Below are 72,089 nucleotides of genomic sequence, written 5' to 3'. Positions count from 1 at the left end.
GTCGATATGTTAAGGCATGTATGTACATAACTAGGCAGGGACCAAGACTTTAATCTGATTAGTGGGCAAAAAGTGCCTATCACATTTGTGAATGTGTGTGTGAGCCATTCGAAATTCTATCTGCTACTAGAGATAACATGATATTGCGGTTTGCGTAATTATGGGATTAACAGCGTATGTTAAATGTCTGCTAAGATTCTGTACAATTACTCCAATGTATAAATTAAGTATACGTTATCCACGTAGTACGGTCAAATTGTCATTTTATTTCCATGCATATTCTCAAGAGTTTGAAAGTGAAAGTAAATGAATAAAACACAACTAAAGACAACAGCGTAAAATATAAATTAGATGCACATGGCACACAACAATGATGACAATAGCACATTCATATCATCGGAATATGCAAGGAGCACATCATGGTCAAAGCGATCAAATGGAGTCTGTAAGAAGATGCATTAGTTTGGCTGAGTTTGTTAGCCTTATTGCGGGCTATCCATTCCCGATAATGGTAGACATCGGTATACACTCCGGCCGAGTCCGGCTCGCCGCAGCCAGTGCCAAAGGAAACTATGCCCACCACTTTGCCGTCGCACATTAGCGGCCCTCCCGAGTCACCTTGGCAGCTGTCGACCTCGTAATCGTTGGCATTGGAGGCACATACCATTCCCTTTCTGAAGCCAGCAATTTTGGAGCACCACGCGTTTGTATTGATAGTCACGTCACCATTTACTGCCTCATCTGGCGTGGGGCCATACTACATAGTATCGAGAAAGCAATCAGAGAAAGTTGTGGAGGTACGCTTCGCACTTTCTCTTTAAACCCACCTGAATCACTGTGCCCCAACCAACGACTGTGCACAACAGTCCAGCCGTTGGATCCCGATCAACTATTGGTATAATCGTGGCGAAAGTGTCGTCTAAGCGAATTGACTCCTTCAGTCGAATAATGCCAATGTCGTTGGTAAGCATTGAGGGAGAGTATTTGGGGTGCGGTCTCACTTTATCCACATTTAGTTCTTGCGTGTTTCCCGTTTTGACCAGGCGACGCGGGGTGCCAGCTACGATCTTTACTCGACTGGGTCGCAGTTTGGCCCCACTGTAAAGGTAAGGAGCTGCTTAGGTTCAACCATATTGTAAATAATATAAAAACATGAGTTTGCTAGCTGAAGTCAAATAACACATTATCCTGTCTTGCTCCTTACAATGTCAGAATAATTGATGTAGAATCCTTTTTTGGTAAGAAGACTATTGAGAGATCAAATTTGAAATGTATGGCGAATTTGTCTTGTTTTTTAATCAGCACACAATTTTGTAAGATCTAACTTCCAATCGCCTTGCTATTCAACATTCTTCTAGCGCAATTTTGGTTTAGTTAGTTGAGAATAAAATGTTATGCAGCTCTACTCAACCTTAATGCCAAAGACCTCAACTAACTATACACAAATATTATGTTGTTTTTAAACATACTTGATGAATAGACAATGTGCCGCAGTCAGAATAGACCTCGAGGATATTATTGCGCCACCGCAGAAGTGATTGTCTCCGAAATATTTTCGCTCTTTGTTCGATCGAATCGAAACAACGTATTTAACGAGAAGATTCTTTTCCGGGCGATATCCGCCGGTTACCAGAAAACGAAAATCGTCATCATCATTGATGTCGCTCAAACTCGAATTGGAATATTCTCTGGGTTGTAGGCGATGTTTCTTGTGTTTCAGACGATGCTGGATAGAATCACTTTGAAACTGTAGTTCATCTACGATCGTCATCTCATTGGCACTGTCTTCATTATTCGCAAAACGCTTTTGTCGCAGATTCCTCGAGATAGTATCCATCGGATCGCGCTTGTGGGATTTGGTGCAATTCCAATGCAAATCATCGCAAGAAGCTGCATTCTCCGCGCAATAATGTATTAGTAAGATAGTGAAAACAATGAATTTTGAGGTATACATTTTGTGAATTTTCTTTTTGACAGTCAGCCTGAAGCAATAATGATTTCGATTTCTGGCAAATAAAAGGGATTTGTTCAGAGACAAGTGAAGAGACAACACTGAGCCATAGGCGTAACGAAAACTTGCTCACGCTGTTTTGTGTTTGCATTTTCACTCTCCAAGTTTTACGTGGGTTTCCCTCACTACAACATACTACATACTACTGTAAAGAAAATATGTGGGACCGAGTCAGGGTCTGGGTCCGGGTCCGGGACCGAAACCAAGGCAAAGTAAAAGCATTCTCGTATTCTCGCGACAGCGTTTGAAAAGACTTATGAGTATGAATGCGCCCTCTGCGTATGAGCTGTTGTCGTTATCATTAATTTGCAGCTTGCTTTCGTAATAATTTACAAAGGATTTTCTTCACTTTTTCTTGTTAGTTTCTGAGCGTCTTTTTTGCCAAGTTTATAAGTTGAGTTGTCATTATGTCCTCTTAGAAAGACAAATTTGTGTATGGGCACTTTTTGCACTTTTTGCACAGTCAAACGCACACTTAAATGAAAATGCAAATAAAAATAAAAAATTGTGCGCATATTTCACATGGGCCGCTTATCTTAACAATTTGTATTTGTCTGCTAGATGTTTTGCCCCATTTAAAGTGTGTGTACTTCCCTCTCCCTCTCCCTCTCCGACTACTCAATTTTTCTAATGTAAATAAATTCTATGAACTGTTGTATTCACTTTATAGTGACGAACACAAACATACGTGTGCCTGTTAATAAACTTCGAGTTAATTTCTATAATTTGTTTATATGATTTGTGTGAATATTAAGCATGAGAACAATCCCAATCCCAATCGCAATCGCAATCGCCAAATTACCACAGACACTCTTACACATGTTGAGTTTCCCGCAAATATGCGTGTCATAAACATCATCGGTTGGAAATTGTAAACAATTAAGGTTTCGCTCTGATCTCTCGGATTGAAAGACTGCTTGCACCTGGTTGCCCTAAGATAGCAGATGCCAGGTGGCAGATAGCAGACGTCACAACACAACACAACACAACACCAGACTACACAACATTCGATGGTCGACGCTCTACGCTCGACACTGGACATCAGACATACATATTACTTATGGAGAATAGACGATGTCAAGGCATTGATTATTGTTGCCTTTTGCAGTTTTAACTAAAATGCATTTACTGACAACAACAACAACAACAACAAGTGAAGGAAGCCCAGTCGAGTTGGATTGCCAATACTCGTAGACAACAGCTGGCTGAACGTTGGCGCCTTGTGAATTTGCCAGACACGCAGAAAGAAGCAACGACGTTGCACATAGAAGAGAGATAGAGATAGAGATAGGGATAGAGAGAGGAGAGGAGAGATGTAGGCAGTGTGTCAGGCCAATGTTGCCATTGCCAATGTCGAAGTCGGTGTCATTGTTTGCATACATTGATTGAATTTGTTCACGCCATTAAATTTGCAAATTGCTATCAGCAACTTTGCATAAACTGCAGTGCAAAATTTTACAACACAACTCGGACCTGGGTGTCCGGCATTGTTAATGCTTATGACGGGACCAACAGCATTTACTTCACAGCTCTGGCCAAAGTGTTGGTTTTAAGCAAGTACCAGCCGGAGTTGGAGTTGAAGTTAGAGTTGGAGTTGGAGGCGAGAGTCCAACTCACAGTCCAAGTGAGAGCCTTTCTATGCAGGCATGGCTTTGTCTGCTTTGCCAGCCACGTCCAGGTGCAGTCAATAAACAAAAGCAGCCATGAACTTAAGCTGCACACAGTTGCAGTTGCAGTCGCAGTCGCAGTCGCAGTCGCAGTCGCACACAATATCGTATGTGGGCGGCATTCTTGTGTACAAGTCATTAACTATTCATACAACATGCTGCCTCAATAGGCAGCAGATACTGCTTCTATCTAGCTCAGCAGAAGGTCGCTCCTCCGCCATATGATGACACTTTTGATTTCTGTTCAGTCCTGTTCGGTTCTCTTCTGCTCTCTTCTATTCCATTTTGACTGCTTAACAGGCAGAGGCAGGGGCAGAAGCAGAGGCAGAGGCAGACAACTTGCTGGCCGTCGGCTAATTGCCCACAGTCTATGCAAGGCAACCGTACGCCGGAAATTTATTTAACGACCAGTTGAAGCTATCAAAGCACAATAAGCATAATGCCAAGCCGACCTTTGTCTGATTCGTATTTAACAGGCATAAACAGTGCTTAAGCTTTCACAGCTTTTTGCACATAAGCTGCAAATGGGAAGCATAAAAAACGATTAAAAAAAAACCCAGAAAAATTTAAATTATGTGCCCCGTGGCAGATTGCGCTCCTGCTACTTAACCCCCACCATCCTGCCAACCTTTGCCTAAATCCATTGATAAGCATTACGTTATACGAGATGATTACTCTTAGACCTTAATTATAGCAGACTTGGTTTGTGCTTCGACAGCTAAGTTAATAATAATATTATATATAAATTTAAACGGATACGGAGATTTCTAGAGTCTAGATATTTCGCTCTTTCGGTTATTTGCGAATAGACCATGGTCAACAGATCGAACAACAGGCGGAAAATGATTATTAAAATCCTTGCGTTATTGAACTCTTGCTTCTTTTAACGGTATATATCGATTATATTCGCTTGGCAGCGCAGGTGTATTATTATGAGTGTGCGAAAGTTATTATAAAAGTTCTGCAGACATTGAAATGCATTGAAATTTATATCTGCAGAAATTTAAGCTTTAATTCCAAGCTTCAATCCACATAAAAATTAAATATTACTTTAATATGCATTCTGACGATGAATGATCTATAGTAATTTTGACACTAATTAAGCATGTATTCGATTACAATTGCATTTACAGTTTGGTTTTTATAAACACGCAAATCACATTTTCTTGTTAATTCAATCATAAATGTAACACAACAACATTTTTAATGTTGAGTGCCATAATTTGTTTGGATTTTCTGGAATTCGATATAAGTTCGTTAATATAACGACAACCTTGAGGGATTCTAATTACATTTCTGCCGTGCAATTCAGCTGCAAATGCGAGATGCGAGATGCTGAAAGCTTCGCTGCATCTTCATTTTTACAAGTATGGACAGATCTATTTGCTGGCACAACTTTTGCACGGCTGATTAAGTTTCACATTGCCATCGGCTACACTCGACTTCCCAAGCTTGTGCTGTGCGTTCCCACTGAAGCGAATAAATTACATTAGTTGCAGAGAGGCTCACGGATTATCTTATTAACTGTTGCCGCATCTTGTTCTTGCTGCAAGTGCACACAATGTCGACAATGCCAGAGAATTCGTAGTTACCGCAATATATACGAGTAAGACATAAGACATTGCGATGCGATCTGCAATCCAATTAGCTGAATAAAAGGGACAATTTGTCATTTTTATACCCGCTAGGAGGGTATTATCAAATTTCGGAGTAGATAGTAATAACTTTCGCGGTATATGACCATTCAAAATGGTCAGCGGGTATCTCACAGTCGAGCACACTCGACTCTAGCTTACTTGCTGTCAAGCTGTCATGCACATATGAAATACATTTCGACTCATAGAAGACTTTTTCATTAGAGACCTAAATTCGCAGTAAGAGTTTTTTCGAAATTATAAATAGTTGATAATTCTGGAGATTGGCGAGCAAGCTATGTAACATACGGGTATGTGGATAAATTGTAATTATAGCTTAAGGCAAAGTACAACTGACAGTGAAATTAGTCAGTTATTTGAAATTTTTAACTTTGCACAGACTTGACAATGAAGAGTGCGACAGCTAGCAGCAAAACTCATGGTTTATACATAAGATGGAATAGAGCACGGCACGCTCATGTCCTCATCTCGAAATTATATTGTACAAACAATTTTTGAAACTCTTACTCTGAGCAAGTTGGCAAGTTTGAACCTTATTCTCATGGTGTTAAACTTTGGTTGCTACTGCATTAGATGCCGCAAAGTAGATTATTATAATTTTCTAAATAAACTAACTGTGCGGATTGCCGACTCCCTTTTGCCCAACCCGACGAGAGCAAAATAATATTTTACTTAATATATAAACATTGACATAGTATTGTGCTCGGCATGTATGTGGGAGTAGTCCACACATACATACAATATGTTGTGCTTGTATTCAGAGTTGAACTCAAGTATGTACTCAGTTAGATTGAGGCAAATATCTGTGTGGTCGCCAGTCAAAGTGTATGTTGGTGTTAGTGACGTAGACTTTTAAAGCGTCTGGAAGCGGCAGAAAAGGGTTCCACTCGACGCAGCGTCAATCAACTATTTCCAGCTCCAGCTCCAGTTCGAGTTCGAGTTCGAGTTGTGACCAACCCATCAACCCACCAACACCGCCTCCGCCCCTGCCCGCCTCGCCTGGGAGCGTAAGCATATTAGGCGGTTCCGCTATGCAAGTCTGGGGCATCACTAAAACGTGATGTTGAATCCAATGTGATGCTCAAGCGTGTGAAAATACCAAAAAGACGTGTTGCCATCAAATGGTTTCAATGTGCGGCCACTGCCGCGTCATTTTAGCCAGTTGGCCCCACCCAGGATGGCCGGACTGAGGGGTAGGGAGGGGGAATGGGGATTGGGGACTGCTCTGCTCGGCTCGGCTCGACTCGGGCAAATGTGATGGCAATATGCGATGATATTGTCTTGGCTGGCGCGTGTGCCGTTGGTCGTTGTGCGTATTTATGGCATAAGTTAACAGACACCGGAAGTGATACATCAAGAACACGCGCGGTCGATGGTCTGCTTGCTCTATGTGCTCTATGTGCATTTGCTTTTTACACGTTTTGAATTAACCTCAAATCAACTTATAGTTTACTTCACATTCGGGACATGCCACACTCTATGCTACACATTCATACATATGTTATATACATAGCGATGTGTTTGTAGTCAAAACATTTCTCTCAAATAAGCCACGACTTTAGGATTATTTGCAGACAGTGACGACTTTACACAAGTAATGGTATTTGAGAGTATTAGAAAGTAGATTACGTAACATTTGTTCAAGATTTTTTTCATAGCTCACTAATTGAATCACAAAGCTTTGGGTGAATGCTTTTTGCTATACTCGTAATTAAAATATGAATCTATGATACACACAGTTTGCTTATCACATTGGGCAAACATATGCTGTGCGTATTAACTTATTAGTTTTGCAAATGAGCCTTGAACAAGTAAAACTGCTGTACACGATGATACAAGTCAATGCTGACTCATGGAATCAGGGTCAAATGTTTTCAGCATCGTTGCGCAAAAGTTTATGATCCCTTGGTCAATTAAATCTCATGGCTGCTTGGCTGCAAAAATACGAGTACAACAACAACAACAACAGCAACAACAACAACAACAGCAGCGACAAAAAAGAAGCCCGCAAAGCCCACAAATTTTCACACACCCATATGTCCATATGAAATGGACGGACATGGACACGGTTGAACTGGATTTGTGAGCCTATTCGAGATTGAGGAATGGGTAACTTGATGTTGCTATTGTTGCTGTTGCTGTTGTTGCTCTGGCTGTGGTTGATGTTCTTATTGTTGTTGTTGTTACATCGCTTAGCATTTCGGGGGGGGTGGCGAATCTTGTCAATGGCAGGCGACACTGTAACAAAATCAGCGCCTAATGTGCAACTGTCCACAAAGGTCGCTGGTACGTGTCTCTGGATCTGTCGTTGGGTTTGTCTGTGTCTCTGTCAGGTTCGTGCGTGGTTGAATTTATGCGTGTGCGTGTGTGTGTGTGTGTGTGTGTGTGTGTGTGTGTGCGTTGAATGTGTGTGTTTTGGTCGTTTGTGGGGCAATATACCATTGCAGCAGAAATGCTTAACTTTGAGGTCGGTCCGGTACTCCGCTCCGCTCCCCTCTTCTTCTTATTTTGCCCTTTATATTTTGCCACTGGTCCGACACAGACGTTCGCAAAGGCAAAATAAATTACCACTCCTGTTGTTTGTTTTGTTATTGTTGCTGTTGTGCTTTATGCTGGGGGAGAGTGTGTATGTATGTGTGTATGTGTGTATGTGTGTATGTGTGTCCCCTGGTCATCGTCGTCAACAAACATTTTGACACTTGCTTTAAAACCATAAATGTCAGTCAGTGTTGAGGCTTAGCCAAGTTTAAATACCTTTGGACAGATTAAAAGTGTCGTTAACCAAAATGTTTGCAGCTTCGACTCTACTCTTTTATGCATGTCGCTCTCTCTCTCTCTCTCTCTCTTTCTCTCTCTCTGTGTGCAAAACTATCGCATCGCGTAATTTGGAGAAGAGGTCGTTGTCCTCGCCAATACCCTTTATGCTCTCAGGAAGATTTTATGCTTAGCTTTGATACGTTCGTTACGTGTATTGCATTTGAGTTTAGCTTTAGCTTTAGCATTAGTTTAGTTTATAGAGAATATGCCACAGAAGCATAGAAAAGAGCACAAATACATCTGCATATTTTTTGGCTGCTTTGAATAATTACCATGCATTAAACCCGAGGGTCACTTTTAATTACTTTCGGGAAGGTCAACTTGAATAAGTGTCAATGTGTGTGTGTGTTGTTTGTTTGTTTGCTACTCGCCTCGGACTTGGACTTGGATGTTAGTCGTCGGTCTGTTTGTTGGTCAGTTGTCAGTTTGGGGTCCTATTTAACTTGTGTACGTTGATGTTTGAGCTTAAGTTTAAGTTTGAGTTTGCATTATTGATCGCTCCAATTGGCTACACGTTGTTGCTTCTTCTTGTTTCTAATGGGTCGGAAATTATAGCAAAAACTTTTCACATTTGTTGGCCATTTTGTGGCTGGCCAGTTGCAAGTTTCAGTCCAGCAGCGTCATCACCTTTCAGCTGGTTTTCTAATTCAGCCACTGCCTGTGTTGTGTTAATATTTGCATGCCAAGGCTCTTACGCTAGTGAAATTAAACATTAACTCTCTAATTTCCAACAGGCTGTAAGCCGATAAGTATGCTACACTTTTTTCTCAAATACTTCCAACAAAATGGCGAAATCCAAGAGAAGGAGATCAGTGATTTTGAAATTGACTTTTCAACGTGGGACTGGGAGTGGCAAACTGGCAAAGGACACACTTTGAGCGTTGTCCTTGACTATCCTGCGAATTGAAGTTTACCTAAATGCACCACATACAACTACTACAACTTTCGATATCCGTTCTTGTCTCGCCCAAGTACTCGTAAGTCCTCACACTAAACTCCGTCCTTCGTCCTTCGTCCGCAGTCCTCAGTCCTCCGTCCTCTGCTCTGGCTGCTGTTCGTGTGCTGATTGAGTGTAAACTTCCGGCGCGTGTCCGCTCTAAAATTGGCTCAAACAGTGCGCGTTTCAGCGTTTAATGCTCTCGGCGTGGGATGCGTGCATGTATTTGGTTATTTTGCGTGTTTTTGGCTCGGGTCGGGTGTTTTTGGTTGTTTGGTTGTTTGGGTGTATAAGAGTGTCATTAGCTGCAAAAAAGACTACGCACAATGCGTGAATAATTGGCTACGGCAGGCAGACAGCAGACAGCAGACGGCAGACGGCGATAATTTAAATTGTGAATGCCACTAAACTTGCCCCATGCCCCCAAAATACTTCATCACAAATCCTCTCGCTGCTCTGTTGGGTCACACCCTTTAGTATGTGGATATATATACATATATATATATGTGTGTGTGTGTGTGCGTGTGTGTGTATTTATATGTGCAATGACAGTCTAAACGATAGATTTGCCCGAGAGCGGCGACGCGACAATTTTGGCATCACCGTGGCAAGGCTTTTGCTTTGGCTTTTTTGTCATTGCAAAGATTTATTTGATGGCATATTGCTGGCAGGCAGGCAGACAGGCAGGCCGCGTTGTTATTATAACTTAATAAGCGGCTAATTGTTGTTAATCAATTGTTTAACAGTTTACAGCTTGTTATTGCCATCACTTGTTTTTGTTGACGTGAATTATTTGCATTTTTGCACATCCATTTTATTGGCTGATAGCACACATACGTGCTATTGTATTCCGTCTGTTGTCTCTTGTCTGCAATCCACAGTCCGATGTCCGATGTCCGATGTCCGTTGTCCGTTGTCTGTTGTTACTGTTTTTGTTTCACAGTGCATTTGTTATTTTTGTGGGCTCATTTTAATTGCAATTGTTATATGCAGCCGTTGTATTTGCATTTGCTTATATTTGTGTATTGTACTCGCCTGCAATTCACTGATGCAATGTTTTTTTCTCTTCGCTTCTGGATGGTTGGCTGACTGACTGACTACTAGATTGACTGACTGGATGACTGGCTGACTGACTGACTGACTGACTGACTGACTGTCAGGCTAATTGGTTGGCTGCCTCGTGGCTGATGATCCTTCCGACTGCTTGCATATTTGGTGGTTATTATAACGCCCAAAAGTGTGCTATGGCCGCATTAAAATTAACGACCTAACAGCCCTAACAGTTGCTGATGCTGTTGCTGTTGCTGTTTGCTGACTACAATTACTCGTATTCTCCTGTTTTATTGTCCGTTATAATTAAATCATTTCATTTTGTGCATTTAACAATTGCATGTCACCAGCATCGCATCGCATCGCATTGCATCGCATATGCAGTACGTAAATAAAATAATGATTATTATGTTCTTTGTTGTATTCCTGTGTTGGCTGCATAGTCCGCAGTGTTCGACTTTCACTATCAGGCTTTCCAGGATTAACTGCATTTTTGCCTGTGCTTCCACAGATAGACGTGCGAGAATTCGCTATATATAATGCTTCCACCCGATATGCATAATTCACAACACGACCATACATACATACGTATATATGTATGTATGCCAATACCTATTACATATGTAAGTAAGTACGCAAATAATTATTTATTAAATGACTCATAAATGTTAATACACGGTGCGATGTTGACGAGAAAATACAATACGAGACTGTCCAATGTTATTAACGCTACAAAATAAGAGGTTAACACGAGGAGGAGAAGGATGACGATGAGGATGAGGAGGAGGAGTTTAATGATCGAAGCTCACTCTAGCTAGCTCCCTAGAGCTGTTGAATTTTAAAATATTCTTAATTACCTCTCCAGATTAAATTGTAAATGCAACTTTCTTGCGCATTCAAATTTCGATCCCAAGTGTAAATCAACGTTCACGTTAGTCAGCCACATGGCTCCATGCTACAGCTGGAACAACGTGAGTTCTGTCTCCTGACAAGAGGAAGAAAGAGAGAGAGAGGGAGGAATGGCAACGGGACAACGGGAGAGACAATAGCCAAATTGGCGCTTCCAACGTTACCAACAAGAAAATTATCCTTAACTTTGGTTTGCCCTCCACAAGACGAATGAGCAAAGCTAAAAATGTTAAGTGGGCTTTGATCTGGCAGCAGGTAAGGTTCTCTGTCTTTCTCTCACTCTCTCCCTCTCTCTCTCTCTCTCTCTCTCTCTCTCTCGCTCTGCTACTGTCTCTGTCCTTATCTCTGTGGCTAAGACTATGGCTAAGGCTATGCTTGATTTTGATGGCTGGCCCTGACTCCAGCAACTCGACGTTTTCTTAATTTTCGTACGAAAAATTTGCACGTACTTAGAGCAAACGGCAAAGTTTTAGCTATTTTGTGGGCAACAAGCTGCTTGTTGCCCTCACATTACCCCAGCTTAGATACTAATGAAATTACGGTGCAGCTTAGGCCCAGGTAAGATTGGGTACGTTGTAGGACAACTCATACCATTCGCCAGGCGGCGAAGCTGTTTGTGCGGTGCTGTTATCTTGAGCGATAACAATCCATCTTTTGTCTAGCAGTGGAACGTGTCGTTCTCTTGTTGTAGCTGTTGCCTTTGCCTTTGCCTTTTCTACTTCTACTCCTCCTGCACTGGGTCTACACTAAAAATATTTATACGAGAATATGTACATGGGTATATAATGACGCAACGGCCGACAAGGCACAGGCCAGGGAAAAGACAAGGCAGACAAAGGCCAACAACGAACAGAGGTAGAGATAGATGGGCAGAGGGGCAGAGGCAAAGGGAGAAGCATAACCGAAACTAAGGTCTAAGTCGACATGAGTTACAGTTGCCAAATTAAACATCACCAGCATAAAATTTATGATAGCAGACATTAAGCCAAAAACTGCAAGGAGCACAAACAAATTTTGGTTCGCATTTCCAACCTTAGCTTCTTCATCGACTTTTTTCGCTCCCTGTGTAACATAAATACGTCTAGTACATATACAAATTTACACAAACACATAAAGATGTGTGTATGTAGTAGATTTTTCAACTGCGCATTTTATGTGTACACTTATTCATTTCCACAATACATATTATTATATATTTGGAGTAATGGACCATCACTTTGGCGAGCATCCTGCTGCCAAAAGTATTTGGCGAAAAATAGGGTCGGACTCGTAAGTAAGTGCATGTGTAATCTTGAATAATATCTGAAGTGCGAAATGCGAGATTCGAGATGCAAGATGCTCGCATGCATCTTAGACAACTAATTTTGTCACTTACTCGTTTGGCATGTCGGCCACTGGAAGCCGAAATGCTTAACGTAATTAAAACTAGTTTTATGGTTAGACTTGAGCAAGCAAACAGTGGCCTCGAACCAAGCTAAATTTGGCACAAGGCGCATCAGTCGCAGTCGTCGACGACGACGTCAACGTAGCCGCAGCCGTTGCCGCAGCCGTTGCCATCACAGACTGCACGTCTCGTAGAATGCTGTACGTATAAGTAAACGAGGGCAAAGGACATTCTTGACGACGACACGACACACAGCAGAAGCAGAAGATGCGGCAGCGCGAGAACAATGGAAATTACGAGTTTCAATTTGTAGAAAAATTTATTATATCCATTAACTAAATGGGTTTCGGAAAATCTACAGGCGGGAGCCCACAACCCATACTTTTGCCATCACAAGCACCCGCAGTCGCAGTCAGACTCGCATTCGCACTAACACCCACAAGAGGCAAGCGAGAAGAGGCAAGTGAGAAGAGGCAAGCGACAGGCGGCAAGAGGCAAGAGGCAAGAGGCAACACTACCACCCAAGGTGGTGCGTTGCGGCCTGTGTAAACACGCATCAACATCAGGAACCGGAGCAGACACAGCCTAGCCACATAGACCTTTCATGCGGCAGCGTAAAATGTCAAAATTTTTGAATGGCGCCACTGCAGCTGTGCCATAACCAAACCGAACTGGAGGCCCTTGCCATTGTTTGTGACCCAACGTCACCGAGAGTTTGAGCTGGAGCCAACCACAATGCCTGTTTTCCCTTCCCCCATCCCCCTTTCCCATTCCCCCATCGTCGACGTCAACATCAACTTGGTCATGGTCGTGGTCGTGGCCGTTGTAACAGTGTTCAAGTGAATCATCGACCGCAATATAAACTTTTATGCTTAGCTTATTTGTTTTGTCTGTTTGTTTCTGTTTGCTTTTCTGCGGTGTTTTCTTTTGCCTGATTTTGTCACAGCCTTTTTCCTTATTCCTTATTCCAGCATTTGTCTTTAGATGCTGCTGCTGCCTCTGCTGCTGCCCACTGTCTCTCCTCTTCCCCTTTCCCCATCGCCTCCCTCGTCTGCTCTCAACTGGCAACCGGCAACTGGCAACTGGCAAATAGAATTTTGGATGAGAGCTGCTGTAGCCGACATGTTAATACGTTTTGTGGCCAACATTTTAATCAGTTATGTTGAAATGCGAGCATGCTTTTTTGCGGTGTGTGAGTCTATCAAAAGAACGACATTCAAATGGGAGCAGCAATCAAGTTAACCATGAGTTTTTGGGGCTGTTGGTAACAGATTTACAGATTTATGATAGGATTTTGAGTTAAATACTTTATTAATCACACACAATCAACGCACAATGTTTTGCATAAATATGATGTTCTTCGAGTATTTTTGCAGTTTGACTATCAATATCAATACGAGTATATCAATATAAATATGCAATATGCATTGACGATTTGTTTTTTTTTTTTGTTTCATGGTAAATTCGTTGTTGGCGTTTACCATTTTTGGCAATTTGAGTAAAGCGACAGATGGCGCAATGATGGTGTCAAGACCGGCCCCTAAAAGAACCAATCGAATGCGAAGTCAACCCAATCCAGCCCAACTCAATCGAGCAACGAGCAAGGAGCAAGGAGCAAGGAGCAACGAGCATCGAGGAAGAGCAAAGCAAAGTTGAGGCATGCCCCAGTCCTACTCAATATGATGCCGCAGTCGTGCCTGACTGGGTGCATAAAGCTTTATCGATACATTTGCACAATTTAATTTAACCGCAACTTTATTACTTTTCTTTGGCTTTGGTGCAGTCGTGCCGTTGCCTTTTGATCTCGCCATCTCATTAATATGCGTGGCATCAGAATCAGTTTGAGTTTAGATAATTTAGACTTTATCTGTGCTAGACAAACGCCAAAGGGCAAATAGCAAATCCGGTTCAGGCAATAACAACAACATCAACAACAACAACAACAACAACAGCTGAGACTTCACTTGGCACCGCGACAAAATCAAAACAAAGCAAAACAAAACGAATCGAATCGAAGCAAAACAAAACAAAATAAAACATTGCCAGTTTATTTTAAATGAAAGCACACGTGGCTCATGGCGTAGCTGTGAGCTGTGAGTACTACAAACCACACTTCGTGCACTTGGAACACTTGGAACACTTGAAACACTTGGCATACTCGGCAAAACTCTCAGTGCTCCGAAGTGTCTGAACAGCTGTTGGAAATAAAGTTTTGCCCCCTGATTGAGGTGCCTGCTCATCTCATCATCTCACAGCCGCCTTCTGACTTTGCCATTTCAATAAGGCAGTGCTTAAGATTTTCAATTTTCGTTTGTAATCAGCCGTTTGTATTTGTATTTGTATTTGTATTTGTATTTGGATTTGGATTTGTATTTGCACGAATATTTGTGGTAGCTACAGCAGTGTCTAGTATTGCACCCACCATTTCACCACCCACCACCCACCACCATCCGAAAGCACAGGTGTGACAAAAGTCAATGCAAAGGTGAAGCTTGAAAATGCAAATGTTGCCCATACGCCACAGTGTCGTTGTTTGAATTTTAATTTTCAGCGCCAACAACTTGCGACTTGCGACTTGCGAGTTGCAACTGCGACGACACCAACACACACACACACATAGAGAAAGAGATGATGGCGAACATCGAAGCGGCGTCATTTCGCATCTTGCATTCCGCACACTCTCAATCTCAAAGTCATGTTCGTCTGTCGCCTGCTCATTGCAAAATAATTTGCATAAGCTTTGCTCTTCACGCCCAGCCGCTGTGTGTGTTCTCCACTCTACTCCTCTCTACTCTACTCTATTCCTCTATCCTGTCACAACTTTGCTTTGCTTTGCTTTGCTTTACTTGTCGCCCAACAATTGAAGTGTAATTTGTAAGTTTCTTTGGGAGCGCTTCCAAGCCAGTGAGCTTCACAATTAACAAGCATAACCATGAGGCTGAGGCAGCAGCAGCATGAGACATTAGTTACGTTGCATTCATTTACTGAGAATGCCACTATTTGAAGACCAATTGATTTGCATTGTGAGAACTCATCGCCATAAAAAGTCTCCCATTGGACTCCACACAATAAAGAGAGAGAGAGAGTAAGCGAGAGAGAGAGAGAGACGAAGAATTAGTAGACATTTTAATTGATAATCCCATGCTTACCACTTTTTAATAATTATAATAATATTTATTACAGTTCTCTCAATGGAAGTTAACCCCTCTCTGCCATCATCTGGACGACACTCAATACTGTCCGCCGGTCGACACAGCGAGAGTCAATCGTGGCAAACCTCACATCCAACGGCTAAGACTTAAATATTTATTGGAATGGAGCTGGGTTGGGCTGGAGCAATGATGCTGACGCTGCTAAGTGCTGCCAGTTGGTCAGGTCAGGATGGTTGCCTCGCCGCACAATTCATGACAATCCTCTATCAGACATAATCATGACACAATTGAGAAGGCAAACAACACGTGCTGGCTACAATATGCGCTTTAAATTTTTTTCAGACTCATCGTAGATATAGATATTAGATCACAAAGAGCAACAGATACGAATCCGACGTAGGACGCCAGTAAATGTCTACAAATTGCAGCAGACAGGCGACGGAGACGGCGACGACGACGACGACGGCGACGGCTTCGACAACTGATGTTGATGTTGGTAGTGTAGCTTTCAGTGTATGAGAAGGCTGAGTGGCTGAATGGCTGGGGCGGAGGACGAGCCCTCAAATGAACCTTGAAAAGTCATCATTGATATAGCGATGGGTGGGACTGTCAACCGTCAGCAGCCAGCAGCCAGGAGCCAGCAGCCAGCAGCCAGCAGCCAGCAGTCACAAGTCACCAGTCAGAGCCCACTGTCTGTCCAGCTGTCCGCTTGTCGCGTTCTAGATTGTAGGTTGTAGGTTGTAGCTTGGCATGTGGCATGTGGCAAGCAGACCAATGTGTACACATCACGTACGAGATCCCACACCATGGCCACAACCCATTACGTTTTCACACACAGACGACAGACAGTTGTCTCAGTGGCAATGTTTACTTTTTGCCGTCTGTCCGTCCGTCTGTCCGTCTGTCTGTCTGTCTGTCTTTTTGGCCCTGCCGCGTGCGGCGTCTTATTGGGTTTTACCCAAAACCCATTTAATAATCTCATTTTGCCACAATAACAGAAAATATGATTTTCGTTCGCAATCACAATCTGAAGCGCCAGGGCCATGGCCAAGCGAGAGAGGTGTTCGTTCATCCTCCTGTGGGTATGTGGTCGATAGGGGAAGGAGAATCAGCCTGAGAACCAGAATGGGGACTTGGCGATTGCGATTGCGAATGCGAATGGGAATGGGAATGGGAATGGGGAATGCGAATGGCAATGATGATGCTCTGAGCGGTAAGTTCAACAAGTAATTGAATACGTACGTGCTGAGCATTTTCAATTATGAAAATTTTCTTGCCATTATTTATTGCGTGTTATCCTTTTTATGAATCCTATTAGTGGAATTACTTTTGGATTATACTTATTGTTGTACATCTGTCTGTCTGTCTGTCCGTCTGCCTGTCACGCCCAATGTGCTCATGGGCCCCCTATGAACTTCTGATTTGTAAATAATTTTGTTAGTATTCCTTTAAATATTCCATAAGCTCGCTCCCCGCATATCAAGTATTATGAGTGTCTGCATGTTTATTGCGTATGATTCGGCAGCATCACAAACAGGTTAAACGAATATTCATATGCTCAATTGCCTGCGTCAACAAAGGTGTGCAAATGAATGACTATTGAAAAGAATATTCATTACGATTTCATGGGAGATGCTTGGATGGTTATTTCTTTTATATTATCATATTCAAACACATTCGTTGTCATGGCCAAGTGGCCGAGTGACCGAGTGATTGATTGCTGCCAAATGGAGAGAAGATTAGCCAGGACACAGGTGTGTCAATAGACACCAAATTACCTGGCTAATTAGCATAGAATATTGTGTATGCAAAGTGAGCCATTTACGCAATTGTTAATATGTGCTCAAGTTCTTTTTAAATTTGTTTAGCATACTCGTACTGTGGTGGGCATAATTCATATTTATTTTACTCGCATTTTGCTCATTTTTATGAGGGATCTAATTAATTTGTTTTTAATTCAATTTCAGTTAATGCCTTGAATAAAATGAGAGTAAGTGGATCCTGGTTTGCTTCTTTTGGCTTCGACTCTGACTCTGACGCTGACTCCAACTCTGACTCCAACTCTGGCTTTAGCTTTTACTTTTGCTACCCCCATTCCCCTCTGCTTCCACTCTCGCTCTGTGGCCCTTCATCCATCTTCTACTTTGCCCCTCGTGCTTAAACTTGTACTCCATGCATCATCTTGCGCAAAAGTCTGCGCTGTTCTCTGGCTGCTGCTGCTGTGTTTTTGTTGGCTTTCGTTGTTGCTTTGCAGAGCATTTACTCGTAGTATAAAATGGCGCACATTTACGCTGTTTATTGGCCTTAATGCCGGCTTGCAAACGAAATTTACATTTTAAAACAGTTTGCTGTGCTTTCTACTCCTTTATCCCTCCTTTGCTCGCCATTTGTTTCAACAATTTCATTGGATTTAAGTGGAAATTCATGTGTACAAAAATTTGCGGCAGTAATTTACGGTCAATGAGCTCTGAAAAAGTTATTCATACGCAGCTGCTTCTGTTGACGTCGATATTACTCTCCGTCCGTTTGTCCCTTTGTCCTTTTGTCCGTCCTGACCGTTGCTTTCACTCTCTCTCTCTCTCTCTCTCTCTCTCTCTCTTAATCCTATTTTATTTTTTTTTGTGACCAGCCGGCAGCAGCATCATAGTCATCGGACTTACTTGCTTACACTACTGAACTTGTGACCTTCAAATGAATCGATCTTTTCCCTCATAAGCTAAAAGATGAGAGTGCAGAGTGCAGAGTGCAGAATGCTGAGTACAGTTTCTCAGCGAGTTGCTGGCCATTGAAATACAGCAACAGCAACAGCAGAAGCAATTGCAGTGCTTTTAGCTCTTAGCGGTTAAAGTACATTTTATTGATTTTCCAGCATCGCCTTTCAATGTCGAGCCTCCTGAAAATTTAATAGGTTGCCACAACACCAACATCATCACGGACGACAACGACAACGCCACCGTCACCGCTAACACCGCCACCAACAATAACAACAACAACAACACCAACGCCATCATTCTCAGCGCCTGTGGGCTGGTCTCAGCTCAAGGTAAACACATTTACCCGTGCATTCATTAATAAGACAAATATTTGCGGGACCGAAACGCCGTCAAGGTGGGTGAGAGAGAGAGAGAGAGAGAGAGAGAAAGAGAGTTGGGCATTTTAAGTAAATAGAATTAACAACAAAAGCTGACAAAACCCGTTGACCGGTCATCGGACTTACAAAATGCGCACTTTAAAAAACTGGGCCGTGTTCTTAACTTTATTAGCTGTACGCAAACTGCTCCAATGTGCGAATGGATGAACAAAGGATAATAATCGTAATCGTATGAAGGGACTATTCACTCCTAGCTGGCTTAACGAGAGCTCTGTCCTGGCATTGTCCTGATTTAATGCAGTCCACAAATTAATCGTAGGGTATATAACGCTTGTTTCCCATCGCAAAGATCTAAGTAAAGCAACTCCACTATAAATACAGGTTGAATTTTAAATTAATTGGCAATGCGATCATTTAATGGGTGAACTCTGCAGGATCTGCATTTAAATGATGTTTTGATTGGGGAGACTCGTTAAGTTAAAATCACATCTACTTTCGATCGTACCAGAGGACGATAAGATTGTCTGTGTGTGTGTGTGTGTGTGTGTGCAACGCTTTGGGTGGATTCATTCTGCAGGTGGATTTATTGTATTTGTATTGCTTCTTATTGGTCGATTGTTGTGCTGAGCAATGGACATTTGGCAGTGGCGATGTTGTGGTCAGCGCAGCTTTTGTTTCAACACAGTGTGTATTTATACATGCGATTGGATGTACATACAAACATACATGCACATGTATGTATGTATGTATGTACTTACGTACATTTTTGGCGCATCACGTAATATCAGAAGCAAGGAAAGAAGCAGCAGAAATAGCAAAGAGCAAAGTGTAACCGTAAGCCACACACACACATGCATACATATGTAGGTGTACATCTATATGTAAATGGCAAATGTACGGATGTATGTATGTATGTACGTTTAAGTGCACACTGACTGACTGACCAGCCGCTATCCATGGTCCAGCACCATTGCGTTGTTGTTAGCTGTGAATTTTAATCCCCTTTGGTTCAACGTTATGTTGTTGTTGTTGTTGCTGTTTTTCTTGCTGTTGTTATTGTCTTTGCTGTTGTTGTTGTTGTTGTTGTTGTTGTTTTAATGCCAAGCACAAACGATGGCAGGCAGTTTCTTTAACGGGATGCGGCTGTTGTTGCTTTTATTGCGCAGTTTGGCGCTGCCGCTGTTATCGTTGTTGTTGTTGTCGTTGTTGTTATTGTTGTTGTTGTTGTTGTTGTTGTTGTCTTCATTCATCAGAATGGAACCTTGAATAATTAAAAGCAGTTTCTGATTACCTACCACATCGTTATACGCTCACAATCACAATCTATACACACACCAACACCACACACACACACACACATGGAGAGAGCGAGAGAGAGAGAAAGACACAGAAACATATACATAGATGAGTGCACGTAACGGAAGGAGGCTGCTCTTCTGTTGTGTGCGTGTCTCTAATTAAACGGCAAACAGGATTCGAGTTGAGTTGAAAGCGCAACGAAACAGGAAACGGAAGCCAGTCGCCATGCAAGCGACCAACCTACACACACACACACACACACAAATGCATACAGACACACTCACACACACAGGGACAGGCTCATGATTGCGATTGTCTGCGAGGCTAAGCAGCATTCGCTAGAGACAGAGACAGAGACAGAGACAGAGAAAGAGACACAGCAGAGAGGCGACCAGTGCAACATTCACCAGCGTGACCCCGTCAGCAACTGTTGTTGTTGTTGTTGTTGCTGGTGCTGTTGTTGAAGCAATTTACGCCCAGCTCATTTTGCCATCATTGAAATCCCTTCTACACATTTTTATATTCTATTTTTTTGTGCTTGTTTGTTACTATTTTCATTTCATTTTCATTTTATTTTTTTTTTTTGTCTTCTCTTTATCTGCGTTTTTTTCAGCCACCTGTCAAAGCAGTGTAATGATGCATAGAACACCCTTTCTTTGTGTCCCATGGCTGTGTAACCCATTGTGGTTGCAGCATTGGCCGACAGACCACAAATTACGTAATTCGATGTGCACTTTCAAAAATACATACAAATTAGTGTGTTTGTTCGCTTCCTACATGCCTACATCAGCAGCCAAAACATACTACATACTCCACACTACCTACTACATATACAATTACGACAGCATCGTATTCAACCGCCAAGGGCCAACACATCATCAGCGCTCTTGGTGCTGGCTTGTTAGCAACGTGCAGAGCTCTTCATGTATTAATTAAAAGAATTGGCGCAAGCAAAATGATCTCTGTTCACTGGCCAATTGGATTGGCTGGAAAAAAAGCAGATAAATCATAATTTGAAAATCAGATGAACAGATGTAACAACTTCAACCCCTGACCAATTTTTTTAATAAGGACAATTTTTATTCCCGCTACCCATAGGGCAGAAGGGTATTATAACTTTGTACCGGCAGGAAATGTATGTAACAGGTAGAAGGAGGCATCTCCGAATATATATATTTTATATATTCTTGGTCAGCGTCAAAAGCCGAGACGATCTGTCCGTCTGTCCGTATGAAACACTCGATCTCAGAGACAATAAGAGATAGAGCTATAATTTTTTCCGACAGCATTTGTTATGTTTGCACGCACATCAAGTTTATTTTAAATTTTTACCACGCCCACTTCCGCCCCCGCAAATCAAAAAAATCGAATAACAAGCGTAATTTCAAAGCTAGAATTGCGAATTATGGTATATACAATAAATACTATAGTAGTTACGATTCCTGAAAATTTGGTTACGATCAGATAAAAATTGTAGAAGTTATTAAATAAATACTTTTGTATGGGCAAAAGCGCCTACTTACTAGGGGTCTGAGTTGCTTTGGCCGATAATCTGGGACATTGTGCCGTCTATGGTATATTTTGAATGGTGTATTTAGTATTTTTTTAGTATTTTCGGTATATTTTGAAAATAATACCGCAATATTTTGCCTTTATTCAAAATGCATAGCGGGTATCTCACAGTCGAGTACACTCGACTGTAGCTTTCTTACTTGTTACAATATAGTACTTTCCTACTTGATTAATATCTTCTGAACGCCTCCTACACTTTATAGCTTAAAATGTATAAATGTATGAGATATGTTATTTGAAGTATGTATTATTTTATCATTTAATGTAGCTAAAGTAATTTTGTAATGTCGAGAGTGTTAAATAAATATTCTATAAGCATACTTGTTCTCGCCAAATGTTAAAGAAAATGATGACTAAGGTTGTGGCTGTGATTTTGATTGTGATTGTGATTGTGTGACTCTAATTGTGGCTGCAGTTGTTATGCTTAGCTGGGCTTAGGTTGGCTTGACGAGTTGCTGACATCCGTGAAAAGTCGTAATTATAAAGTTTATCATTGCCGCCTCAGTTACAGTTTCAGTTTCAGTTTCAGTTTGAGTTCCAGTTTCAGTTCCAATTCCAGCTACAGTTACGGCTAGTTGGTAGGATTATGCGGTAAGTTGTTATAATACCACTATAATGGGCAAGCAACGGGGCCAAGGGGCAAAGAGGCATTGTTGGCTCTAAGCTGGTGAGTTGAAACCTCTGCTAGTTATAATAATAATACTTAACAGGTTCAAGTTCAGGCGAGACAGGGAAACCAAACGGAAACGGATACGAAGGCTTTCCAGGCAATCCTTTCACTTTTGTAACGTCGTCCAAGTTCACAAGTCTCTCTCTGGTTAAGTTAAGCAGCAATCGCAGCAGCAATCTCTCGATTATTGTTAAAGCACAGAGCTTTTTGCTTGATTAGCAATTTAATCGTGGCAAAAACTTCACTTGCCCTGCCCTGCCCTGCCCTGGTCGAGGTGACAGACACACACACACACACACACACACTGCCACACTGGCGCATAAGGATTGTCGCATTCATTAGGGAAAACAGCAGGTGATACGCAGCTGGGGGTGCTGCTGCACAGCTGCTGTCGCCAAATTATAATTTATAACAGCCAGTGGGCTCTTTGCAGCCAGAGTCTAGTATTTCTTGCTTTTAATTCTCTTATGGGTGGCGTTGCGTTTGTGGCTCTCGCTCTCCTATTGCCACCGGAAACGGAAGTCGCTGAAATGCGCGCTGAAAATTTCAAAATAATGAGTGCCTCGTGCCTCATTCCTTGTGGCTCTAGCTGCTGCTTCTGCTGCTGCTGCTGGCTGCGTTAAGCCGCCTTGGTCTGTGCGCTGTGCGCTCCACTTTATGGCCCATTGTTGCTGTTTGCGCAATGCGATGCAGCGTCGCGTGTGATTTTGATTAAGCGTTGCTTGTTTGCGCAAACCCAAGCAAAGCAGCAAAGCAACACAACTACAGCAACAACAACAACAACAAAAAAGCAACGCAATGCAAAGTAACCCGCGAAAAAGAAACGAAATGAAAAGTGGTAAAGCGCGCACTTGGCTCAAAGCCAGTGTCCCGTGCAAACGGCTATGCTATTCAAATATATATATATATATATATATATATATATATATATATAGTATATGAAAATTACAAACTACACAAAAGATGGTCGCCTCTATTTGCTGTACAATTGTACCATTGTACTATTGTACTACTTACTTACAGCCATAAGTAATTTCTAAACTCTCGCATGTGTTATTCATACTACAACAAATATCTAGATTCGCAATTCTCACCATCGCATACCCATCCACCCACACACACACACACACATATATATATATCTGAGTATTTATGCGAGGCCAGTTGAAGTCAGGGCAAATAGTTTGGTCATTGCCTTAGTATCCAATAGCTATACGCTTGACTGCGCAGAGCGCTAATCAACCCATGAAACTCCATTTTGTCAGACACAATATTCACACAGTATGCGTTACTAGTAGAATATTCATATTCATATTCGGGTGTGGGACAAATATTATTACTACAAATTGCTTAGTGAGATGAGATGCTGGCGATAATGCAATCAAGCGGAAGATAGTTGATGCATTAATTGAAATGTCGTCAGCATATCGTTTCATGAATTGGAATTCATGTTGTGCACATACTATACAATTGATCTACAATTTGCTAGATCGTGACTTCAGCTAAACATGATTTAAACATACCGAAGGGTGTTGAGTGCAAGCAAATCCTTAAACAACTTTTTCAATTTGCTAGCCGAGCATTTATTTAACTGTCCAATCGATTTGCTTCAATAAGAATAATGGTATGCTAAAGTAAGTATTACTCATTGATAATTGTGTCAGAGTAAAAGATTTTATATATTAATTACGCAATAATTGAAGTATAGATTTATTAGAGAAAATGCGAATCAAGCATTTTAAATCTAACAAATAATAATGCACATAATGTATACGGCACTGCAGGCCCTTATGCATTCTTTATTTAGAGTCGCCTCTACTATAATAAAATCGCTTAAGGTCAATACAAAGAGAGCGCCGAGGTAAGCAGTTGACTAACATCCTTTGATGCGCCAACTTGCATTCGTCCATCGATTCAAACATTCGATTAACCAAGGCAAAAACAATGAGTGAGCGCCCACATACACGCTAATACTGTTTATATTTAAGAGAGATAATTGACCAGACAAAAGTGAAACTAAGCTTATGCTTACAATGTTTAAGGTGAATGCAAAGAGGGTGCAAAGAGAGACAAATTGTCGACTGTGATCCTACGATGCCAAAATTGCATTCGTCTATATACGAATCTACTCTTTGTATTTCAAAAGTAAAAATAAAATTTCGCATTAAAGAGCACGCACGAAACAGCAACTAATGCTTGAAGCGTACAACTACAATGCAAAAGAGCACGAAAACAAATTGCCCACTGAGATCCCGCAAAGCACTCGACTATTGTCGCGTATACTCTTCGTAATACAAAGACAAAGAGACAAAATAGTGCATTGAAGTGGAGTTTACATACGCGAATGTTCTATTCACATTTAAGAGAAACAATTAAAGTGCGAAGCGTAAGTGTTGCGCATGCTTTAATTGTTTATGGCCCATGTAAAGAGAGCGCGGAGGTATTATTATTATTATTTTGTATTAAATGTCACAATTTAAATGAAATAATTAAACAGCCAGACTTACATAAATTTAGTTGCTTCGTCCAAGTTCGACATTGTACTTTACTACTCTCTCACTTACAATCACAAAAAAAAATTTAAAATAAAAACACATACACAAATGTTTGCATTTGACTTTTATTTTTGATCATTCTATATTCAAACTCTTATTACACAAAAATAGAAAAAAAATGAACTATTTAAATACACTGTGATAAAAGTGCTTTTTATCAATGCACATTAATTATTTCACACTTATAATCACCGAAAAAAATTAACAAAAAAAAGTACACACAGATGAACACAAAAAAAAGTGGGCAGCAACAAAGAAAACGCGCGCTACTTAGATTACACGCAATTCACTATTACGAACTCTTGTGAAAAAACACACACACATCAACAGTTGCCCATACACGTGCATGTGTGTAGTGGGCAGCAACGAAAAAACGCGCGCGACTTAGATTGACTGCAATTCACTAATACTAACGAATTTTTAAATTTTCAGCGCAGCGTGTGAGAGAGACGCTCGAAATGACGCCACGGCGCGTTTTCACGTTTTTCGTATTTAAAAGCCGGCCGCACACACAAATCCATTTAATTGAATTTAATTTTTCAATACACAATATTAATCAATGTTTTTAAGATATTCGCGATCGTTTTATTTGTTAATTTTATAATTGCGTTTTCGCGGATTAAAATACACATACTCCTCCCGTAGTCTGTTCTGTGCGCTCGACAGTTGTCAACTGATATTCGTGACACAATAATATCCTTGTTTAGCCTAAACGGAAAGGTACTTTCTCTTATGCACTATGCAAATGGACCATTGTGGCCCCAAAGGGAACAATTTGACAATCACGACGGCAATGTCCCATAATGACGAGGACACTTTTTAAGAAGAACGCGCAAGCCGAATGAGCGCTCAGCGCAGTTGCGCGAACGTCGTAATTGTCAAATTGTTCTCTTTGGGGCCACAATGGTACATTTGCATAGTTCAAGTAAGGATATTAGGCTAAGCAAGGATATTATTGTGTCACAAATATCAGTTGACAACTGTCGAGCGCACAGTACACACTACGGGCGGAGTATGTACATTTTAATCCGCGAAAACGCAATTATAAAATTAACAAATAAAACGATCGCGAATATCTTAAAAACTTTGATTAATATTGTGTATTGAAAAATTAAATTCAATTAAATGGATTTGTGTGTGCGGCCGGCTTTTAAATACGAAAAACGTGAAAACGCGCCGTGGCGTCATTTCGAGCGTCTCTCTCACACGCTGTGCTGAAAATTTCGAAATGCGTTAGTATTAGTGAATTGCAGTCAATCTAAGTCGCGCGCGTTTTTTCGTTGCTGCCCACTACACACATGCGCGTGTATGGGCATACTGTTGATGTGTGTGTATTTTTTTCACAAGAGTTCGTAATAGTGAATTGCGCGAAATCTAAGTCGCGCGCGTTTTCTTTGTTGCTGCCCACTTTTTTTTTTGTGTTCATCTGTGTGTCCATTTTTTGTTAATTTTTTTCTGTGATTATTAGTGTGAAATAATTAATGTGCATTGATGAAAAGCACATTTATCACAGTGAATTTAAATAGTTCATTTTTGTTTTTTCTTTTTTTGTGTAATAAGAGTGTCAATATGATCAAAAATAAAAGTCAATCCTTTGCATTTGTGTATGTGTTTTTTTAATTTTTTTTGTGATTGTAAGTGAGAGAATAGTAAAGTACAACGTCGAACTTGGACGGTGCAACTAAATTTATGTAAGTCTGTCTGTTAAATTATTTAATTTAAATTGCGACATTTAATACAAAATAATAATAATAATAGTAATAATAATAATAATAATATATGATAATAATAGTAACAATATACCTCCGCGCTCTCTTTCCATGGGCCATAAGCAATTTAGGCATGCGCGCCACTTACTTTTCGCCACTTTAATTGTTTCTCTTAAATGTGAATAGAACTTTAGCATATGGAAACTTCAATGCATCACTCTTTCTTTATCTTTGCTTTTGTAATACGAAGCGTATACGAGTCAATAGACGAAGGCAAGTTCGGCATCATAAGATCTGAGTCAGCAATTTGTGTTTGTGCTCTCTTTGTAGTTTTGTCCTTTCAATTATTCCTCTTAAATTTGAACAGTATGAAGGTACGCTCTTCAATGTTACATTCGTTGTATGATTGCTTTTGCTTTTATAATAGTTCGGCATTGCGGAAATCGGCGATTTGTCTTCATGCTCTCTTTGCATTTCAAAAAGGGAATTTAAGAGTGGACTTTGTCTGAGTTTTGTTTCTTCAGTTACATATATGGGCGTGCACATAAATGAGTCATATAAGTATGATTGTTTTTGTTTTTGTAATACGAAGTCAATAGCCGAATGAAAGTTCGGTATCGTGGGATCTCAGTTGTTATTTTGCCCTCGCGCTCATTTGCTTTGCCCTTAGGTAATTTAAACATAATAATCTTAATAATATTAATATTATTAGTATGCGCGCTGTACAATTTGGCATTTGGATGTGTGATTGTTTTTGGCCGTATATGATAAATTCCTATGATAAATGCGGTTCGACAAGTAATTAGATATCAATTTTTGTTGCATTCCTTTTAGTCATATGTACAAGCTAAAGATTACTAATTTTGCAGCGGTTACTAACATTTTTTAAAATGATATTATATACTATATATAGTATATACTATACTAAATTCTTCATTCTACAGCATAACATCAAAGTTTATTTTTGTACTAATTTGCTAAAAGAAAAAGTAAATAGAAATAAATAAATAAAAGTAAAGTAAATAACTAATAAGTAAGTAAGTCTATTCATGAGTTAAATTAGGGACTGACAGAGTGATGATTAACTGCTGTCACTCAATGCACATGTCCAGAAGGCTAAAAGTTGTTAAGCAATCTGATTTTCACACGTGTACAATTTGTGGCAAATATTCTCTATTGCGTTCGAAGCATATAAATATGTGCTTATGTAAGTAATATATGTACATATGTACATATCTCAGTCATCCCTCAATGTTGAACAGAGGCAGAGAAGGCAATGTCATATTTGCGAAAGTGCAATAAATTTCATATGAAGTTCGTAATCGATTTTGACTTATTGAAACATTATGATTGAAAGACATTTATGAGTGTACGTTAAGGTCTCTAGGGGGTCAATGCCAACAGAAACAGAAACAGAAACAGGAACAGAAACGCTGACAGCCGTCGGATATCGGCACGTGGGGTGTGAAAGACGCAGGCGGCAAGTAGCAAGTAGCAAGTGGCAAGCAGCAAGTGGCAACCAGCAAGTGGCAACCAGCAAGTGGCAAGTGGCAAGTGGCAAGCAGCAAGGGGCTAAAGTCCTCGCATCATGTTCATTGTGGAGATGGGCGGGCAAATCGCACAATCATCAGTTATTAGGGCTACCTCGGAAGTCGTAAGAAAGCCAGTAAACATAACATAAAAACGCAATGCAGACATTGCTTGCCAACATTCTGGCAGTGGGTTAGAATGCGTGCTTCTTGGCCATGGCAATAACAGACTAAGCTCACAGGATAACAGGATATAAGTTCACTTACTCGACTCGTATATGGTTGCCAACTTAAACGGAAATCGAAAGAGGGCAATGACAATGTCTGTGGGTGCGTTTTGAGTCGACATCAATGTCAATTGGCGTCGAGCTGTGAACCTGCCAAAGCACAAAAATACAAAAAAAAAAAAAGAAAAGGGAAAATGAAAATGAAAATAAAAAGAGGAGAAGCCAACAAATCTTTGAAAACAAAACAACAACAACAACGGCAACAAAATGGGGCACGGTCACTAGATGAAACTGGGTAATCGAAGGGGAATCAAATTGGGCTGTAAACATGTAGATAATGCGGCTATACAATTCAATATGCGCACACATACTCGTACCATGTGCCACACCTCCTTACCTCCTTACCTCCTTACCCCCTCAGACCGTTCGCACACATTACCAAGGCCTTCGAATAGTCATTCGTTCGATGTGCGTTCGATTCTGGGTCCCCCCACTTAACCCAGCCCCCAACTTTGGACTGAACCTCAACCCAACCCCATGCCAAAACCCCATGCCAAAACCCCAATCTTACCCCAAAAACAAGACAGCTAGTAGCTCGACTTGAATGTGTCTTTTCATTATATTCCTTAGCAAGTCCTGTCAAGTGTGTGGTTCGTGCCTGTGTTGTGCGTTGTGTGTTGTGTGTTGTGTGTTGTGCGTTGTGTGTTGTATGTTGTTTGCCTTGGATTGCCTTTATTTTTGTTTGCTTGTGCCATGTTTTCCTTTTGCGTGTAGTTTTATTTGCGGCTCGTAAAAAAATGGACACTCAAATGTTTGCACACATTCGCTTTATTTATTTGCTTCGAGTATTTGCTGCCCGGCATCGCACTGACATTTTTATTCGCTGTCAATGAGTTTAACATGTTTGTTGAATGTCAATCCTGTCGGGCAATAGAACGCCTTACACAATACTTCAGCTCTCGTAGCTCTCGTATTCTACAATATTTGCAGTGTGTTCCCATATGTGTGTACATACTATATATACATAGTATCTGTCGTAAGTATCTAGAGGTCAGTTGGAAGACTACTTTTTTTTTTTTTGTTTTCTTGTTTTTGATTTTTGACCAAGTCCAAGTTTGTTAAATATTTACACATTACTTCAAGCAGATGAAGTCTTTTGTTGCAATTGCCAGGGGAAAGTTTGCCTAGTTTAATTTTATTTATTCGCTCATTTATTTGTACTTTTGAAATAGATAACAATATATAACCATGTGTTATTTTGATGGCTTAGATGAAACTTTTAAGGGCCAGAGCATGAATTAAAATTCTTTTAAATGTTGTGTTGTTAACATCGCATGCAATAAACATCAATGGAAAGCAGCAGCAGCTATGTCACGCCCCCCTAGGAAAATCCTTTAACGCATAATTTACAAAGTGAATTTTAATTAAAAATCCTCATGCTAACCTTAGCTATTTTAATTGAAGCTTAATGACGTCACGGCACGGTCGCCGCCGCTTAACGGGAATGGGAATGGAAATGGGAGAGAGCGAGAGTGTGAGTGAGAGCGAGAATGGCAATGGGAATGGGAAGTGGAAGTGGAGGTGGAAGTGGAACGGAGACGAGACAAGTTGAGATGAGATGAGATGAGATGAGATGAGAAGTGTAATTAAGCGTTTCAGCAAAGTTGACTTGGCTTGTCTCCGAGCTAACAAGTCCCTGTCATGCAAAAGAGTTAATAAAATGAAATGAACTAAAGGAAACGAATCGTAAAGCACGACAGTCATTTTGCCAATGGCATATAGTTCGACAAATATTCGACAAATAGTCAAGATGGACAGCTCAGAGTTTATGCCACTAATAATTGTCCATCAAATAATTTATGCTTTGTTTTTTTATACGAGTATATTCGAAATTTCACAAGCGACCGTAATTCAAATTTAATTGCATGAATTTGTCAAATTAACATTACAAATAAGAGATCAGTTAAATCAGTTTCGTATTAATAATTAATTACATAACTATATATGTATATTAAAGGCATTTCCAACAAATTTCCAATCGATCCTCATAGTCTTCTCATAATAAAAAAAATATTAGCAGCAGTTGATCTGAAATATATACATATGTATACATATATGTATATACATACATACACACACACATCTGTACGCAAGATGGACACTTTTTACGAAGCTCACCTCCTTAGCCACGCCCACCTAACACTGATTTCTTGGACCGCCATCTGCACAAACATACACACACATATATTTGGCAATCCATTTTTGTGTCGAATTGCTTAGCAAGCTATCAATTGCAATGCAAGCTCTGCACAACTGTTGAGTAACAGTTGCTAAGAGGCAGCTGATCTGAAGCAACTATTGAGTAACATTTGACTAGAAATGAGCACATACACACTCACACATGTAAATCTATGTTCGGCAATCTTTGCCAAGCTCTGCTGCTTGACCACGCCCACTTATCCCTTTCGCCCACCCTAATATCTCGGTCCGCCGCCTAGTCAAGCAAACACACACAATTTAACAGACATACACTAAAATTTTTGGCAAGCCAATTTTTGCCTTCGAAGATCACTTGCAATGCCTTCAAATTGTGCAGAGCTGTTGAGTAATAGTTGAGTAAAAGCTGAACTGTTGAGTAGCAATTGATTAGATTAGCTTTGTGAAGCTCGCCTGCCTGACCACGCCCACTTATCAGGTCCGCCCACACTAATATCTTGGTCCGCCGCCTAGTCAAGCAAACACACACAATTTGGCAGACATACACTAAAATTTTTGGCATGCCATTTTTACACTCAACTATTGAGTAATAGTTGAGTAGCAGCTGAACAGTGGTGTAGCATTTCATTAGAAGCATGCACATACACACTCACACATCTTCTTCTACACTGGGCTGTCTTTGTCAAGCTCTGCTGGTTGACCACGCCCACTTAGCAAGTCCGCCCACTCTAATATCTCGGTCGGCCGCCTAGTCAAGCACAGACACTTAATTTGGGGCACATTCATTAAAATTTTTGGCATCGACTTTTTCACACAGAATAAATTGCTAACAATAGTTTGAAATTGTGCACAACTGATTAAGTTTGCCATCTTTATAGAATTGTGCATAATAAGGTGCACAATATAGTATCTGAGGAATAATAGAATGCAGATATTACTAAATAGTGAATAGTGTCGAATTCTAAGTAGCACATATTCCTTTTACACCTGGTTTGAGAAAAGATTTCATATGATCTTTCAGTAAAAGGAATTGTCATAGACATTTATTCCATAGTAAAAAGTGTATAAAACAATATTGATCAACCAAATAAAATCTTGTATTATAGAAAGGTCACTTTGCGATTAATCATTTAATTTTCATTTCTTACTGTAATTAGTTAACATTACAATAAATATTATACAATATTAATTTATTTTTTTACTCTTTTGCAGTTTGAACCTTTGCTTCGATCATGTTGGATACTTCTTCATGTTATGCATTACCGTAAGTAAATTTTATTGTTTCATCTTACAGTTCTAACTTTGAAGATTAAAAATGAAATTAAAAGTCTAAAACTAAAGGGCGTATATTCTGCACTTCATTCGCTGATGGTTCAGACAACTGAGGAATAAGTCTGTTCACAGAATAATGTTGTCCACATACAATATATTTTTTATATTATTTGGATATCAACAATTTTGTTCTGTAGCTGCAGGAGATGCAAGCAAGGACAGCATATGTACTTAGCAAGTTGTGCTCTTCAACAAAATCGGCGAAATTCAGTGCGGAAGCTTGTTGATTGAATATCTGAAATCCAATTAGTAACCACACATACACACACACACATACACAATCACACATGCTTGTGTGTATACGTGCAATCACAAATACAATTAGAAAAGGCAACAATAACAAGGACTGAAGGCTTTTGCTTCATTTTGTCGTAGCACAAGTCACGCACACATTCGTACATTACTCTAGAGGGGGATCCACACAACCAATCACACACACTCACACACACATACACGTTTTGACATAGAGCAACAATCAGTTTGTCATTTCATATTCACATTGTCTGCTGTTCAAGTGTTCATAATGAATTTAATCGCGTATGTTTATTGCTCACTTTTACTGTCAGCGCTCACACCTACACCTACACACACACACACACACTCGGAGTTGTGTACACAGAGCAGAGTAGAGAGAGTAATACATACATACATCAAATTCGCACATACACTCATACATTCATACACGTATTGCTACTAGAATTCATCTGTAGCAAATAAGTAACGATCAGGTGCAATGCCTGAAGTTCGGCACAACTGTTGCACAACTGTTGATTGGCGTTCGACTAGAAATTCATATATACACACTCACACATGCACATCTAAGCTAGGCTATGAAGCTGTCCTCTTTGACCACGCCCACTCATTAAGTCCGCCCACTGTAATATCTTGGTTCACCGCCTAGACAAGCTATATTAACACATATAATTTGACAAACATACTATAAAGTCAAATTTTTGGCTTTTTCTCACATTTAATCGAGTCGATTACCAGATAGTTATGCATATCTGCATACATATAGTAGCATATAGTATTTAACTGACTTGAGTATGAACGCAAAGCAATACGATGCTACAATTTAAACAACCATATTCATCATACAAAATTCATATGAAACAGCGAGCGAAACTTTGTAGTCTATTAATAAGGTTTATGAAAATTAAGCTTAGTCATTGGCAATAAAATATATTTTTACTACATGATGTACCATGTGTATTGACGCTGGCAAGCTGCTTATTTATAACATAGTAAGGTATTAGGTGAAGTACATGACACTTTAATTGAGAACTGACAACCAGGGAGAGTGCAGCGCACTCTCAAGGGTCAGCTCCCAAGTGAAGCTCGTTGTCGCCTTTAGTTACTAGAATATATGTTTTGCATCAGTAACTGTGGACTGCGAGTCCCTGATATTCAGGCAAGTTAATAGCTGTGGGTAAATTGTTTGCTAGAAACAACTATGATGGTGCTGGCTCAACTAAAAGTACGATACGAACCAAAACTGGGAGTAGGTATGTGCGACAAAAACTGCGAGCAGACAAAGTAAGCTGATTAGCACAAAAAAACCAAAAAAAAAAAACGAAAAGAAAATGTCGTGTGTGTAGCGCGCAAATTCGGTAGTATTTAATAAAGCTAGGAAAGTTAATTGGCCCTAATGTTATGTTTCAATTAAGCGATAGCTCCTCGTATCAGTTCGGGCAACATCTGCAGACAAACACGAGCTCGTAAAGTGCCTTATGAGAGTAAAAGAACCGCAGCATTCCCGCACTGGCATTCACATACTCGTACGTATTCGTATTCGTATTCGTATTCGTATTTGTGCAAACTCATTTATGTCAGCCATTGTATTATTGTGTACGAATTGCCCATTTCCAGGCATTTTCAGGCCACAACTTGAGCCCGGAAATAGCTTATGCTCATGGAGGTATGTGAAACAAACCAAAGCAATGGGTTAATATCTATAGCTATAGCTATTTACATATAGACGACTGTGTGTAGTGGAATAATAGAGCTGTTGGACTTCTTAAGTTCACGCAGAGTGTTAAGAGTGTTGTGTTAAGGGAAGTGAAAGAGCAGATATATTTAAGTATATATATATATATATATATATATGTATATAGTATAGTAGCTAATGTCGCTGTAAAAAATTAATTATTCGACAAACGAATAGGCAAAAGCTGCTGTTGTTGCACAAACAGGCGACCATAACTGAGCTTGACAGGCGTCGCAATTTTTGTGGGTGCCAACGTTGAGGGTGGAGCTGAATGGGATCGGCAACGGCATCAGTAACAGCAACAGCAACAGCATCAGCATCAGCATCAGCATCAGCAGTAGTAGAAAGTAGAAAGTAGAAAGTAGGTGGCACCCAGTCGCCATTCGCCATTCGCCAGTCACAATTCCAGTTGCTCCAGCTGGCTCTTACTGTTGTTTGACCTAACAACGCAGCGCCTGTCGACTGTTTATGTGGCTGGCGGCTGCTTTGTTTAAACTTGTGTGTGCAAAACTTTAACAGCAACAACAGAAATAACAACAATGCTAAAATGCCACCATTACCAAGCGACAAAAGTTGGTCCTTCCACTGCCTGCCACCAGCAGCCAGAGCAGCAGCAGCAGCAGCAAGAGCAGCAGCAGCAGCAAGAGCAGCAGCAGCAGCAGGAGCTGAAACCGCCGTAGCCGCAAAAGCAGTAACAATGGCAGCCGCCGCCGGCAATGTGAAGTACTCCTTGACTCTTCCGTATAGGCAAATGAAGTGAACGGCTTGGCGTGGCGTTGCTGCTCAGATTTTGCTGGCTGCTCAAAAATAAAATACATGCACACACTATGAATAAAAAAATATATAGTATAGCAAAGTATAGTATGGTATATATATTTATATTATATATTGAATGTACGAGTACGTATATTAAAATAAACAGCTCGCAGTGCTTACAACAGAAGGCAGTGAAGGAAGAAGGACAAAAACTATGCACACAATGCCAACAAACAAAAGGCGCGTATCCGCATATACGGTCACACAGTGTCACACAGAGCAGAGCAGAGCAGAGCAAAGTTTTCCTACTCACAGACTCACAGACTCACAGAAAGCCACACGACAGTACCGCTGACAATAGAAATGCGTTCGGAAAAGTGTTTTTTGGTGCGATGCATGAGTTTTCCATTTGATTTCCGTTAACCCCACTTTATTCACACCATCAGGGCGAGCTGTTAACTTCTCTCCTGCTTCTCTCCTCTCATTCCTCCCCTTGTAACGTATGTTTGTATAGAAAAGGATTTAGTTTGGGGCTGTCCACATACTTTCTTCTTAGTCGACTTGTGTGCGTGTGCGTCAGTGTGCGTGTGTGTGTGTGTACATCGTACAAGCCATTTCGGCTTCATTTGGTTTTTGTAATGATTTGCAGTTGGACTGGGCTTATGCAATGGCATTTCATTTATTATATGCTGATGAGAATTGAAAATACGTTTACTTAATTTTACCATCGCTTTGCAAGTAAGTTAGTATGATGGATGGAATAATGATTGAGTGCATGCAAAATAATATTCTTCGTCTTCTATCGCCTCTGATAATTGTTTAGCAAGTATTTCGTTCTGTGCATTTTATGTGCGCCCATGAAATTGAATATATTTTTATTTGGCTTTCTAAGCTTGTTTCGTGATTCGTGCAGAGGCCAAATTCAATTGAGTTAACTTTTTGCGGTTTATGGCCCAAGCTTGTGACATTATGATGCAAATGGTTATGGAACTATACTTGTGGAACACTTTTGTAACCTTTTTGGCAGTTCAATTCAATTAAAGCCAAATCGTTGACTTCACTACACTCAAAGCGTTTCGTTTCGATTCGATTCGTTTCGATTCGATTAGTTAATACTTTGAACATAAATCTTCATTTGTCGGCAGCAATTAAGAATTATCTTTAATTAGCACGTGCAGATGGTCGCAAGGACGGCGGGGACTAAAAGGTCCTGGCTGGCCAAGCTGACTTCTTGAACTTTTGCACGTCTTATCGCTGCCATTTGGGAACAAATCGTGCAATGCGGTGTGGCACTCGGCACACCTGCCGTTTGACTTTTGAAAGGCAACCTACACACGCATTTAAGTGCACATACAAGCACAAGCACACACACAATCACAAAGACAAGCACACACACACACACACACACACACACACACATACTGGAATAGTACGTATGAAGCAAATGGCATGCAAAAAGGAGCAAAAATGTAATTCGGATTTAATTGCCTGTTAACACGCACTCGCGCACAGCGGGTACAACGGGCACAACGGGCACAGCGGGCACAACGGCAACAGCTCGTAAAAAGCGCACAAAAAGTGCCAGCCAGGTGGCAAAAAGGGGGGGGGACAGTTACAGCAATGAGTTAAAACAAGAGGAAGCAGTTAAGCGCGGCACTCACAAAATGAACAGCTCGTAATTTAAGCAGCAAATTGTACGAGTAGTACACCCAGTGGGGGCAAGTTGCCAATGAAAGGGGGTAAAGGGGGTAAAGGGGTAAAGGGGTAAAGGGGTACCACGGCTTCAATTTTGTTTGACTTGTTCAGCTGTTCAGCTTGTTTAGTTTGTGAAGGGACCAACCAACCAACCAACCAACCATCCAACCAACCACATTGGGCTATCTGCCGCAAAATGGGAAATGAACTTTTTTTTTTCGCCACAACTCTCTGTGCAAGCTTGATAAGTTGTCTGCGAAAAAGTACGAGTACTATTTTTTTGTTTTTCGTTTTTGTTATCATGTGCACGGCAAGAATACGTATGTACGTACGAATACATATTTTCAAAATCTGTTCGAATTTTACAAATTGCCTCAGCAAAGAAGTCTGACTTTAATCAGACAGCAAAAGGCAGTCCGAGCAGCTCGCCAGATAAATTCGACGACGAGCAGTTAGGAGGGCAGGGTGTGACGGAGAAAGTGTGAGTGGCAGGGGGTTGGGGAGTGTTGGCAGAAACCGCAGATAGGCACCGTGATATGCGGCAACCGACATTCATTACGACATAAATTCGTTTAGTTGCTGGTCGCCCACACACAACGGCAGACTAAAGCTGCTAACTTCTAACTGCTAACTGGTAACTGGTAACTGGTAACTGCTAAATGGTAGATGGTAACTGCTAGATGGTAGATGGTAACTGGTAACTGTTAACTGGTAAATGGTAACTGGTGCCGGCATCGCATCGCTGTCTTATCGCTGTACCAAATACTCATTCCGACATACGTCCATAGTACTAAAACATACAGCTACACTAAGTATGACAAGGACTGCTTCTTCTTGCTTTTGCTGGCTCTTTGGCTCTTTGGCACGCATAATACACAAAACTTGCATTCGCCAAGGGGCTGCTGGCCATTTGATACTCGTATAAACGTATGTGTTCACAGGCATGCATACGAGTATAAAATTCTCACCAGAACCAGAACCAGAACCAGAGTCTTACTCGTACAGCCAAAGCGGCATATCGTTTACTCAAGCGCCCGTTTACTTCTCAACTACATTGTCTGTTTGCATGCAAATAAATTAAAGCCACGTAAATATACATATAAGCGCGCTTTACTGCTGCTGATACAGCCACAACTACAACTACAACTACAACTGCAACTTAAACTCCAAGTTGCAACTGCCACTAAACTACTTGTCTCGCCAGTAACACACACGACCGGGACACAAACACCTCAAACACCTCTCCACTGCCATTGATATATGCACATACTGTAGATATGAGTATCCTCAGCTAGCTGCAATGTGATGCTTGCGATACACGCTTGTATCGCAATTTAATAACTTAATAAACGTATTACACAATGTCCGCATAACTCATACGACCTGTTGGCAAGTAGGCAGCAAGCAGCAAAACGGACGGATAGGTTCGTGTGTATGTGTGATAGCGAAAAGCCACAATCTGTAAATAAATATACATAGTTTACTACTACTTTACGGCAAATATTGTTAGTATGGGATATATGCATAAATATCAAACACCATACGAATATAATTTGTATTCAAGTATAAATCTTTTTTCACACAAAATACGAGACCATATTTATGTAGAATCTCTGACTGTTCGAGTTTATTTTAAAATTCTTCTATTTCTTATAATACTAAGAGTGCTAGGATATCAGCATATATCTTAACAAATGGTTAAATAATTAATTATATACATTTTAAACTGTTTCTTACTGTTTTTTTTTTACATTAAGTTCGCCTGATAATGTCCGAATTCTAAAATAGCTCAAATACTAGAAAAGGACTCGGTACATTGTTACTTAAGATCTGAAAGATGGTTTTAGAAACAAGACTGCTTGTCGACTTCCAGCATAGGGTATTTTATAGTCCGATGCATCATTTGATTCTATTCAATTGCTGCTGGAAATTCCGACAGTTCGAAATTTGTCAACCTTAAAGTTGACAACCGTTTTGCTTAATTGCCCAATCAAACGCAGGTTTAGTTAGTGAATATGCATACTATATGTACATATGTGTGTGTGTGTGTGCGTGTGTAGCTGTTATCGTATGCACAATTAAAGCGTTTGAACATGAAGTGACATATAATACTATTCTATTGACACTGTTTCGCTTTTTGCGAAAGCGAAAGAAGCGACTGTGTTGGACCATGGGACAACAACTAGGTACAACAATAACAATAACAATAACAACAATGACTTGACTGTATGTTGCACGTAGTGTATATAGTAAATGAAACAATTAATTTGATTCCATGGCTCCAGCCCAATCCTATTAGTTGCAGCAACGGTCGCGGTGTCGCGGTCCCAGCCACTTTCATGCATACTTCATTTGTCAGCTTGGTGCAAGTTTACACCTACATATATTCTGCAACCCGTTAGCTAACTGTTGCGCCACCACCCATGCGCCAACACCCACTCACACACACACTATTATACACAGATGCCACACACACACTCACCATAACCGATGCTGGCAAGGACGAACTGACTTTCGTTGTTAACTGCTCGTAGCGATGATGCTGGGGTTGCCTAAAAAATTTATGCCTGTTTGCATATGTTGTTGCCGAGGTGTATTCATTTAAATTTTAAGACAAGCGCCACTTACAGCTGAGTTATGCATTGAAATTTTAACTACTGGCCTGATAGTCTTGTTCGCATAGTGCCAAGTAGACACTGACACAGACATTTGTCTATGTGTTGGTAGTCACAATGTCAGCCCTAAACTTTTAGCCTATCGTCGTGAGGAAACGCAAAAGTGTGGCAAGTTTTCGTATATGTGTACATATATATGAATATATAACTCTCTATGTCTCAGTGCCACATTCACGAGTGAATGTGTGTGTGTGTGTGTGTGTGTGTTGGTTGGGTAATTAGAAAATTTTATGCGATTACTACTTGCTTGTTTAACATTTTAGGCAGCATACTCAAACACACCGAATGCCGCCGTGTGGATAAAAAAGGTACAGCATGCAACTGCGCCAATGATGCGAAGTAAAGTACAAAAGCGGCTTTTAGAATATTAATGGAATACTAAATACATTCTTGTGTAACGAGCAATCTGCCCAACACACACTCACACACATACACACATACACGGATACTAACACACGCATCTACACACGTATTCAAATTAGTGTGTGAGTCTGTGAATGAACGGAAATGCACGAAAGTGGGGAAAGTATAGTTTAAGCATTAAATAGAATTGTGAAACAGAATTCCATAATCAGTCTCTTGACTTGGTCTACAACTATATGTACTATTTAGAGTAACTAGCAGATAGATGATGAGTCTAACGGACTATTTCAAATGTTCTTAAGCACAACTACTTCAAAGCTTTGCTTCCCTACATTGACTCGTGTGATCTTAGAGGCGCAATTTTTAATTGTTCTATGTTTCGGCTTAACTTATTAATGTAGAATGAGATGTTAATTGTTAATTGCGGAGCATTTCAATCACTATAAGTGAAAAGTGATGAACATATAGTATGATTTGTTATGCTTAGATGTCGCAAGGACTGACTCAGAATACTCATTTTTGCTTCAACATCTACTATTTGAATGGCTTCGTAGAGCTTTTTGTAACAGACAACTCCCAAGCTTACTTTGTGACTCGGCAGAAAATTGGCTCAAAAAATAACTCAATTTACGTAACGTACACGAACCTCTAAAACGAACTGGCGACGAAAGTCGTGCACGCTATGTTTGCCTTCGGGATCCTCGTCGGCAACTCCCACAAATTATTTTCCGCACGACGACCACGAGGCGCTGCTTCTCTGAGCGTCGAGCGTAGAGCGTCGAGCGTCGAGCGTAGAGTGTCCTCGTTGCTGCTTTCGCTTAGACGCACCCACAAAGCACTTCAAATGCCATTCAATTCAATTGAAGTGGTGCTAGAAGGCGTTAACCAACGAACGCTCAGCTTGCAGCTTGAGCCATGGCTTCGGTCGGTGCTTGCCGCTTGCCACATGCCGCTTGCCTCTTGCCGTTGTGTTTGAGTGCTTTGCTGTAAAAAGTGCGCAAAATCCTTATCGTCGAATAAAAAAACTGTTCATCCAGCCAATTGCAAGAGCCAACAGTGAGATTTTTGTTTTCTTTGTTTATTTGCTTTTTCTAATTTATATATATATATACATATATATATATATTTATATATATATATGTATGTATGTATGTATATGTTTTATTTGTTTTATTCATATGCATTTATTTTTCATACATATCATGTATCTATGTATGTATTGTATGTATATATAAATGTATATTGCTGATATGGTTTCCATATGTATATATATATACTATATATATTGTACTTATGTACTTATATAAACTTATCGTGCAAAAAAAAAGAGCATCTATTGTATTAACAAATATTACATATACTCGTAAATTCCCATTTAAAAGCATTTCATTGTTTGTTTACAATATTTTCAGTATTCTAATGGCATACATACAAATGTATATGTATATATTTAACGGTAATATTTCAACATCCTATCCATATTCATAGTTTCTACATATGTAAATAGCTCTTATAATTCATTGGATGATATTTCATTGTCTTCGTATTGTGATTACATAGTTGTTTTCATAATTGTTTGCTATTTTATATGCAATTTATATAGAATTATTATTAATTTTATGATTCTTTAGCTGTTTGACTAGTGGTATTTTTTTTTGTTTATTGTAGAATTATGTACACACACAATGTTGTTTGTAAAATTATTAAAAAAAAAAAAAACACACACAAATAACTCAAATGTAAAGAATAAATATATTAAACAAAACATTTTTATTGAATGACACTTGGGTTCAAGATTTGACCCTACATATTATATTTCCTATTTTTTCATTACCCTGAATATCTTAAACTGAGATAAATTTTCCTATGTTATCAAACGATGGGAATTAGCTGAATTATTATGGAGTGTCAATAAACCTAGTGTGGTCCATTTGTTTAATAGATGTATGTTGAAATTAAAATAATAATGTAATAATTATGTATTTATAATTACTCAAACTTATTACAAATTATTATCACTATTATTATAATCTTTTTTTCCTCATCTCTTTGCTAGAACTATATAGTTTATTCTTAACTGTAGTATTTACTTAGGGATCTCTTATTTTGCAGAGTTCTCATATACATAAATACTTGTATATGTAACATGCCAGTGTCTTAGAAGCTCTTGATTTTGTTCTCGAGTTCGGTATTTTGTCATTCTTTTGTAAATGGTATCGATTCGTTTGGAAAAAATATCTGAATCGTACACTAGACTCTATTCAGAAAAATGTATTACATTAGTACTAGATGTATGACTGTATTCCTATATTCATGTCAAAGTGCGTTCATTTAAGTTAACTCTGTAATGCGGATTTGCATTTTGGCAAGGTTCACAAGGCAATTCCTTAAACATGAATATAAGAGAACCAATATGACTTTCACGAAGAATTAAGGATGTTAGTTTAGAAACCTTTCTGTAGAAGCCTTTTGGGCATCACATACTCGGCGCAATCTGAAGTCAGCCAATAATGAACTAATTAATCGGGTAAACTGTAATTGGCATGCATAACTATTTGAAAATCTATAGTGTTGAATATGAATTGATATATTTGAGGATATACGGACTAACTTATGAGATACCTAACATATAAATATGTATTGTGATTATTTCTACTCTTAACGTATATAATTTGTATAGGCCTCTCATTTAATATAATTTTATGCGGACAAATCAATGCGTAGTATTTAATGTAATGTAATTCTCATAGGTTAGTTTGCTTGGCAAGCTTGGAAACTTCATATGCCACATACTCGTAGATATTTATATCCAAGTATCATCATCTTATATCTTTATACACAAACATTTATAAACATTTTCCATTCATATGCCGTAGTTGTGTGAGCATGTACATATTTATCATATTATTCATTACAGCGATCATGCGGACACAAATTCATAATTTACTTCGCTATAGGTTCGAGTATGTGCTATATATAATATTATATGCATATTTAATGTTGCATAATATATGTATGCATACCATAATTGATATAAATAGTATATTTTATATGTATGTAACATATGCCAGCATTGTATGAATGTATTGATGCGTGAATGTCTGTTTATGGCTAAATAATACGTACAATTATAAGTATTACTCGTATTGCTATATTGCAATTCATTCATTCATTTTGATTCATTGAAAACTGTGACATTTTCTACTTCCACGATCGCATTGACAGCTTAACCAATCATCTGCAAACTGTGGAATCATCTCCGGCGCATATTGAATGAGGTGCCGCCAGAAAGAGTTTGCCATTAAAGCAGGCACACAATTGGAAGACTCGGTGCATGTGATCGCGACTCTGCGCAGATCCTAGAATTGGTGGTTGCGCTGTGCGCAGATTGGGCATTAGAATTTTCGATGACTCCAAGCGTAACTATTTCCGAGATGCCAAGTCATGCCAAAGATAAGAAACAAAGTGGAGAAGGGTTTTTGTTCGTCATATGTTATGATATATGTTAATTATTATTAAGAGTAGTAAGAGTAGTACTCCGTCTTAGTATATGGATTATTTACAGCGGATTACAGCGGACACAAACAAGGGGTATTAATATTATTGTGAATAAAATCAAGTACATACACTGCCGTCTAGGGCCCGAAGCTTAACATCTTCCAAAGCTAGCAGTTCAATGCCGCCGGCTCGAGATTGCAAGTTAATGTCTTTGGCTGCAGTTAGATCTAATTGACGTGTGGGGGACTCTAATCTGAAAAGTTAAACAAAATGCATTTATATATTAGTAATATTCATAGATGAATCATTGGTTAGGTAGCGAGCGGTTGATCCAAAGCATTTATTTCAAAAATATTAAATCATTATTTAAACTCATCATTCAAAAGTGGAAACATTTTAAGTCTAACGGTTGACACCCCACGACTCTAGAAATCAAAACTAATAATAGCCAATTCCGGTTTAACAGTCAATAGAATAATTTTGTGGTTTAATTTCGCCACGATCGCATTGCAATTTAAATAAGCAACTGCGTTGGTAAACAAGATACATTCTTCATATCAAACGGAGGTATTTTGTATTGCTTAATTGATTGTAGCGCAGTGACTACCAGCGAATTGGTTCGTACTCATATAATAAATATTGGCACAACCTAACAATATATTGACAATTATGTGAATATTTTTGGTTAAAGTATAAAACAGTCCATTTGCTTTTTACGAGTATGCTATAGCTTATTTGTCAAATCCTGTCCACACATCGACATCGACGTCGACATCGACATCGGCATAACGTACAGTACAATTTGTTAATTTTCATGGAAAAACAAACCGGCCATCAGCAAATTTGTCAATATAAACGTTATTACAAGCATTGCAGTGCTGTTAATGGTCCGTATACACAGATACAGCCTCAAACCTCTACTATACTCGTATAGTGGACATTGACAAACAGAGTCAGTACACCCTGTCATTGAATAAGGCGAGTTATCACCACAAATGTCCCAATGTAAAGCCAACGATTTTCGCATACAGCAACAAAAAATCACTGCCCCAAAGCGCTTTTCAACTCACTCATCGCAACTGATGCCGATTTCAATGATGTGACGATGGCGATCCCCACACACATACACGCCCATGCACACACACACACACATGCGTTCATGCGTGTGTGTGTTCATACAAATAAACGTACTTGCATGCATGCATAGTATAAGTATATATGTGTATGTACATATGTATGTATGTATATGAGTACGAGCATGAGCAAATATTTTCACTCTCCAACGAGCTGCGTACGCACATGCATGCATACGTACATATGTATGTATGTATGTATGTATGTATGTGTGTGTGTGTGTGTGTGTGCATATACAAACGGACAAATATATAAGCCAACACCTCACGAGTGGCAGTGTTTTGTGTTTGGATTGTTGCTGTTGTTGTTGTTGTTGTTACTGTTGCTGTTGCTGTTGCTGTCGACGCAAAGGTGATGGTGACGTTGACATACACCGTTGAACAGCAACAACAACAGCAACAGCAACAGCAGCGGCACGGGCGCTCGGAAAGTGTTTGTTTTTAATTTTTTATTTCGGAGATTTTTCCATACCCGGCTAATGTGTTTGGTGTGGGCATACTCGTACATACATACGTACATACATAAATGCCTGCACACACATTCGTATGCATTTTCATTCATACATACGAGTATTTTTGTATGAAACGTGTGATATGAATTCCGCGAAATTTATTACTCTTGTCGAATTTCAACACTGCAGACAATTTTGTTGTGGGATTCCACAAAATTCGTTCGTTTTTTATTTGAGTTACTTTAATGACAACAACATGACAGCTTACTAATCGCCTCAAACAAAACTGCCTTAGTTATGTTAGATTTACTCTATGTGCTTAACGTATGAATGTATGTTATAATAGAATTCGTTGGACGAAACTAAATTTAGCGATTACACAAAATTGCATAAGATGAAGATGACATTTACCTTAGTTCACGGCCTGGCTCTGCACGCACATGCGGGGTTTGAATGGATTCTCGAAAGATGGCCCCTCCCTCGCCTTCGATCCGCAAAGCGTGTGCTCCAATTGTGACTTCATTTCGATTTACGGAAAATAAATTTCGACCGGTTGTGTCGTTGACGCGAAATCCCGCTGACAGGCATTCGAACTTATCATGACCCAAGAATAAATGATTCTCGAGTACGCCGTTTGGGTCACGTGTATTTATTGAAAAATTACGTGACGATTCTTCATGGAATGGTCCCAAGTTTGTTGAAATGAGATAAAATTGATAAAAAAAAAAGAAAATAAAAAACAAAAATAGAAATAGAAACGTTAAGAAACTAGAGAAATATTTAAATCACCTCACAAATACCAAATGTGTATATGTAAACATGTTATTTAAAAGCGATTCACAATTTGCATTCAGTTAATAACTCATATTCAAAATTCATGAATAATGTTCCGTTAAACAAAGAGAAATACAAAAGGAGTTTGATTCACACCACGTATAGTAGTTATGTATATGCATATGGGAACATATGCTTATCGGAACTTGACAGCCTTTCACACGCTAACACATAGCCAGCAGCTTCTATTTATCTGATGCTTTCTAGGTGCCGTCAAAAGGTTCTATTTGTTATTTTAAATATTGCCGGAACACCCGAATGTCCTCATCTGTCTTCTACGTCTCAGCAGTTGATCTGATTTGGTTAATCTGTTATTGGGCATCTTTTGCAGACACAGTCAACACCTCCGATCTTATTTGATAAAGTGTCACTTCCATTTCACCTGTACATATGTACGTGCACAGCTAACAGATACATATGCAGATATGAATGTATCTTGAAATGCTCAGCTTGGGTGCAAGTAAGCTTTTGTTCAAGGTCTGTGTGCGTATCTATTGATTTATGACTTTAGTCACACCAGAACACATTTGTCGTGTCCAGATTCAACGTGAACGTTAAAAAAAGGTTCAAATGCAAGGTTGATGTTTGAATTTCAAGATTGAATGAGGAGTTGTGTAAACGGACGATGCAGACTTTCGGATTGTAGTTTTCTTACCTTACGTTACGAACGTAAGAATACAATCGATATTCGTACTGCACTTGACTTTCTTATATGGTGGTCACAATTGGTCACGTTGAATATGTGATTGCGACTTCACATTTAACATTCTTCAAAGCCAGCGTAATTAACTCAAGCCTCAAGCTTACCTATGGAGATGGGCTGTCCATGCCGAGAACGTATTGAAGATGCGCGCAGCATGTCCATAATTACCGCCTGCCCTGAGAGTTGAATGCCTCCAGGTAATATCTTTAGTTGGCCCATGCCCTCCTGATATGAATTTTAAAAATCAATGGCTTAATGTGATGACACAATGATGATGTGCTTACCGTCGAGAATTGCATAACCTTGAGAATCCATAAAGTCAGTACCAAATTCGTAATAATTAAAAGCATCAATAGCAGTAGTAATGTGTAAAGACACTTTTTCCGCCAGCCGATTAGACCCAAATATATCTCGATGCCATCAACGAATCCAGCCGCACCTTCGTGTCCGTTCGTAGTTGTGGCTGATCCTTTGCCGCTGGCTATAACACTACGAATACCTTTGTCAACGTTGGCCTTGTTCGTCATTATGGTTGGCGTCTTCGAAGATGTAACAACACTGCCACTCATACCGCCACCGCCACCGCTACCACCACCGCTACCACCACCGCCACCACCATTGTTGTTGCGTGCCATAACGCTCGTTGGATTGGTTTTACTCTTACGCATCTGTTTAGGTGTTGTTCCCTGATATTGTTGTTGTTGCCCGGACACTACAGGTAATGTCGTTGTAGTTGCTCTACAGATTTCACTTTCTGCTCTGCTTCCAGAGAGCATCGCTCTTAATAGTTGTAATCCTTCCGGCTAATAAGTATTTTCGTGGTAGTCGTAGTATTACTCGGTATCTGCTTCCAATGCCGATTGAATTGTCAACATCTGTAGGTATGTAATCTATCGTGTGCACATCGTCAGTTGAGCTTAAACTAATTTCCAATCGCGAGTATGAATAATGATGGTTTAGGTTCGCAAAAGGCACTTGCTTCTGGTCCAGCAGTGCACTGAAAGGTGCTAAACACTTCTGTTCCTCATTGCATAGCCTCTGAAGTTGAATGTTCTGTTTTACCAAATGTTAAGGAGGTACCTAAAATCATAAATTGTAAATATTTGCCATTTAAATAATAGCTATTCATTTTTGATGTGAATCAAAACATTTTTTTAACGGAGTGCATCACATAAATTCAACTGTTCCACTTTTATGCATGTGTATCTTTTATAATGTAATATATACCATATATAATATTGCATAGATTTGTTGAATAAAGCAATACTTAATATTGCTTGGGAAATTCCCGTTGAATTTCGCTTAGTGTGTTAATTAATTATATGTACACACATAGTACATATATGTGCAGAAAAATATAATCTTTGCTCCGTGAAGGTCATATTTTTACGTTTCACGTTTTCAATACCTAGACCACTCAAGAAAAAAAAAAAAACTATTTCGAAGAGAAAACCATCTATAATTAGAAAATTGTGTGTGTATTTTTTCGTGTGGTTTTCATGGTCATCGTGAGTACAGTGATGAAATATATTTTCGTCCGCGCCATAAAGTGTACAACTAAAGTGCAGATATTTTTATTTAAAAGACTTATTTTTATTTTTCTCATATGTACTTTAGGATTTACTATTATATACAATCACAATCACAAGCCAAAATACTCGCTTTACTCTTAATTCATGGTCATAATAATTATACGAATAGAGAATATAGTTCGTAAAGCTTCTTGTTTTTGTTGAATTTACCAGCAATCCTAGAACTGAGAAGAAAGAACTGCTGTGTTTATGTATTTGGGGTAATTAAAGTGAATTCAAGCAATTGGAGATAATTTGTATCTGATTATTTTGTTTGTTTACTCATTGGTGATTTTGAAAATCAAAGTATACCCAGAAATTTAAGATTGGTGGTAGAACCTATAAAATTTTACTGTCTTCCTAGATCTCTTATTGCTTAATGTTGATATTTAAGTCAGCAAGCGAGTCTAGAAAAATAATTAAGTACACTGCCCAATGCATTCACAGAGGAAGTAGTTAATTAATTCGTGCAAATGTGTAAAAAACTGAATGCCAAAAATTTGACTGTATGTCTGCAAAATGTATGCGTGGGTGACGGACCAAGATATTTCAGAGGGCGGACCTGCTAAGTGGGCGTGGTCAGATAGAAGATCTTCACAAAGACTGCCCAGCTTAGTGAGTTTGAATGCGCTTGCTTCTCATGAATTGCTACTCAACAGTTCGGCTTCGACTCAACTATTGTTTAACAGTTTAAAAATGACATGTGAAAAATGTTAATGTATGTGAGTCTATTTGACCTGCCAAATGAGCGTGATTAAGCAGAAGAGCTTGACAAAGATTGCAATATGTCTACATACGACAACTGCTTGAAATCAGAACTTGAAGGCATTGCAATTGATAGCTTACAAATGAATTCTGTGTAGAAAGGGATTGCGAAAATTTGGCCAAATGACTGAACGACAGACCAAGATATTGGAAAGGTTGGGCTGGCTAATTGCTTTGGGATGGTGGCTGGTCAGACGGGAGTGTGTTTATAAAGTTATGCCCAGATTTATTACTTATGATCGGATACTCAATACACCGACCCGCATATTTTTGTATTATAAGTGAACTGTTTTTTATGTGCATGCGATTTAAAAGTACGAAAAATCGGAATTTACTCTGAATTATTGTACAAAAGCTACCATGGAGATAAAGTTTGACAGCAAGTTAGAATAGCGAATTTTTTATGTATAGCAAAAAATTTGTTAATATTAAGTAATGAGCAACTTTTAATTTTGAAAATTTGATTATCACTAATTTAGTCGAGAGGGCTCACAGCTTCTTAAAAGATAGAATAACATTACTTGGAATACGAAGTTCCGACTGAAGTGCGAATCAATTAAATAAAAATAAAAAACAAACTTTTCTTTATAGTTAGTAAGTCCATAATATGACATCGGGAGTGCACAGAGTTGCACATTATAAGTACATGCACATAATCTAAATGGAGAACTTGGACAAGCAGTTCGCTCCGACTAGAGTAATGGTGGCCGGGGAACGTGCTTTGTGAACGGAAAGCTTGTAGTGCAATGCAAATACTCTGAGACTTGATTTAGTATCTACAGACAACCGGTTATTAGACGCTCTTGAATGGCGGGCAGAAGGTTTACAGGGCGGAAATAAGGACTGTAACTATTAGCTGCAGTGGCTGCAAAAACAGATGACAACTAGCACGTACACTCAGTTTTAGTTAAGAGATATAGTTGCCGCTTAGTTAATGTCGCACGTCTCCATTGTTGTTGTTGTTGTTGTTGTTGTTGTTGCTGTTATTGTTATTGTTGTTGTTGTCACACGTTTTTATTGCCACATATGAAACATTTGCAGCAAATGTTGCAAATTTTTCGGCCAGCAGTTGTAGGTGATGTTGGGTTGCGATAGTCAAAGAAAATTACTTCTAAAACTGAGTACACAGTCGCATAACATACACATGTAGGAACATAACATACGTTCCCATTTTTGTACTTAGTTCATGGTTGGAACTTATCGGTTTTCTGTTTTCTGCATTTCGACATGCTTTGTACAAGTATTTTTGAAAATTTTGCCAAGCTTCATTGATTAATTTAGTTGAATATTATTTGCCAAATATCATGCTTTGATTGCGATCAAAATTGGAAAATTTTCCGAACATGATTGAATTGTTTATTTGACTATTATTTGCCAATTATTTGCTTTGAACGTGATCAAAGATTTTGAAAATAATTTTTACCTATATCTTATTTACCTATCTATTTCTATTTATTATTTGATCACTAAAAAAAGATTGCATTTTTTTCAGAGGAAGCATTTAACGGGTATTTGAAGTACTTTAAAAATGCAACATACTGCCTTTCTGTCGTCATATACATACATATTTCCATACATGGGATATATGGTACTCGTAAAAACAAGTACAACAACCTATTTGCATTCGTTTTGGTACAGTGATTGTGTGCGTTAAAATGTTTATGGAGGTATACACACTTTTAGAAAAGGAAACTTATGCGAAGTTGTTCAAAAGTCCTTGACAATGGGTAATGTTAAGCGAAGTGGGCTTATTTTCAGCAATAACTAGACACGAAACACGCATACTGAGGCCAAATTCAAGAAGGAGGCGCCCGGCTCATAGGCAAAGCACCCGGCAGTTGGCCATTTATTCGTAAATGGAAAGTATTGCATTGTGCTGCTATTAAGTTATCAACAACAGCAAACACACATGTTCGCAAAAGTTCATGAGGGTCCGGCACATAATTGTTGCGGTGTCTATATTGTCCCTGTATTGTATAAGTCCGTTAGCTTCTCGAGTTCTGAGCGGAAATTTCCTATATTGTTGAAAGTTTCTAATACGACCTTCTAAGGAGTTGTAGTTGCTTAATTGTATAGTGTCCGTATATTGCGACAACAGCGAACTTCTGGTTGCTATTGAGCTTGTAGTAGTAAAACATTTCCATACAAAATTGATATGAATTTGTTTAAAATATTCGTTTATTCCTCCTTTAAATTAAGCAAAATTAATAAAACTGATATTTTAACTAACCAAATTTAACATATAAATATTTCTTGTTTGATATTTCTAATATTTAATATGCTATTAAAAATGAAACGGAAATATAAGACAACTTTTAATATTTTGACACACCAAATTGCTTTTTATATCTTCGCAAAGCAAGTTATATTACTGATATTTTAACTAACCAAATTTAACATATTAATATTTCTTGTTTAATATTTCTAATATTTAATATGCTATAAAAATGAAATGGAAATATAAGATAACTTTTAATATTTTGACACACCAAATTGCAAAGCAAGTGATGTTATATTGACAGCAATGGGCTGATCTTTAATGAGCACTTTGTAGATACATTTTTAAATTTTTATATTAAGATTATTTCTTATTACCAATTATCAGAATGGATTATGGTGAAATATTATTTTCTACAAATCACAACAACTTTATAGGTGAACATTATATTCTCTCGATTTTAAGAATTATTGTTAGCAGATTACCCATGTAAGGATGAAATTCTTTTTGTGCCAAAGAGTCATACTTACGGATTTGTTATTTAATTATAAACTTTAATGTTAACACACGCGATTTCCTGAATACGCCGGCAATTGATTCAGAGTCGTAATTGGATTTTAACAAATCCAAGCTTTGATTATGCATAGACGTTTCCACATACTTTTATTATTACGGCGCAAGGAGGTATTAACAATTTATTATTTTGTTAGACATATTCACAATTCAATTTGTAATTGTAATTGTTATAAGACGACCACAGAACGTATAATTCTTATTTGACAAATTAACTTTGAGTTCGCTTAAAAAACACACGGCTTAAACATTCGCACGCTTTCGATAATCGATCACAAGTTTGTTGAAAAAAATATATATTTATAAAAAAAATAAAATTTGTCGATAGCGGGATACACGAGCTTTGATAAGTTAACAATTATGTACTTGATAGTGCTTGACCTGCACTGCCGCTTCCGTGTTCTGATGTCGGGAACGTTTGAAAAACAACTGAAGGCACATTCACTTTGGCGCAACATCAACACTTCCGTGGCCGCTGCGGCGGCAGCCAGTGGAAATTGGCACTGGCTGATACTAGCAGCTACTAAAGCATCGTGTCTATAAAGCTTTTGCCGAATGCTGGCCAAAAGTTTCACTCAAACACATATCGGGCGCACGTTCGCACTGGTAGGTCGGGTGCGAATACTGAGTCAGGCCATCGGCTGTGCTCGGTAAGAGCCTCGCTGGATTGTTTACGTTTGAGCACATGCAACACGTGGTTGCTGCCACTTCAGTATTGTTTCCTCCTCATATCAGGCAGAAAATTGCCAATTTTATGCTATTCTAACGTGTTTCATAATCTGTTCTTAATCGAGATTTTTTCCATTTCCATTGTTATTTCGCAATATATTAGAGCTTAATGAAAAGACTAATATATTCATTTAAATGTACAAATGTTTTTGCGTGTGAGCGGTTAATGTAGGTATAGAAGCAAAGTGGATTTAAACATAAATACTATTTAAGAATATGATAGGTATTTTATCACACAAGCAATTCACTAATCACCAACATTGTAGAGTTCTTTTGAGATGAGCCTAACATAGTATGTGAGTGCTTGTCATGTTGGGTCAATAGAATAATAAGAAGATGATGTGACCTTTTGTAAAGCAGACGAATGCCTAATTTCTCAGAATGCTTGCGAATTAAAACTGTTTTCAACTTTGGCTGAAGCTAATAACTTTTCTGTCTATCGTTAAGAGTGCTCTAATAGGGTTGTCCCCACATGCGTCGTTTTAATTGTTCCTAGCAACATCTGCTCAAGAGTTGTGGCGCTCCACGCGCTTGGAGGTGCGGCATATGTAGCAAACCGGGTTCCGGTTCCAACTAATGAAGCAAAGATCTTTTATACGGTCAAGGGACAGTCCTCCCTTGTTTAATGTAGTTGCGCATATGTTGGATGTGCTCAAAAAGATGTGAGCACCCGTTCCGCTACTAATTTGCCTATTGTTAAAAGCTGCGACCAGTTTTAGGCCAGGCATCCTTTTAGATTCGAGTATTGATTGTCTACCCAGAGGCAAAGCGGAACTACATATCAACCCAACGTCCTTCCAATTGTACTTTCCGATTGCACTTTACATTTTATTCATAGTTCAACTCAACGAGCCCTTACAAGTCAGTTTTTAGGACACAGTTGTTTTTGTCGATATTGGATTTATATAAAATTGACATTTTTAATTTAAACTTACATTTATGGCAGCTGTTATTCAGCCTAATACTAGATTCTGAAAAGTACTAAATAAAATATTATATATGTGTACGCTAAAAATCTTCATATTTAATATACAATTAATTAAACAATATTCCAGGTGTTCGACTACGAAATATTGGATAGGCGCTCTCTACATATTTTATTAATCTGTAAGTACCTACATACATAATTATAGAGTCACATACACATACATTTTAAAATTACTTATCCCTTCTGCAAAGAATTGAAATGCTTAATTATTCACATTTGATGCTTGTTGCGTGCACTATGTAAAGTGATATCTCGTAATACATAAAGTAACGAAAGTTAGTTTCGTGAGCTGGCAATGCCAATATTATTCGACATTTAACTCTTCGAAAAATAAGCAAATTTTATTTAAAATAATTTAAATAATTCAAATAAACCGTTATTTTTGTATTTATTAAATTACGCAGCCATTGTATGCGAATTAACAGAATATGAAGAAAATCTATGCGCTCGCAGGCATTCGAAATAAATGTGGGCTAATATACTAAATTGTGATAGTTTATCATATTGCTCTAGCTACACTGTACTCATAGGCATCAGCACCATTAATGGCCTTTCGACTATCGTGCTGCGTGTTGGTTGGTTTAATTACAACAAGTAATAAATATGACTATTAAAATTCGAAATAGTACTTTTTTGCTTGTAGCATCCTTTATTGGAATTACGTAGAAGAGAAAATTGAGCTAGACTTTTTTTCGAGCTTAATAGGTAAAAACGTTGCGTGCAATGCTGATAATTGTTAATTGATTGCACTGAATATAATTCTAACAATGACCAACAAACATGGAATACTCAAAATTATTCTTTTGGAACAAGTTAGGCACAACAAGACTTACCGCGATACTAGACTAGTCAATAAATGCTTGCCGCATCTAACTTTGAGCTGTCAACAGCAAACACCAAATGTCAATACACCGAATTGCACGTCATAAAGCAAGTAGAGATATTGAGAGATAGACAGACATTGCAGTTGCCGATGAGCAAGTCAGTCAGTCAGTCCATCAATTGTTGCAACGTGAGTGGGAATAGATGTTGTTTTTTGCTGATGGCATCGTCAGGCCATCAGCAGTAACAAAACGTTAAAAAGTGAGAAGAGGAGAAGCAGCTGAAATGGCATCAACGTCGTCATCATGCACAGCGTTGGTCTTTACTTCCTGTGCCTGCTGCACTGGCAGCAACTGCCGAGGAGCACCAAAAACCAACCAACTAACGATCAGCAAGCGGTGCGAGAGACACCCCCAAGCTCAGAGCTCAGAGCTGTGGGGATGCAGTGTGGGGATGGTGTATACTGCCGAACGGGTTCAAGTTCAGTCACAGGCCCAAGCACGAGTGTACAGAAATCCCATGAATAATTCCACTTCAATTCCACTTTGTATATTTCATTTTTTGCGTTGCATACATCACGGCGACAGCGTCAATGACAGACGACAGCAATTGGCTTTGATAACGTTTGCTCTTTTACCCTTTTGCCTTTTTGGCATTGCGATGAGGTCATCGTTTGTACTCTACTGTCTGCTTATTCCTTAATACTACAAATATGCGTTATTAACTTATTGATCAACGCAACAATAACTCTCGAGCCCCTTTCATTCGATGTAATACTTAGTTAAACCATTGACCAAACCCAAAGTACTTACCTATTCCTTTTGTTAAACGTTGCACATAAATAAACTTATGTGCCAAATTTCATCAATTATTCTGTTAAAATCCAGGACAAATCTAGTGACCACATATATCCATTTGTAAATTAATTGATTGAAATATGAATTTATAACATTAAATCGTTTGGTGATATACGTGTAGTTTCAATAAAAAATTAAACGCAATAAAGTCAGCAAAAACAACAACATCAACATCAATTTGCATATCAACATTCTAGCACATACGCGTATGTATTGTTGGTGTAAATATTCACAAAAACGGACTAGGATCAAAAGGCAGTGAAAGTGTGGATAATTGAAAAAAATCGACTCTTCCCGCACGTTCTCGGACTATGAAAGAGGAACGTATGTACATATGTAGTTAAGTCAACCGTTAACATGCGCGATTGGCGAGCAGCCAGGTGGACAGGAAGTTTCCTCGGACTCTTTCAAAAAGGAATTCAAAATCCAAGATTGGCAGATGTTGCACAAATTTTTAGTTAGTGAGCTGTTAACAAACTAAATGTATAGAGGCTTTTACATAACATACGAGTATAAAGTAACTACTATATACATATAGTTGAGTTGAAGCTAGCTGAAAACAATATACATATAGTAGGAACTATAGCGCTTACTCTTCTTTCAAGTTTCGTGGATCAGCATTTCGCATTTTTGTATATTAAGGCATACTTATTTGGTATACATATGTACATACATACATAGTTACACTGAAATATGTTAATCCATAAAAAGAACATACATAAGCAAATTCCTTATCAGGTTACAATTTCTTTTACTTCTCACACGTCGTCACTGCAAGCCAAACACTTTTGCGTTCAGTCTAAGCGATTTTTGATTACACTTCCGACGGAAATTATCATATATCCTTCAGCTTGAATAATTTCCATGGAAATCGTGACACGAGCTCGCACAGCAACGTTTATGGTAACACACCTGTCGGCTTCTCCCTCTACGCAGCTAATCTTACAATATGAAACACTGTCGAGTAAGCTTCCAGGATGTCGGCTGGCTTCAATGTTTTGCACTTTTAAGTCCACCCGATGTATCATTTTACGTGAATAGTAAATGGTAACATCAAGAATTAAAGTTATGAGTATTTGACTCAGTATTGAGAGCTTTGTGTATAACATAATATGCGTATATTTATTTGTGTATACTATACAACTGAAGAGATCTTTTTATTCTTAAGATAATGGGAAATATTTTGAAACTCAACACAATTTTTTTTCTACCAAAATTTTAGCTTTGATTATTTTAATTGCCAATGTTATTTAAACAATATAACATTTATCATTTTAACAATTTTAATCCAGTTTTAACCAGATTTACCACAAATCGTTACTCAATATCATTATTATTATTATTATTAGTATTATTATTATTATTATTATTATTATTATTATTATTATTATTATTATTATTATTATTATTATTATTATTATTATTATTATTATTATTATTATTATTATTATTATTATTATTATTATTATTATTATTATTATTATTATTATTATTATTATTATTATTATTATTATTATTATTATTATTATTATTATTATACACACACATACATATAATCAATTTTTTTTCCAAATATTTACGAATATTGTAACCATTTAGTCCTTTGCTTCTGCAGGGCGAAAACAAGAACAAAAACCCAACATTTCTCCAGACAGACATGGCACCCTTAATTTGAGACAGCGCCCTGACCAAGCAGTAGCGAAATCCGACACTAATTAAAGGCATTTGTTGTAGCGTTTTCATTCAATTAATTATTTCGGCTATCAACGCTGTCAATCTTTTTATCAACAAATCTGCCAGGCATGGGCTACAGTAAGCGGGTAATCGTATAGTTCAGAGCTGGAGCATCGTCGGCAAAAAACTTATTTGTTTTGGCAGCTTGAGGCCAGCAGCCGGCTTTGAGTTGAGTCGAACAAGAGTTAAAACACTCAGCAAACGGTATTCTACTCTTTCTAACAATGCCTTATATTCGCTTTGTTATAACTCTGTGTCTAGTCGCATACTTCAACCCATCATGGCTTTCTCGTTGTATGCTTGTTGCACTACTTATATTTCTCCAAGCTAGACCAAGTTGTGAAATGTCCATCAAGCATCAGTTCGTCTCTGCAGTTTACCAAACGTATATAGTGTACTATACATACATACGTACTATATACATATATGGCTAATGGTTGTAGATGTAGGTATGCTTCTTAATGTGGCTTAATTGGTGGCAATGTTTTTTTTTTATTTGTATTATCTAATGTGTAAGTTTACTTAAGCGGTTGATAAGTTCTTGTATGGCTAAATATCCAGCATACTTTATTTTAGGAAAACTGTTTCAGGAATTTACAGAAATTTAATGCAGGTAAAAATGCATAGCTAAATTTACTTGGCTGCCGGGTTTTTGTCTATTAGTTGTTCCGTTGAATACTTAGCTAGATAATCGAAAGCACTCGTCAGCAACTTGACTAGTTGCTGCGATTCGCTTTCTTTTCACGACTATCATTTAAGTAAAATAATATTAACTAATCATTGATGTATTAACTATCATTGATGTATTTTAAAACAATCAATCGCAAAAATGTTAATTTATATGAACTCATGTTCCACAAACATGGGAAAGATACTTGGTGCCAATAACAGCAGGCATAGACTTTACTTTCTTAATGACACATTTGCTTTTATACATAACCCCATATGCACATTCATTCCAGACATATTCAGTATGGCCACTTGTTGTATTTCAAAGGTGCTACTGACCTTTTTATGCAAATATTTTTTTGTAAGGGTAACGGGGCACATACATAAATGCTCATCGTACCCTTCAGACTGTTATAGCTATGCAACCTACGCAATGTAGCTTATCGTGGAGCAACGGCTGTTCGGTCGGCAAGTGGGGGAGTGCCACACGGAGTTTCAACCCAAAACTCTTACATAAATGCCTAAGTGGTTAGGTGGAACTGAGCTTTATAAAGCCATTTTAAAGGGACATCATATTAAAGTAGAAAATATGCTTTGCTTACGAGCTAAGTTAGTTGGGAGTCGGTGGTGTGACCTGCCAGTCGTCGTCGTCGGACCAACGTCAACAGTGATGCCATTGCAATCTAGATTTGAGATCGGAATCGTAAAACCGGAAATAAAACAGGAAAATTAAAAACGTACAAAAGGTGCAAAATAGAGAGGAATGCAGGCAGTTTGCGCAAACAGATAGGCAACCGGTAGGCCGGCAGACACGCTCTAAGAGCAACATCGAGGGCCTGGCAGGTGAGGAAGCTGGCAAAATACAAAAGCAAAAAGTATACAACTCCGAGGGCAATATGTAAAATGGAAAAAATAGCAATGGGCTCGAAAGCGTTAAATCGGCCTCCTCCCCGTAGTTGCCACAAGGGCATCGACTGAAGGCTATGTCTGACAGAGTCTGATTAAAGTTGCCATACGTGCCCTCGTCTGTCATTGCCAAACTTTGTTTTTCCGAATTTTCATCGTATATTATAACATTTTTCCTCAAAATAAAGCTTAAATATATTCATTTAAATTGTACTACAAAATTTATTCGACTTTTAAATAATGGACCTTTCTTGAATTACTAAGCATAACGTTCGTTACTTCAGAATTAGATATAAGGCTGGCGCAAAAAATATTGCATGATTAGAATTACGTCATCAATTTTCTTGTAATGCAAATATTACTGATGTTGTGGAAATGCGTACAATGGTGGAAAATGTCAAAATTGATCACCGAACTTATGTCTTTACGCCAGACCATTGGACTAATCCCATTTGTGAATGTCTTTCCAAATTGTATTCATTAAATAAATAAATTAAATGCAAATAAACTTATATAGCAAATACCAGTAGTTGCGTAATCTTAACAGATATTAAATGGCTTTATGGGTATTAAATCAATTTTCCAATGATAGCCAAGGTTAAACCATGATAAAGATACAAAAAAAATTGACTGACCTATGCATGCCACAAAAACAAAAACAAAAGTTACACCAATGCCGCGCACAAACTGTTTTAGAGAATGAAGGACAAACGAAAAATATCACAAAATGCTCGGAGTAGGGATAGGAAAACAATTACTTAAAGCAATTCTTCCAAGCCATTTGTATGAAATCCTCAAACAAAGGCACTTGCTCACGTCAAACTGCCTGAAAGAACATTCCGTGAAAATACAAATGACTGTAGAGCTCTGTGTTTGGCCGGGTGGTTTTTTGTTTGGCAGCCGAAAGTTGCTGAAGCGCCATTCAAGCACCACAAAACCAATTCCAAAAGTAAAATCAAAGTCAATGACTTATAGCAGGAAAAAACAGCAATCAGATGCAATAAAAGTCCTTGAAAAAGCAAAAAAAATATAAAGAAGTAATCATATATATTTCAAGTAACTCGGGAAATCATCTATACAAAATGTTACGTGAACATTAACATTGCCAAAGCCCCAATTCCAATAAACATAATTATACTTAAAATATTACACTAGTAATACAGCTCTATTTAAAAAATTTAGAAACAACATCAACGTCATCGCTTCTAACCTTGAATTTTCGTTATTTGCGATTACTGTCACCAAGGTGTTGATAAGTTTGCTCTCCGACGAAATCCAATCCACCATACATCTCAAAGCGTAACAGCCAGTTCTATTTTTTTTTTTTTTCCATGTCTAGGCACCTTCTTTTTTTATTAGCAGGACGAGAAGCATCGTTGTGTCTGATTTCTATTCTCTATGTTCAACTCTGCATTTTAATCACAAACGCCAATTTCATTCTCTCAAATATCTTTTATTTTGCTGGTCTTCTCATGCATATGTGTCTGTTAGTGGGTTTGTAAATAAGTCTGTGTGTAAATTATAAAATCGATTCAAGTTTCCAGTCCATTACCTGTAGTTGATGGGGATTCAAAACTAAGTTTGCACAATTGTACAAGTAGTTGTCGCTTGTTTATTTGCTTAGGTCGAGCTGCTACAATGATGATTGGAATGTGAAAAGAAATATGCAAAATTTCATAAATTGAGTAAACGAACAAAAGTCGTCCTTCTTAATTATTGTCAAATATGAAATTAAAGAGATGTGAGCAGTTCAACTTGACAGAAATATTGAAGGGATTTGGTTGATTTTCATCTTTTTACTAGTTTGAAACCTAATGCTCATAGTTATTTAACTTATACCAATGATATAATTTTGTTGAAGGAAAAGGTATTCACACGCTACTATATGTCTGTAAAATTGTTCGCTGACAGGATGAATTTATTAAAGAAGAAACTCTGGAAAAAAGATGGAGAAAAAATCTTTTTCATTGATTATTTAACGACTTCTTAAGTGGTTTCTTAAGTATAGAAAGAACTTGCCGCTAATATGCGCATAAGCCAAAGTAGCCGTAAGGGAAAACCGAGTGAACGTATATGTGTCTTTATATGAGTGTGTTTCCTTGCATGCAGTTAACAGAACTAGGCCAAGTAAAGGGAGATGGGCGGGCCAACAGAACCAGTCAAAGTGAATTGATGAAGCGCTTTTCGAAAACTTTTGTGGGTGCTGGGTGTGGGTAGTACGAGTACATCCATGAGCCTGTGGGCCGACGCAATTTGCAAGCTAAATCGCACGAAGCAAATAATAAGAAAGTTAAGACAGTTACCGCCGCGACCCATGCAAAGTTGCTGCACAAAAAATCAGTGAAAAAAGAGCAAGCAAAAGGTCAAAAGAACTTAGATGGGATAAACCGGCGTGCTTAAGTAACTCAAATGGCATTCGCTTAAAGTCTGGTGTTTCCTTTTCCATGGAAATGGAAGCAAGTTCAAGATGAAGTTGCAAAAGTCGACACCAAGCAACACTCGAATCGGGTATTTGTTTGTGTCTACGACAAAGATGTCGTTGAGCGATTATGTTTTCAGCAGCTGTTACCAGACTGTCGGCCAAAAGTTTAGGGTCGCATGACTTAGTTTAAATTTTGTCAGACAATGTATTAAATATATATAAATATATTATATATGTATACATAACATATGTACTCGTATATATCTATTATCCATAAGTGAAAGAAATCTCCCACGAAATTATTATAAATTAATGTACTATCACAATCGATGGTATATTACTATCTTATCATAGAAAAACTCGAAGATACTTGTTAACAAATTCTTTGGCTTAGTCTAAGATATTAGTGGCAGGAAAATATTTTTTTTTTGTTTAAAAAAAACAGATCTTGTTTAAAATGATTTGATTTCGCAGATCCACTATTTTTTTAATTTGCTCCATTTATTAAATATTTTGTATACGTTTTTCCACAGTTCGGATATAATAAAACCAAAATTTAACAATGCGTAATTTAAATAAGCTCCCTGTAAGTAGAGGGTTGGAGAATACAGTAGGGTGTTGTTAATAGCGCGCATTAGGAAGTACACCAACATCATGGGCTGTTGACGATGACAAAAATGGTGCTCGAATTGAAATAGAATTTCCGGTTGTAGAGAAAAAAAAACTCCAAAGAAAATCCCAGCGTAATGCAATTTTCATTTTTCTGGTCACGTACGAAAAGTAAATCAATTAAGTTGTCATAAATTGTACTACCGCTACTGCAGCTGACGACACTTAGCCACTCCCGCTGTACTCACATTGCATACACGTTCGTCACCATCGCCCACTGTTGTCAACGCGCGCGGCAGGCGATGGTCCTTTCTGTTACCTCCCGGTTGAGCCATGCTTTTACATCATCCCTACAACGTTTTTATAGCTTTGCTCTCATTTAATTTTTTTTATTTGTACAGCAAATTGAGCGGTATTTGTTAGTACTTTCATATCTATGAGCATTCAAAGTCTCAAATATAACCTAGCCATGCCGCCAAGCCATGCATAAGTTGATATGTATGTTACATTTATATATTGTGAGTAGTGAATACATTAAATTATAATAATAATTAGAAGAATTAGGTATTGTTATACAACAGTTTTTATTGCAATTGTTTACTTGGCAAGATACACAGTAACAGCATCAAATTGTCTACGCTTTATACTTACTTGTTGATGTTATTATGAGTAATGTATTGCTTAGACAACAATAAAAGCTTCTAGCTAAAATAAATATTTAATTTATCAATGGTCAAATACAGTCGACTTTGGTAAGACTACAAAAAAGTAAAAAAAACAGAATTGTCCACACGAAATGCTGATAAAAAGTATTTTACTTCAAATGTATACGCAATTCGTGCTTTTAAGAAATTGAAATTGAAAATATATCCGTATATATTAAATGTCCCCATAGACAGTACTCTTAAATAAATTTTCATGAACTACGCAACTGATGTTTTGAAAAAGTCAGCGCAGCACTCATTTTCCATCTTGGCCGCAGACATGCCGCACTTTAGTTAAGCTTCAAATGATTGCGTATAATTTGGTCGCATTTAGCGAGTCTGCCAGTCGAAACGAATAGGAAACTGAAGGAAAAGAAAAGTCCGATACACCCTTACTTATTCTTGGCTTTGGGCTTTCACGCTCATTTCAACAAGGATTATTTACTTCACTAAATATTCAATACCATTTTCGAAAGTGTAATTTCGTATATCTTGAGCCGTTGATAACCTAATATAATATCGCATAAACGAAAATTTAAGATTCTTAATGTATTTTTAAATCGACAATTGTCCGCAAAACGACTAAGCGAAAAACAGAGAAATAAAATAGAATATTTGGGGAATTTTTTTTATTTTAAGCACATTTTTTCGTCAGTATCTGAGATGAAAATATAGCTTTCGGTAGAAATCATACAAAAACATTCGCAATTTTTTTAACAAATAATAAAATATACTAGCGAGAACTATGTGTATTGATGTTGTCCTGGTAATTTTGAAATATTAAAATTGTAAGTTTGTTTGCAAATTTGAGGAATTTAATCAGCAGCTTCGTTGAATTCAAACTATGAAATCTTATCTACAATAATAGCCTCCCAGCTTCGTTTGGATTAGACGTTGAAATTTCCACTACAACTCACGTCAATTATATGTTACATCTAAGGAAGCAAAACCTAATTCACAACTAAACTATTTTCATAATACGTTGTCATTTTACTTCGTTGTATCGTTTCACCAAGTTGCCGGAAACCTTAGATGAGCACATTTAATACGTTTGATTTGTATAAGGTATAAGGCCTTATGAGATTCATTCCCACAAATGATCAAAAAATTAGTAATTTCATGAATGTTGAACAGATCAAGTTGGGTAGGTCATTCCTACCACAGTTAATTTAGCCAAGCCATCCTGCCTTCCATCCTACTATACATCTACCATCCTAACAGTGTTGTCAGCTTCATTAGCCAACGTCGACTAAGCATCATGTAATTGTTGGTCATTCCAGGAAATCAGGTCTGACGCAGTGTCGATTCAGTTGTTGTTTGCTTTGCGTTTTTTTTTTTGGCAATCACATCTTGCATTGGTCGTCGGCTGTGCCTGTGCCTGTGTCTGTGTCTGTGTCTGTGTCGACGACGCACTGCATTTAGAATGCGCTATGCATGAGGAAATCTAATAATTCTTTGCCAACTGTCACTTCCATTAGCGCCAAATCCGATAGAATGAACAAGCGCCATGGCACTTGTTTGATACGGGCAGAAGAGATGGCTGTGTGTACGAGATATATGAACGTGGGCGGTATGTAGGACAAGTGGTAGCAACAACCATTTCCTGCTTGAAGTCAGTCGAGGTAGCGGCAGCAGTTTTAAATTTCCAGTGGGACCTGAGGTTTTGAGTATTATGTACAAGCAGTGCTTTGGCCTGGTCGCTATTTATGCCGAATGCCCATCTGCTTTCGCACTCTTATGTATGCAAGTGTGTTTAGTTAGTTTGTACGTATACTTTAGCGTATGTGTGTCTGTATATGCATATACATATATATGTATGTATGTATGTGCGCGTGGGTGACTGAGTACTTCGATCTTTCAATGAATCTACTCGCCGTTCTGTGCCTATGTGAATGTGTAAGTTAGAGGATTGGCGATTTATTTTGCACAAGTTTTAATTTCCGGCAAATTTCCTAGTACAATTTCCCATCTCTGTTACGCTACCGTTGCGCTTACTCTGTTGCCAAGAATGGATTTCAAGCTAAAATTTGCAAGTTGCATTTTTTTGTATGTACTACTTATTGAAGAAGTCAATCGTTTAGTCAGCGTATGACTTTGAATACTATTTTTAGACACAATGTGCGAACGTATATAGTGTAAGACTATAGATACCTACAAACTCATATAACATATAAAATCCATAAAAAGGAAGACGTTGAATATGAAATCCATGACTCCAATTCGATTACTTCAACTGTTTTAGGTTGTATTGGTTTTATTTCTTTTGCTTCTCATTTACTTGTTGCCACTTTCACAACTTGTTTTTTTGCTAGCTGCGCAGATCCGGATTACAAACTCAGTGGACAGCACCGTATTTTACATTATCAGTATCTACCATGCAATTTACTTTGGCTGAACGTTGAACTGGAAGTTCCTTCACATTGCAGTTCAAATTCACACAGACAAAAACGAAACAAAAGCCAATAACTTTACCCATAATTCATCTGATGTTGGCTCGAAAGACCTTTCAACTGCCGCTCAATTGCCAAACATGGTTTGTGTTCTACTGCGTATCTGGCTTCATTTTTATTATGCCTTGTCTATATAAGTTTATTTTTGTGTCTTTCCTCTGTCTAAATATAATACATGCCGCTGTTACAAGTTGAAGTTGCTAGTACTGCAGAATCAACCGACAATACCTTCCAATACTCCTTATAAATAATGTGCTGCTGTTCAAGTTGACTAGCGCTCTTCATTGTGTTTCAATTTTGCTACCATATTTGATACTCGGGAACAGATTGTTTGTAGCAAACACAACGGCACCGGCAACGGAAAAACTGCCGAGGCTAGCAAATTTTCTTTAGCTGTTTAAACTTCCTGCCCCCCAAAAGCCTACTACAGGCGCTCATCTGGCAACAGCAATAACATGCTCCTCTTATTCGCTGATGGTGTAAATTTCTTGAAGTTTACAAACTTGTGCATTGTTGTTGCAGCTGGGGCGATTGTTGCAGTGAAAGTTCAATGTTCCGCTTTTCTGTCTCTTGGAGGCGTGCCTACTGAGTCGTCCAGGCTACTGCTGTTGATGACCTCTAAGCTCTCTCTCTCTCTCTTTCTCTCTTCTGAAACTCGACTAGTCTACGTAGTAATATAATGGGCATACTCCACCTGTAAATAATATAGCTAACACATTCCCTAATAAATCATAAAATACGTACATCACAACATATTGGCGACCCAAACTATGATAACTATGAATGTTAAGGGTTTTCATCAGTAATATATTTCCATAAAATTAAGATTTACACAGAATTTACCTTACTGATACAAAGTAAATAAAAAATTCACATTTAAGTAAATACAAGTTTATTGGCTTACAAATACATTTTGGGAAACCTCGAGCTATTTATGCGGTATATCACAGTCCATCACCATGATTGCAAGAATTTAACTTGTTTTAATATATGCGTATATCAATCGATTTCAATTAAAAATAATTTACAAATAAAAGTTGCGGTAAAGAGGGGCGGAAATTCACACACAGAGGCTGTCATGGTGTTGTTTGGTTCGTTTGATATAGCAAAGCCATAACAGCCTCATCTCCCACCATCGACGGTCGTAGACCCTTAAACTGTCTGAACGTATACATTTGTCGATTTACATTGCGAAATTGCTGTTTAAATACATACAGAGATCATACAGATCCCGAACCCTTTCTCTTTATGTACATGCCCAGACGAATAAATTGGACCGCTTTTGAGCGCATTTTTCAAAATATTTGTTAAAAATATTTCGCATTCAAACTGATTGAAACGCACAAAAACAAACATTTGTGTACTTTATCTGTACTCTTTTCATTTAATTTTGTTGCCAGTGAAACCCATGCACCACTGTTTTTCCAATCGAAAATTGCAATGGATAGTAAAGCGCTAAAATGCAATTGGGTGAGTCAAGTCGGAGGCAACCACACATAATCTTCGTTTCGACGTGCTAAACTCAAAAAAAAAAACAGAGTCCATCCACGCATGTCAATATAATATATTCTATTTATTTGTTGTCCTATTGATACACATCAATTAAGTGAACTTTATAACACTTTATAGTGCAACACAGCAGCAGCTTGGCCGGCGTACAAATTAATAAATAAATAAAAATTATAATAAATTGTTCTTTGAACTAATGAAGTTTTTCAAATTTTAATCTCCCGCTGCATTCCCCGCTTCAACCTTCCACAGCGTACAAAAATAAAAGACCCTAGTTACGCTAATTATAATTATTTTTTTTATAACGAAAACCAATGTATTATATTAACTATATATATATTATATCAACTTTATATATGTACATATGTAGTCGGTGTATGTATGTATGTGTGTGCTTTTGCATATGAATAAACCTAAAATTTCCAAGTGGTAAGATCAAAGACAATTTTTGATTGACTTAAACGTTTTGCGGCAAGCGAAGATAAAATATTTACAGACAACACAGCAATTTTGGAGACGATTTCGGTAACAGAGACATTCTTTAGATTCTAAAGGAATTTTTAATATTTTAATGTGCAAAAAACACAACACACAAGCACGAAACTGCCAGTAAGATTTCTCTTAAGTATCCAAAGTGACGGTTGAGTTTTGTCGTTCGCTTGGGCAACGTTATGGACATTAGACAAGAACCACACCCAAAACAGTTAAATTATTTTGCAATAAATTTTGTGACATATTTTCATGAATGTAAAAATAAGTTGAAAGGCAAGGAAGTTGCGATTCTGGCAAACACGAAGAAGACTTCAGACAGGTAACAGCTGGAGAGGTATGGCATTTCTTATTTGTCTGTCTGCTTGTACTATAGTAGCTAGGCACTCACGCATATACACAAAAGATATATATATCTATATATATATACATACATATATATATATATATATATATATATATATATATATATATATATATTAATATACCAATATATATCAAATGCACATCAGTGTAAAGTAACAGAAACTTAAATTGTCTTAAAAAAAACCTCTGCCGCCTCGAATTGTTACTTGAATAAAAGCAAATAAAATGTGTCGCTCAAGAGAAGACTGGAGCGAAGCAATTTTGCAACGTGTGACCGTGACTTTATGACGTTTTGATTTATATATTATTGAAAAAGTTTTGACAATGGCAGAAAAATCACGCGCTCATAGCAACAATCACGTAGGTGACATTTTCAAGGCTCAACCTCATGATACGCGCAGTTAGCCCATAAATAATTTCCATCGACAAATTAGACAGTGAACCACAAGCGCACAGCAATGAAGTAAAATTAATTTTTCACGCGCTCAGGAAGGGAATCATGGTCTGCTTGATATGTTGATACTACATCGATGCTTCCAGATATATTTTTACTATCTCGCACCTTATAATAGGGTCGATTCTCATGCTGTACATATTAATTTATTCTTGTAAGTCAGTACTAGCCTAAACATACAGACATATATATTTATGTACATACTCTTATGCATACAGCATCGCCAAACTTTTCGTTCAATTGATTTGACGGTGACTCTGAGCCGGAGCCTTGCCGCTCGTAACGTTATACATTTAGCATCTCGTGGGAGGCGGGTTGATCTGCAAGTTATTTTGCCATGGGAATTAATTAAAAAAGTTTTTAATCAGCCTTCGAATATGTCAGCTTGCTATACAAAAGACTTGAATTGACGTTTTGTTCGATGAAGGCTGTGTTTCTTGGCATTCATTTATAAGTAATGTCATATAACTAATAAAAAGTTATTAGTTACTTTTTTGTGTAACAATTAATTTGACGAAATTTTGAGAAAATTGTTTTATAGGCGTCAATTATCAGGAAAGTTACATATAATTTCCACACAAAAAATTTGTTCATTATTAAATAAACTAATATGAACTAATAAAATTATGTTGTCAATTCTCATGTAAGGATATGGTGGATAAGTAAATATATCTCGCTTCGTATTTTATATATGTATGTATGTGTGTTCAGCGTTGCGTTCGTTGACAAAAAGTTTTAATTTATGTCAAAAGCTGTTCTCAAGAATTTTAATATGCGCAGAATTTTTCAAAGTTGTCTCTGTCACTTATATACTTGGTTATCCTTTCTTGCCTTTGTGCACAGGCGTATCACGGGTTCGCAGATTCCGAGCTATTGAATTCTTCGGAACAGTTTACTGCACATTGTAGCTAAAGTTGACACAATTTTTCGTTACGGGCATGCAGGCAATTCTAAAAAATCCAGAAAAAGTATAAAAAATTACTTTGAGGGTCGACTCCTGGATACTCTTTCCTTATGATTGATTGTCACTGCTAATATCGATACTTTTTATCATAATTTATAGCAATCAATCGCTCAATATTAAAGGAAAGAATAAGTAATCTGTGTACTTTTTATTTATGTACATGGCTTTCAATAGAAGATCAACAAAGTTGTAGAAGCCGATTATTTGTATGGCTTTATTTGCCTGATTAAAATAATAAAATTTTCTTTCAATTCATCATAGCCTCTGGTGGTCATTTTTTACGAAAACAATTTTTTTGGTGTCTTAAGGGTTCTTTCAAAGTTTCTCCATCAATGCCGTCAAGAGAAGTTTGCATGCTAAGCGCATGCCTTATTAAACTTATGAAGCTTTAAGCTTACAAAAGCCATCCAACGAGCCATCGTATTATCATACAGTCAAGCTTTTAACATATGTTATTTGGGTCATACACCAAATAACGCTTTATTTCAAGCTTATAAAGCTTTCGTGTACATTGCAATATTTGATGTTAAAACCAAATGATTTTTATCTCAATGGCTTTTTATTTAATAAACTTGCACGAATGCTTTTTTTTAAATGACAAGCTTTTATTTGGACCCGAACTACTAACGTTTTATTGACAGTTGCTGAAGCTTTGATGCTTGCTTAAATATTTGGTGCTTAAACCGAAGGCTTTTTCAAGCATCGTAGGCTTTTGAAGTTAAATTAACAAGGCAACAATTCTGTCTATTGAATAAACAAACTTATATTAAGCTATAGCAACAGTTTTTGTAAAACTACAATATTATAATACCCGAACCTCGTGTCCTGAGAAGCTATAATGTCTGTATCGAAAAAGGGATTTCAAAGGAGTTCCAATAATTATGCCAGTCGAAGTAGTAATGAAAGTCGTATCAGTAAAGGAACACCAGAAACTGTTAGCGGTCGGCAGCAGGAAGAAAACTCAATGATTAATCAAAAATCCTCAAGCAGTATAATAAGCAAATTCGCACATCTTCGACCTAGGGGAGGTCTACGTGGAAAAGCATATTGGCGCGATGTAATCGATGAGGTGGAGTTTGCAGTGCATTGCGTTTCACAACCACGTTTGCCTGTAATTGACTACTCGCTAGTGCTACCGCCTCGTCTTCGGGAACGTGTTAAGCAGATACAGTCTTATGACTTCTCGAGTTCAGACGATGTTGTTTTTATTCGGGACGAAATGCGCGAGGAACGTCCACATGACTATCAGATTGCTAGTGAGCAAGACAGTAGAGAAGATGGGCAGGATGGAGCTCCACTAGTAAGTGACCATGTAGTTTATTTCATTCAATAGTTTCGTGTGATTTATACGTAGGTAACGGACCATGGGCGAAAAAAATTGGAAGAACAATTCAATGAAAGCCAGCACTCCGACATAGTGCGCATGGATCATGAGTTTGAAAAGTTCGACCTTAGGCTGGATGAGCCAGTGGGCCATACGCATCGAACACTGGACAAGACTAGTTGGTACGCCAAGTTTCTATGTGCTACGCGGGACGAACGCGTTTCCTGGGACTCTAAGGTGGAACGGTCCAAGCCAGGAAGCGCCGTGTACACTTTGGATGAGCAAGCAGAGAATTTAATGGATGCGGTTTGTTAGTGATTCCATAAGTCAGTCAGCGATTATGATAAGTTATCCCTCTGCAGTCAGCTGAACGATTTATTCATTGGCTTAACTCCATCGGTACTATGGATACATCAATGACACCAGAGAAAGTAAAAAATTTGTTCTCCATTAAAGGCGATCGTACACTTCTTGCCTCAGTCAAAACTGATCCAAAAGAGGTTAATGCCATAGCGCAAACCGTGGCTGATAAATGGAACAAGCCTCACGTAAGTTCTCAGTACATGTTCGAGCGTACACGTAATTATCTAAAATCTTCTGTTTTCTCTGTATTTCCTTTTTGATTGTGGTTGTATTTATGCTTAATTTTTAACTATTTGTCTTGGACAGATGGCAATTGAACTGAAGTACGAAAAACACATCAATGACCATGCAATGCGCATATCTGAGAAACCGTTACTTAGCGCTTTTGGTCGAACAGTGCCACTTAAAGAACGACCATGGGTGAAACGTTCCGGTGATAAAGTCATCGAGACCGTCTACCCCAACGATCTTCTTACGCGTGAGAAAATATTTAAAGGCATCACTCATCTACGAAGCACTACGGCGTTGATTGATTTTTATTTAAACAATCCAAAATTAGCGCGACCTTTATATTTGCTGCAAGGAGGAGACTTCCAAGAAATGAGCACAAGTGAATCCGTCGTAGAAGTTCCGCTCTATGAATATTTGGGCTTACGTTATTAATTCGAGTTATTCAACATTTATTAATACTTTAGCCTATTTTTATTTGGAACAATGTTAAAATATTAGTCACATAAATTATCAGTTTAATCTGCTCTTATTAAAGTCATGTTGAAAGATAACATATCAATTGAATTCAAATCGAAAACGACTATATATATTGACGATATCTCTTAACTTACCAATTGTATTACCACAATTACTTCGGAATCTCAAATTTATTTAGTCTAAGAAACTAGTTAACATCTACGAGTTACTACTTTACTTTAATTCACATTCATGTATATTCGTATGAGTTCGCACTATTTTTTTTTTGCATATCTATTTGGACAGCAATACGATGGGAATCAATGAGTTTCCTCCCAATTGAACATTTCATTCAACCTTCTTTACAGAATGATGAAGAGGTTGTGCACACAACAAAATGAATTTCAACATGACAGTAATCAACAAAGTGAAACTACTTTGCTCATGTCAATTTAGGATGGGAGGAAAAGATTGTCTTGTTGTCATGAGAAGGATACACAATCTTATTCATTTATTAGGGTGGAAACGTGGTTAATAAAGGAAGATTAAAACCCTCTATCATTCGTTCAACCTTTTAAATACTAAGGATGAAATGTACGAATGATAAAGGTTTAAATAGAAATATGAAATATGTACTTGTATTTTACTAATGTCAATGCAATTTATTTATTTTCACAATTATTTAATCAATGAAATTTCAATCGAGCCCAAAAAAGGAATGTGTTTTTAATACTTGCATCTTGATTTTGAAAGGAAATCTAAAAACGCTAATAACAAAACTCGAATCGAATAAGAAATTTGTAACTTATGTTATTCAACTTATTATTGGCATAAATCAGTTGCAGCTCCACCTACTTGGTTGATTTCGTGGTGTGTCACTTCAATCACTATTATCTTACCGTCGAGCATAGTCAATTGTAGTTTTCCTTGCTTTTCCACTAGAGAATTTATTTTGCAACTTAGCATGAATTTTCAGTTTTTCGACTCAACTGGACTTCAATTAATTACTATGGCATTGCTGCTTTTGCCGCTTTGCCCACACAAAGGCAACAGAAATTGAAATGAAAGGAATCAGAATTGAAAAGCCAGCAACACATTTATATACAAACACATATGCATATGGCAGATATATGTCTGCCAAAGGCTGAAAACATTGATGACGCTCAATCATTGAATGACTGACTTGTAGCCTGTTAAGCGGAGAAAACTGCTTTCAGTTGTATGTTTCGCACCAGCACCGATTTGAGGTGCACACAATAGCCCTAACTGGCATGTAGTCTGCCGTCTAGCAAGAGTCATGACGGCTGTCATATATAGTATGAAAATACCTCCAAATAGAATCCAGCTACGTGTAAAATCAAAATGAACATAATAAAATAAAATGAAAGACTTCCTTCCAACTAAATATCCATTTTTTAAAACGAAATAAAAAGAGTAAAATTAATAATTTCGAATTGCATTTTAATTATATTATATATATACATACATGTATATATGTTTTAAGTGTAAATGTATTATTTTTAAATTGCATTTTCATTATAAATTCATAATAAATATGTATATACATAGTATACGCATTTGTGTATGTATTAAGTAAGGGCATTCTGTCGCCGATATAATTTTTATGCGTTTACTTTTGCGTGGTTTTATGTTTGTTCTTTTGTCGCATTGAGTTGTAGTTGGTGTGCACATTTTTCAATTTATATAAACAAAACATTTTAATTTCAGAAATTTAATTAAACAACACCCTCAATGAAATGCTCTGATAACATAGGTGTCTCCCATTGTTGTCTGTGGCATTGACGAGCAGTGTGCCAACAGCTACATAGCTCCAATGGAGCCAATAAGAGCTGAGCACATCTCTACAAAATAGCTTGGACTTTCTATGTCAAATATATGTGACGTTGACAGTGGTCTATTAATGATAACCTCTTGTCTTCAATTAAAGATTGAGCATTTTATAAGGTCTAGCATTCAATTATCGACTGAAGAATATAAGTTAAAGAACTGAAAATTGTAGTCCACAACTTTGAGAGC

At 38.1% G+C, this 72,089-nt stretch overlaps 3 protein-coding genes across 3 annotated transcripts; 1 reads left to right on the top strand and 2 right to left on the bottom strand.

The window, feature by feature from the left end:
- Positions 1–246: 246 nt before the first annotated feature.
- LOC132795737 (putative trypsin-6) lies at positions 247–2,028 on the bottom strand. The gene is made up of 3 exons (XM_060806609.1): positions 1,470–2,028; positions 828–1,098; positions 247–757 (listed from the first exon to the last, which is right to left on the bottom strand). Exons 1-3 carry the CDS (start codon positions 1,952–1,954, stop codon positions 389–391), a joined length of 1,125 nt encoding a protein of 374 aa, XP_060662592.1. The 5' UTR covers positions 1,955–2,028; the 3' UTR covers positions 247–388.
- Positions 2,029–40,481: 38,453 nt separating this feature from the next.
- LOC132796609 (delta-sarcoglycan) lies at positions 40,482–51,458 on the bottom strand. Its single transcript, XM_060807847.1, has 6 exons — positions 50,964–51,458; positions 46,164–46,959; positions 45,984–46,104; positions 44,754–45,015; positions 42,887–43,010; positions 40,482–42,682 (listed from the first exon to the last, which is right to left on the bottom strand). Exons 2-6 carry the CDS (start codon positions 46,653–46,655, stop codon positions 42,494–42,496), a joined length of 1,188 nt encoding a protein of 395 aa, XP_060663830.1. The 5' UTR covers positions 46,656–46,959; positions 50,964–51,458; the 3' UTR covers positions 40,482–42,493.
- A 16,934-nt stretch (positions 51,459–68,392) lies between these two features.
- LOC132795677 (uncharacterized) lies at positions 68,393–70,142 on the top strand. Its single transcript, XM_060806535.1, has 4 exons — positions 68,393–68,978; positions 69,033–69,308; positions 69,365–69,550; positions 69,672–70,142. Exons 1-4 carry the CDS (start codon positions 68,517–68,519, stop codon positions 70,026–70,028), a joined length of 1,281 nt encoding a protein of 426 aa, XP_060662518.1. The 5' UTR covers positions 68,393–68,516; the 3' UTR covers positions 70,029–70,142.
- The last annotated feature ends 1,947 nt before the right edge of the window (positions 70,143–72,089 follow it).

This window comes from Drosophila nasuta, chromosome X, assembly GCF_023558535.2.
Source record: "Drosophila nasuta strain 15112-1781.00 chromosome X, ASM2355853v1, whole genome shotgun sequence".
NCBI classification, from domain to species: domain Eukaryota; kingdom Metazoa; phylum Arthropoda; class Insecta; order Diptera; family Drosophilidae; genus Drosophila; species Drosophila nasuta.
Note: the sequence above shows the minus strand (reverse complement) of the source record. Positions and strands in the feature narration are given on the sequence as shown.

Excerpts from the sequence above, each read along its gene's own strand:
- LOC132795737 (XM_060806609.1), bottom strand. The coding sequence starts at position 1,954 with ATGTATACCTCAAAATTCATTGTTTTCACTATCTTACTAATACATTAT. Across the intron at positions 1,099-1,469 it reads GCACATTGTCTATTCATCAA|TGGGGCCAAACTGCGACCCA; the intron begins GTATGTTTAAAA and ends TTACCTTTACAG. Across the intron at positions 758-827 it reads GTTGGGGCACAGTGATTCAG|TATGGCCCCACGCCAGATGA; the intron begins GTGGGTTTAAAG and ends GATACTATGTAG.
- LOC132796609 (XM_060807847.1), bottom strand. The coding sequence starts at position 46,655 with ATGCTCTCTGGAAGCAGAGCAGAAAGTGAAATCTGTAGAGCAACTACA. Across the intron at positions 46,105-46,163 it reads AGGTTATGCAATTCTCGACG|GAGGGCATGGGCCAACTAAA; the intron begins GTAAGCACATCA and ends AATTCATATCAG. Across the intron at positions 45,016-45,983 it reads TGGACAGCCCATCTCCATAG|AATCGTCACGTAATTTTTCA; the intron begins GTAAGCTTGAGG and ends CATTCCATGAAG.
- LOC132795677 (XM_060806535.1), top strand. The coding sequence starts at position 68,517 with ATGTCTGTATCGAAAAAGGGATTTCAAAGGAGTTCCAATAATTATGCC. Across the intron at positions 69,309-69,364 it reads CAGAGAATTTAATGGATGCG|TCAGCTGAACGATTTATTCA; the intron begins GTTTGTTAGTGA and ends ATCCCTCTGCAG. Across the intron at positions 69,551-69,671 it reads ATAAATGGAACAAGCCTCAC|ATGGCAATTGAACTGAAGTA; the intron begins GTAAGTTCTCAG and ends TGTCTTGGACAG.